Source organism: Saccopteryx bilineata, chromosome 1 (assembly GCF_036850765.1).
Source record: "Saccopteryx bilineata isolate mSacBil1 chromosome 1, mSacBil1_pri_phased_curated, whole genome shotgun sequence".
NCBI lineage: Eukaryota > Metazoa > Chordata > Mammalia > Chiroptera > Emballonuridae > Saccopteryx > Saccopteryx bilineata.
In genome coordinates, this window is record NC_089490.1 from 207393293 (window position 1) to 207465381 (window position 72089).

The window sequence follows — 72089 nt, forward strand, 5'->3', positions numbered from 1 at the left end:
TTATGACACACAATATGAGGAGCCCAATTTTTTTCTTGATTACCGAGAGGAACTTGAAAATAGGCAATATATGCACGTGTCACAAATGATGAAATATTGTGCCTTTGACATTGAAGTGTGTAACAGCCACATATATAACAGAAGGTGCCAGGACTATTTATGCCTACTCAAAGAAGCCATGATTCAATCTTAAAACAAAATAAGAACCTGACCAGGTGGTGGCGCAGTGCATGGAGCGTCGGACTGGGATGCAGAAGTACCCAGGTTTGAGACCCCGAGCTCTCCAGCTTGAGCTCAGGATCATCTGGCTTGAGTAAAAGGCTCACTATCTTGGACCCAAGGTTGCTGGCTCAAGCAAGGGATTACTTGGTCTGCTGAAGGCCCATGGTCAAGGCACATATGAGAAAGCAATCAATGAACAACTAAGGTGTTGCAACAAAAAACTAATGATTGATGCTTCTCATCTCTCTCTGTTCCTGTCTGTCCCTCTCTCTGACTCTATCTCTGTCAAAAAAAAATAAAAGGGTGTTTTTATCAGATAATAATTTTTTACATTTAAAAACAACTACAATTATGTAAAAATGATGTTTGTAAAACATTAATTGCCTTGTGGTTATGTTCAATCCAAGAGTCGTGCCCTTTAAGTTCAATTTAAAAACTTATGCAAAACAAAAACAAACAAACAAAAAAATGCATGCCATTTACTGTAACAAAAAGAAATTAAAATTACATAGAAGCTAGAGCATACACCAAAAAACGGATTTCAGATTTGGAATCAGTGATACAGAAATGTATAGAAACAGTTCTAAAACCTTATGCAACAGAAAATGAAAAAGAAATTGTTCCCCAGTGTTATTGTAAATGCAAAAAACAGACAGGCTCAATTAAAGTAAGCCTTTGTTAGAGAAAAAATACCTCTGTAGGACATGACTACCCAGCATGAACTACTTTCAGTTAGAAAGTTTTTATTTCAGACCATCCTGTGTGGTTATTTTAAGTCTCTGAGTTTGAAAGGCCACCCTACAAGCCTCCCCTGAGCTTGTTGGCTTCAATATGTAGCCCCTTTTTTGTCAACACCCTCCTCAGAGGGACACTGGCTTCCTAGAGAAGTGCTCCTCTGCCCAAGTAGAGCTCTAGCTCTGTCAATCAGGTGTCCCTGATTTGACTTTCCTGTGCAGTGGGATACTCCTGCTTAGCAGCAGGACTGGCAGCCTCTTTGAGACTACTCTTGAGGGGGCTATGTGGATTCTACTTATTGTTACTGAGAACAGTTACCAACAGGAGGAAAGACACGACTAACACAAGTTAGTTGCAAGAATCACAGGCAGTTTATTACTCATAGTTCCTATTGCATGTCTAGGTACAGGTTAATGGGACCCCATCATGTGCTCCTCTCGGCTGTCCTTTGTTAGAACGGCCAGCTTGGAGACAGTCCACCTTTAACGTTGGAGTCTGGGCGACTAACTGAAGCTGGGGATCCCTTGGCTTTAGTACCCTTTCTGGCATACACCTTCTAACAGGTGTTAATCTCCAGGATTATCACATCTAGCCACTTTTGGGGATTTTCTTGCAGGGAGCTCTTTTTTATGTGACTCTACATAATTGTCACATGAAGCCTCTTTTAGGAAGTTCCTTGCAGAGAGCTCTTTTTATGTATATATAATTTCACATACACACTAACTGGGCCCTGTGCCTATCATATCCCTATACAATAGATTAGCTCACACCCAGAGGGTGTAGCCTTATTCACTTGCCTTAGTTGCTTTTAATATTATGTCCTAACATTTCTATATATCTTCTATAGTTTCTATATTTCTATATATTTAATTACTATAACATTATATTACTGTAACATTCTACCCCTTGATTCTGGTGAGCTATAAGCTTTCTGGCTTCTGGTGCCTGTCCAGGAATGCTTGTTTTGTTCATGTTGGCAAGAAGGTAAATATTGGTGGGGAAAGAGAGGGAAGAGAGTTGGACACTGTATTTTATGGAACTCTGAATGCCTGCTCCAGGGAGAAGCCTCAAGGTTCCATTTAGTCTAATCTGAAGAAGGCTCCAGTATTCATAGCCTTGATGGTATATTAGAGGAAACCATGGTGTCCTGAGAAGTCCATTGTCCCCTCAGCCCTCTGGCTCAGGTTTGGGAGGAGTTTCCTCAAGGCACTGCAGGTCAGGTGTTTTGGGGAAGCAAGAGGGAAATGGTTCCATTGTAGGAGAGGCACCATGGGAGTCAAAAATGGGTGGGAAACTCTAGGAGGTGCAGACCTGAGATGGTTTACAGCAAGGAGAGGTACTGTGTTCCAGACCAAAAATATAGACATGGTTCTAACAGTGATCTGGGCATTTTGTTTATTTGTTTGTTTGTTTGCCATGTCTTCTGCCTTTCTCCTGAGTGAAAAGTGTGAGGCAGATTTATTACTCAATTTTTTTAGGATTTTAATTTTTTTTCAATGATGAGAGAGAGGGGGGGGGGCATGCACTGATTGTTTCACTTGTTGTTCCATTTAGTAATGTGCTCATTGTGTGATAAGGTACCAAAAAACTCTAAAACTTAGTATTGGCAATGCCATTTTAAAGAGGAAAAGTCAGGCTTCTTGCCCCCTCCTTTCTTTAGATAATGGAGGGAGAAGGATGTGAGAGCTTCCTGGCTTGCAGGGGTGACTGGGTCATTTAGTTTAACTATAGTTCTCTGAAAGAATAAAGGTTATCTGAAGAACTTTTTTCCCCTTTTAAGAAGAAACAGTATTTACATATCCTACACTGATTCTAACTCTTCCTCCCTTCCTGGAGTCCTGAGTGTAACATGTACCTCTAGACAAAGGAATGAGAGGTAGACACTAAAAGATTTGTCAATGTCTTTGATATGTAAAACAACATCACTATTGTGTTACGTTGTAAGTTTTAATATGTAGGAATGTTTTTATAGATCCTATAGACAAATGTTGTAAGCTTATTGTTTCATGCTCTCTCTCATTTTCTCCCAATCTATATGTGATCAAGTCTATATAACTAGCTTCAGAGCTATTTTTCTCACACACGATTTGGGTTAGCAATACCCCATGTCAGTCATGTGCATCTGGCTTATTAATAAACCTCCTCCTAAAAATTCTTCTGAATACTGCCTTGGTGTCTCTACGTAAACCTGCGAATTAAGGTATGCTACTTTACCACATTTGGTTGTTCCTTTTAGGTGCCAACAATGGGGCTCACACCTGTTACGTTGGTGTTTGGTACAATGCCATATGCAGTGAGCTACATGGCCAGTGCCCCATAAGCTTTTTTTTTTTTTTTGTATTTTTTCTGAAGCTGGAAACAGGGAGAGACAGTCAGACAGACTCCCGCATGTGCCCGACTGGGATCCACCTGGCACGCCCACCAGGGGGTGACGCTCTGCCCACCAGGGGGCGATGCTCTGCCCCTCCGGGGTGTCACTCTGTTGCGACCAGAGCCACTCCAGCGCCCGGGCCATCTTTGTTCCAATGGAGCCTCGCTGCGGGAGGGGAAGAGAGAGACAGAGAGGAAGGAGTGGGGGAGGGGTGGAGAAGCAGATGGGCGCTTCTCCTGTGTGCCCTGGCCGGGAATCGAACCTGGGACTTCTGCATGCCAGGCTGACGCTCTACCACTGAGCCAACTGGCCAGGGCCCCATAGGCTTTTTTTAATGTAGTATTTTAATCATTCATTTGAAGTTATTTTATATTTCCAATTGTGATGTGTTTGGGTTATTTAAAAAATGTCATTTATACCTTAACGCATAGAAGCTCATGTGTCCTTTTTATTAATATTTTTTAGCCTGACTAGGCGGTGGCACAGTGCATAGAGCACCATACTGAAATGCAGAAGACCCAGGTTCTAAACCCTGAGGTCCCCAGCTTGAGTGCAGGCTTATCTGGCTTGAGCACGGGCTCAGCAGCTTGAGTGTGGGGTCACTGGCTTGAGTGTGGAATCATAGACATGACCCCATGGTTGCTGGCTTGAGCCCAAAGGTCACTGAATTGAAGCCCAAGGTCGCTGGCTTGAGCAAGGGGTCACTCACTCTGAGGCAGCCCCTCCCCCCCAGTCAAGGCACATATGAGAAAGCGATCAGTGAACAATTAAGGAGCTGCACTGAAGAGTTGATGCTTTTTATCTCTCTCGCTTTCTGCCTGTCTGTCCTTCTCTGTCCCTCTCTCAACTTAAATTTTAGGTTAATGGCCCTGAGAACCAAAAACACATTTTATATTCTTTCAAACCTGGAAGCTTGTTGGATGTTGCTTTCTGTTGCTTTGTAGTCCCTTTTCAATATGTTTGAAGTGTACTTCTCTGTTGTCACTCTGTGCCCATGGTAGTTTCAGAAGAGAACTTAAAAGTACAATCACCTTAGTGTTAACATGAAGACTCCAAAGAACAGCTTGTTAACCCCTTACCTTATTTCTTGTGTTTAATAGGTTTTGGGGTTTCCCGACAAAAAGTAATCTGTCAGATGTGTCACATGTTCTCAAATTAGCTGCATGTTTGTTTGTTTTTTTTTCTGAAGTGAGAAGCAGGGGGGAGGCAGACAGACAACTCCTGCATGCGCCCAACCAGGATACACTTGGCATGCCCACCAGGGAGTGATGCTCTGACCCTCTGGGGTGTTGCTCGCTGCAGTTGGAGCCATTCTAGTGCCTGAGACGGAGGCCATGGAGCCATCTTCAGTATCCAGGCCAACTCTGCTCCAATGGAGCCTTGGCTGCAGGAGGGAAAGAGAGAGATATAGATAAAGGAGAGGGGGAAAGGTGGAGAAGCAGATGGGTGCTTCTCTGTGTCCTAATCAGGAATCGAACCTGTGACTTCCACACACCTGGCCAATGCTCTACTGCTGAATCAACCAGCTAGGGCCTGTCCATGTCACCTTTAAGAATCCAAGATTCTCGCTGACCTGTGGTGGCACAGAGAATAGAGTATCAATTTGTAACTTTGTGGTTGCTGGTTTAAAACTCTAGGGTTGCTGGGTAAAGGTACACATGAGAGGCAACTGCTCTGAGGTGATGTTTTCTACTTCTCCCTTTCTCACTGTCTCTTCTCTCTTTTTTCTATAATTAATCTGTATTTTTTCCCCCAAAATCTAAGATTCTGTTATTCAGGTTTTTGAAAATGTCCTATGCAATAATATGCAATAATATAACCTTATATTCTTGGGAATATGAATTTCTCTTGAGCATGCATTATACATTGAATATCTTTGTCCATTTGATTATTTCACCTGATTATTAGCCCAGCTGCTAGAACTTTCAAAATATAAGGATTTTATTTTAAATTTCATTCCCCAGTGTCGATGAGCTGGCATGTGACATGAATGGCTGGGGCACTAACTCCTGGAGAGTCTTGCAGCTGAGATCATGGACATGTGTCAGCTAAGGGTAAGCATTATTTCTGTTTTCTCTGTCAGTTACTTGGTTTATTTTTGTGAAGTTTGGTAAATATGGTAGTGCTGTGAGTTATATAAATATTTCTCTCTTCTATATTTACATTGTTAGTGAAATAATATTTAAGCTTTCTGCTTGAACTTAGGGAGCTATGATTTTCTTTATGGAGTCCTGGCTCTGTTTGCATTGTGAGTATCAGGTTCAGCTTCTGCTTCTGTCATGCAGCAAGTGGGGTCAGGCGTTTGGCTCCATCTCTGAAGTTTGGTTATGGGGTCTTGGTTACAGATCAGGAGTCTGTCTCCAGGGTCTGTGGTTGAATCTGTATTCTGCTGTGCATTTGGGATCTGAGGTCCCTTTGCATGTAGCCTTGTATTCGAGTTCCAGTGTGAGGCCCATGAGCAGCTCTAGTTCTAGGGTATGATGTATGGACTCTGGTGTCCAAGGTGCCATCAGTTTCTGGCATTGGTGTTTCCTAGTCTCAGTTTGCTCTGCTGACCAGTGTTTGGAGTTCAGTGCTGAGTCCTCTTTTTGGTTTGGGAGTCGGTCCAGTGCTCAGCTTCAGTTGTCTAGAGTCCTTGGGGTCCTGATTATGTCTAAGGTCTCTGTTCAGTAATGGTTGTTATGTTCACATTGGCAGGAAAGTATATACTGATGGGGAAAGAGATCAAAGTGAATTGTAGATTTTATTCTATAAAACAGAATATGTAAGCCCTGGACACTTGGCTCAGTGGTAGAGCATCAGCTCTACATGTGGAAGACCCAGGTTTGATTCCCAGCCAGGGCACACAGGAGAAGTGCCCATCTGCTTCTCCACCCTTCTCCCTTTCCTTTTTCTCTATCTCTCTCTTCCCCTGCAACAGAAGAGGCTTTATTGGAGCAAAATTGGCCTGGGTGCTGAGGATGGCTCCAGTTGCAATGGAGCAACAGCCCAGATGGGCAGAGCATCGCCCCCTAGTGGCTGGGTGGATCCCGGTCGGTCGCATGTGGGAGTCTGTCTTTCTCCTCACTTCTCACTTCAGAAACATACAAACAAAAACAAAATACAAACAAAAAATTGAATATGTGTTCCAGGGAGAAGCCGCAAGGATCCATTTAGTCTTATCTGATAGAGGGCTCCAGTATTTATAGGCTTGATGGCACATTAGAGAAATCCATTGTGTCCTGAGAATCCATTGTCCCCTTAGCCCTCTGGCTCAGGTTTGGGAGGAGTTTCCTTAAGGCACTGCTGGCCAGGTGAGAGGGGAAGCAAGAAAGAAATGGTTCCATTTTAGGAGAGGCACCATGGGAGTAAAAAATGGGTGGTTTCAGGTTCAGAATCCAGAGTGTTTATGGTCAAGAAAGGTTGTCCTTCTCAGCTGAAGAATGGTCCTAACAGAGATCTGGGACTTTTGTTTGTCATTTTATTCTGCCTTCCTGCTGAGAGAAACACAGTGGCCACATTGTAGATTCATCACTCCACTTTTCATTTGTTTTCCAAATTTATCCATTCATTTGAGACAGAGAGAGAAGCATTTACTCATTGCTCCACTTAGTTGTTCCATTTAGTTATGTGGCCATTGGTTGCTCCTTTTAGGTGCCAACAATGGGGCTCACACCTGTCACCTTGGCATTTGGGAAAATAGCATCCGTCCTTAGTTACATGGCCAGTGCTCCATATGGGTTTTTTTAGTGTATTTTAATTATCATTCAATTGAAGTTATTTTATATTTCCAATTGTGATGCATTTGGGGGGTTATTTAGAAAATGTCATTTATACCTTAAACCATAAGGAGCTTGTACATCCCTCTTATTAATATTTTTTAGGTTCATGGCCATGACAGCAAGACACACACTTTATATTCTTTCATGAAGCTTGTTGTAAGTTGCTTTCTGTTGCTTTGTGGTCTCTTTAAATATGTTTGAAATGTGCTTCTCTGTCACCTTGTGCACATGCCAGTTTCAGAAGATAACTTAAGTACAAGTGTTAGACATGAAGACTGCAAGGAGTAACTGTTGCATCCACCGGGTACGAGAACAAACTTCGGAGACTTTCAGGAGTTTAGATGTTACTTTATTGGCCAGTTAAACCTGCACAGGGGCGAACTCCCAAGATGTCCGGAGACACCGTGCTCACGAGGAGCTGCAAACGGAAGCTGCGCCTGGCGCTTACAGCCAGGTCCTTATATATCCTAAGTGAGCAAGCATTATACAGAAGCAGATGTGGCAGTTTAGCTATTGGCTAGGGAGGTCGCACACAGCATAGCAACAGGGGCCGGCATAGCAACAGGGGCTGGTTTTAGCTTAGTGGCGAATTTCAAATATAAACTTCTGATAAGGGTCTCTGACCTTCTTTGTTCTCAGCCTCACAGGGGCCCTATCAGCACTCCCTGTTCCTTCAATAGTTACACTCTTGGCAGCCCCAGCATATCAGCACTCCCTGAATCTAACAGTAACTTGTTGACCCCCTTACCTTATTTCTTGTGTCCAATAGTTTTTGGGGTTTTCTAACAAAAAGTAATCTGTCAGGTGTGTCACATGTTCTCAAATTAGCTGCATATGATCCATATCACCTTTGTGAATCTAAGATTCTGGCCTGACCTGTGGTGGCACAGTGAATAGAGCAGTGATTTGGAATGCTGAGGTGGGTGGTTTGAAACTTGAGGCTTGTTGGGTCAAGGCACAGATTAGAGGCAACTCCTCTGAGGTGATGCTTTCAGTTTCTTCCCCCTTTCTATCTCTTCTGTCTTTTCTCTAAAACCAGTCAATAATTTTTTTTCAAAAAATCTTAGATTCTGTTATTCAGTTTTTTGAAGCATTCTATACACTCAATATAAACTTATTGTCCTGTATTTTTGGAAATATCCGTTTTTTGAGCCTTTATTATACATAGAATATCCCTTGTTCATCTTATTATTTCACTTGATTATTAGTCCAGCTGCTAGAACTTTCAAAGTCTAAGGACATTTTAAAAATTTCATTTCCCACAGTGTTGATGAGCCAGGCACGTGACATGAATGGCTGGGGCACTAAGTCCTGGTGAGTCCTGCAGCTGAGGTCACGGACATGTGTTGGCTAAGAGTAAGCTTTATTTCTGTTCCCTCTGTCAGTTACTTGGTTCATTTTTGTAGGGTTTGGTAGAATGTGGTGGCGCTGCTAGTGATGTTTCTCTATTCTACATTTACATTGGTAGTGAAATACATTTTGAAGCTCACTGCTTGGACTTAGGGAGTCATGAGATATCCTTTGTGGAGTCCTGGCAGTGTTTGCATTGTGAGCATCTTGTTCAGCTCCTGCATCTGTCATGCAGCAAGTGGGGTCTGTCATTTGGCTTCATATCTGAAGTTCAGTTATGGGGTCTTGGTTACATATTAGGAGTCTGTCTCCAGGGTTTGTCATTGAATCTGTATTCTGCTGTGCACCTGGGGTCCTTCTGCATGTAGCCTCATATCCGAGTTTCAGTGTGGAGCCCACGAGCAGCTCCAGTTCTAGGGCATGATGTATGGATTCTGGTGTCCAAGGTGCCGTGTCAGTTTCTGGCATTGGTGTGTGCTAGTCTCGGTTGGGTCTATAAACCACTGTTTGGTGTTTATGCCAAGTCCCCTTTTTGGTTTGGGGGTCAGTCCAGTGCTTAGTTTAAGTTGTCTAGGGTCCACAGGGCCCTGATTCTGTCTAAGGATTCTGGTGTCTGTTTAGTAATGATTGTTGTGTTCATGTTGGCAGGAAGGTAGATATAAATGGGGAAAGAGAGCAAAGTGAATGGGAGATTCTGTTCTATAGAACTCAGAATACCTTCTCCAGGGAGAAGTCTCGGTTCCATTTAGTCAAATCTGATAGAAGGCTCCAATATTCGTAGGCTTGATGACACATTAGAGAAATCCATTGTGTTCTGAGATGTCCACCATCCCCTCAGCCCTCTAGTTCAGGTTTGGGAGGAGTTTCTCCAAGGCAGTACCATTCATGTGTTTTGGGGAAGTGAGAGGGAAATGGTTCCAGTGTAGGAGAGGCACCATGGGAGTCAGAATGGGTGGGAAACACTGTGAGGTGCAGAATTAGATTGTTGATGGTAAAAATAGGTAGTCTTTTCTAGGTGAAAAATAAAAACATGGTTGAAGAGATATTTGGGATTTTTACTTTGTTTTTCTTTACTTTGTTTTCTGCCTTTTTATTGAGAGAAATGCACTAGGCATGTTGCAGGTCTATCACAGCCTTTTCCATTAGATTTTTACATTTTTTACATTGAATTGGGAGAGAGAGAGAAGCATGAAATCATCTTTTTAATTAGTTATTCCATTTAGTTGTGTACTCCTTGGTCACTTCTCTTAGGTGCTGAGACCTGTGACAAAACCCACAACCTTGGCACACAGGGAGGACACTCCATTCACTAAGCCATCTGGCCAGGGTATCATAGGTTTTTTAAATTATTACTATCTTTCAGTTGATGAAATTATTTTAGAATTCCAATTGCAATGTATGTTTCAGGTTATTTAAAATAGTATTTTATAAGTGTAAGTATAAAGACTTACTGGTATATCTGTTACTAATGATTTCAAGGTTAACTGTCATGAGAGGAGAAAACATGAGTTATGTAATTTCAAACTTTTGAAGTTTGTTGTCACTTCCTTTATAGTGCAATATGGTCCCTTTTCAATGTGTCCTCAGTGTGTGTCTCTGCTGTTAGGTCGTGTGCATCTTGAGACCAACATGTTGGTGGCAGTCAGGAGGAACAGGGGTGGGTACAGTGCATTATATGTCAGTGGTTGTATGGTAGGAACCAAAGGAGGACAAAAAGCCCAGACAACTTGATGTAGGAAGTAGGATTTATTTAGCTGGCAGAGTAACATTACCCCAAAGGAGGCAACCAAACCCATAATCCCCGAAGTTAGATTTCTTACATCTTACATACTTTTTACAGAATAGAGGTTGTCATGCAAGGGTCTCGTGATCCCTTTGTTTAGATGTATAAGTCACTCTCATTACTCCAGGATGGGAGGTAGATTCAGAGGATAAGTGTTGGATTTTTTTCAATTAAGGTATGTAAACATTGTTTCTTAAAAGCTTTTGAAAAGTGAAAAGGGGAAGGGGTTTTCAGATAAGTTCTATATTCTTTGCTCTGTGTAGCAAGTGGCCCCAGAAACTCTTTCAGAGAACTATAGGAAGTAGTTAATCTATAACTGGCTGACTCAGTTACCCCTGCAGGCTCCCTTCTCTTGCATTCTTCTTGTTCCTTCCTTCTCAGGGAAGAGGGGGCATGCCGCTCCCTCCTTAGTTGATCCACTTACCTGCTTATGTTAAGTATGTTTTCTATCTCTGTACTGATTTTTATTTTTTGTGGTAATATATTGGTTCTGAAAGGTACTTTTTATCCCTAAATAAGAGAGTTGGATGAAACCCATGGTTATGTTCTCACCAGGTAACTCAGTTAGTTAGAGTGCCATTCTGATACACCAAGGTTGTAGGCTTGATCCTCAGGCCGGGGACATCCAAGAATTAAACAATGAATGCATGAGAACACTGGTACTGTCATATTTGGAGTTTAGCAGTTCTAATAGGTGTGAGTGATGTATTATTGTAGTCTGAATTTGTCATTTCCTAATGATATATCAGGCAGAGTTTATTTTTACAAGGTTAGGTGCTTGGTCTTGTCACATAATGTAGCAATTTACTTTTTATTTCTTTTAAAAATTTATTTTAGACAGTGGGGAGAGAGAGAGAGAGAGAGAGAGAGAGAGAGAGAGAGAGAGGGAGAGAGAGAAAGAAGGGGGGAGCAGAAAGCAACTCCCATATATACCTTGATCAGGCAAGTCCAGTCGTTTATTTCTTTGTTTATTTTATTCATTTTAGAGAGTGGAGAGAGAGAAGCAATTTTTTCTTTTTCCTTTTTTTTTTTTTTTTGCAAGAGAGACAGAGAGAGGGACAGATAGGGACAAACAAGAAGGGAGAAAGATGAGAAGCATCAATTCTTTTGGGGGGCACCTTAGTTGTTCATTGATTGATCTCTCATATGTGCCTTGACCAGGAGGCTATAGTACAGCGAGTGACCCCTTGCTCAATCCAGCAACCTTGGGCTCAAGGCAGCGACCATGAGGTAATGTCTATGATCCCACTCTGAAGCCTGTGACCCCATGCTCAAGCTAGTGAGCCTGTGCTCAAGCTGGCGACCTTGGGGTTTGAACCTGGGTCCTCTGTGTCCCAGTTTAGTGCTCTATGCACTGCACTACTGCCTGGTCAGGCACCATTCCCATTTTATAGATTAAAAAAATAGGCAAAGAGAAGTTGAGAATCTTGCATTAGGTCACACAGCTGGTGAGGGCAGAGCTGAGATTCAAACCAACTATGGAATAATCTGGAGTCCATGTGATATGCACTATGAGATGCTCACCCTGAAGAGGCAGCGAGGAGAGAGTGAGGGAGACTAGGTGCCCAGACTGAGTCAGGTACATGGACATGCAGATGCACATGTTCTTCCCTGGTTTGCACCACTGAGGCTACAGAGGTCAGAGGAAACAGGACAGGACACAAGAGAAGCCAGAGGTGGAGGTAGTTATGTTATAAAGTACCCGTACCCCAGATGCTGAAAGGTACCGTACCTCAATTTTGCGGGTTTACATAGAGACACCAAGTCCAGATAAATTTTGAAGAGTTTTATTAAAGGAGGAGATTTATTAAATATGCCAGCCACATATAGCTGACATAGGGCAGCAGACCCAAATCATATGTGAGCCCCAAATATATTTCAGGGGCTGTTTATATACCCTTGATCACACACGGGTGAGGGATAGCATGACATCATGGCACAAGCTGACAACATTTGTTTAGGGGATATACAGAAATATTAAGACTTTCAAGGTAACACAATCAAAGATGTTTACAAATCTTTTAGGGTTTATCTTTCCTCACAAGCCTACAGGTATTTTACAATCAAGATTCCAGGAAGGGGGAGGAACTACTATCAATGTAAGGTGGTACATAAATTCTGTCTCCCATTGAAAGAGAAGAAGTTTCTCGGTTAACCTTTATTTTAGATTTAAAACTAAATGACCCATTGTTCTTGCAATCCAGAAACTTCTATATTCTTTTCCCTCTCCTCCCCACAGGAAGGATGGAACAGGAAAGACTGACCTTTTCTCCTAGAATATCAATATTAATTTTTCAGCTTTTTGGTACCTTACAACAATCCTCACTGGTTTTATTTCCTAAATAAAATCCTTGAATTAAATTACTGAAGAGTATGAGGCTGAGGAGTAAGAATATTAACTTATAACATGTAATAGATATTTAACAGACAGCAATAGCAATGCAGTTCACTAAAGAAACAAATATTACTGATTAATTTTTATAAACTGTACAAACCTTTTGAAATTTACATAAAACTAATTGGCTTTTATAATAAATTACTTTTAGTCAGAACTCTTAATTTTAAAACCTTTAACTTTTAGTAACAATTAAGTTGGCTTTCGTTTTACCCTAGTTTCCCCTTTCCCCAAAGTCTGATTAAGAAGGAGTCCTTAGTGAGTTTCCTCATTCTTTTAGCCATACATAGACCAACCAGCTTCCAGTTTGTGGTTGGAGTAGGGCAAGCCATCTTTCTACCTTAGCAGCAGTGGGAGTTGAAAGGATTATGGTGTGTGGACTCGTCTCTGTGAGTCAGTCCTTGGGTGATGTACTGGATCTCCTAGCAATGATGGAAGCACCTCTCAGATAGTCTTTTGAACAGTTTGCTGAGTAACCTGCAAGCCCTGCTAGTACCCTAAGGAAGGGGTAGTTATGTTTCCTTTACGATCTTATTCATGCATTTTACTTGTCCTGAACTTTTTGGTGTCTGTGGGCACAATGTAACTTTAAATTAGCTTCTAATTAATATTGGGTCCCTTTCCTACCAGATTTAAGATTGTGAATATAAATGCAGGCCCAACACTAGAATGGGCAAGCTAAACTTGGAAAGAATTCTATATAGTAACTTCCTAACAAGTGTCACTGCACCTTATTTATTTGTTAATTATTTTATTAAAGTCTATTTCTAAATGTTTATTTGGGAAAGCCCTTTTCCTTTTTTTTCTATAATTTTCTTATTTTGCTTAGTATTTACTTGGATACAAACTAAATATTCAGATATTATTGTTGGAAAAATCTTTTTCTAATTGGTTTTGAATAAACCTTTGGCAATAAGGGTCACAAAAATCCCACTGGTTTGCGGTGGCATTTTTCTACTCATTTAAATTCTTTTTTTTTTTTTGTATTTTTCTGAAGCTGGAAACTGGGAGAGACAGTCAGACTGACTCTTGCATGCTCCTGACCGGGATCCACCCGGCACGCCCACCAGGGGCGATGCTCTGCCCACCAAGGGGCGATGCTCTGCCCCTCCGGGGCGTCGCTCTGCCGCAACCAGAGCCACTCTAGCGCCTGGGGCAGAGGCCAAGGAGCCATCCCCAGCGCCCGGACCATCTTTACTCCAATGGAGCCTTGGCTGCGGGAGGGGAAGAGAGAGACAGAGAGGAAGGAGGGGGGCGTGGAGAAGCAAATGGGCACTTTTCCTATGTGCCTTGGCCGGGAATCGAACCCGGGTCCCCTGCACGCCAGGCCGACGCTCTACTGCTGAGCCAACCGGCCAGGGCCTACTCATTTAAATTCTTAATTTCTATGTTCTGATTTTAGGCAGACTGGAAAAAATATGAAACAAACAATAAAATTAAAACAGCTAATGTTAACAAATATTATAACAAGCATCCTAATACAATAAAGTGACTAAAGCCTACTAGATTATTAAACAAAAACAAAGTTATAACCAATATAATAGGATTCAAAATAAAAATTCTTATAGTCACAAATGTTCTTAACATGTTAACGTAATTTTACTAAGTCTATGATGACACTATTACTGATTTATATTATTTGCAAATGTAAACTAATTCCCACTTCAGTCTGAGAATTGTCTCAAAGAGCAGGAGTCACACATATTCAGGAAAAGTTCACAAGGCGCTGGAGTTGTGGTCACATTCTATACTCTGTAGCTAGAGTTCAAGTCCTAATGATCACTACTTTTAACTGGAGTTAGGAGCAGGTCCCACCCTAAAAAGCATGGGGACATTGAGACAAGAGGAATAAAGGAGACACTAAACACTAAACAAAGCAACAGAAATAAGACTGTCAATACCCACAGTAGAGATCTTTGAGGGATAAGTAAAACTTAAATATTAGGCAAGGTATAGTAAGTGGCTCTTGTGTTTACAAGAAATGAGATCAGTTTACCTGCTACTTGGAAGAAATACCCTCCACGGTGATGTGAGATGGGGCCAATGGCCCTGGGCACCTTTAGCCTTCAGATGGCAAGTCCCAGAAGGTTGGGCAAGGTCAGTTCACAGGTGGCTAGATTAGGGCTGGAAAAAACTGAACCCTCCCTTTGCGGAGCAAGGGGGCAGCTTACCTTCTTGTGTCTTTTTTCCCACAGCAAAGGCATGTCCCCTGGTGGGGCCGAGAAGCCTAGCAGGCCTCAGCTCAATGACCTTTTCCACTCTTGAAGCAAGGCACTGATAGAATCCTGTGAAGCCCCTTCTGGGCACTGGAGCCTTTAAAGGCGTATGCCAAAAGCTGGTATTTTCCTGATCTCTTTTGGGCTTTATTTGCCTTTTCTGTTCCTTACTTGGTCATTATAGACCTTGAAAGCCATGCTCAGAAGATCTTGCTGAGGAGCTTGAGGGTTCTTTCCTGTCTATATAAACTTTTGGAAAAAGATAAAACAGCATTATTAGCTCGATCAAATAAAAGAGGGTAAAAACTTGCAGGAGGAACAGGTTTGGTGTCTCTTTAGGATTCCAGAGTCTCTCCACTGCTGAATAACTCAGTACATTAGCATTCAAAAGAAATTTTAAACAAAGAGCATGATAAAAATAGATTTGTAGGAGTTCCAGGATATGACTTCTTTCTTATATTACTTAGCATTGAACAATATTGTTTCAAAATGATAAACTAAACATTACATAAAAAGACATTATTAATAATTCCTAATATTTAAACCAAGATATTAATATCACAGACCTATAATACCACAAATAAAAATAATTAACAAAAGGCCTTTGAAATAATATATATAAATATTATACATTTCTAACATGAAAAATACTTTTTACACAATAAGAGATTCTTGGTACAAACTACCCAGGTATCAAAGAGATATTAACACTCTTTTGAGACTGACGCGCTACCTACTGCGCTAACGAGGCACCCGAGATATTAACACTCTTTTGACCCACCATAATTTACACTATTAAGTCAACATGAGGGGAGGGATGCCCAAGGGGGAAGCAGACTACAAGGACTGGGAGTGGAGTTTTTACCTTTTTTCTTCTTCTGCCATTTGTCTTCTATAATCCAATTTACTACCTGTAACTAACTGCCTTGCTTTGAGCAGCTAAATACAATTTTCACAAATTACTTTCCCAATAGTGAGTTGTCTTAGCCTATCTGAGGTTTCCAATTTTCCTGCAATTCCCTGAAAATTCTTTTTACAATTTTTACTATTATGGCTAATGCAGTGGGTCTTCCCCATGAACTCTATGCCTCTCTTATCAGATAACAGTTATGCCACACAAAGGAATTGGGATACTCGGAGATAACCCAACACTCCCTTGGCCCCACCGGAGAGTGCTGGGAACCTTTCTCCAATTTTTTACACTAGTGGAGGGCAACCAGCCATCATCCTCAACCCATGAAGAGCCCATCTCTGATAATTCTATTCCTTTTTAATCCTGTTAATTATAATTCTATTATTCCTTCTGGAGCTGCAATTTAATTTAAGAAACTGCCAATTAACTAGCAAGGTCCACACCATGGTTTGTTAATTTTTAAATTATTTTTCTTTCCTTTAAGATTTTTCTAAAGCAAAGCTCTAATTTTTAATACTATTTCTACCCTGTATTTTCCAAATGAGCAAAACCTTTTCTGGGCTGTAGGTGGATATTTGATTATTTGAAACTAGTTTCTATTCTGTATTTCCTCTAGTTACCTCACCATTTCTCTAGCGCCCTTTTGCTATTCTGCACACAGCAGGCTGAACCCTAGACGAGCTGAGCACCAAGAGGCAGCTGCAGGGCTTGTCTCTCAATGGTGCTTGGTTTGCTGTTTCCTGTTTGCCTTCCACTCAGGTGCAGTGCCACGGCTGATGCCAATGAACGGTGGGGAGGGGAGGAAGCATGCCTAGGTTCGCCTCTCCTTGGCCATGGCCCCACTCTCTCGCTCTGCACAGCGTGCATCCCTGTTTGGCTTTTTCTCTTTTCTCTCACCCAAAATGGTTACTTGCCAGCCCTTCCCCCTAGAAGTTTGAGAAACACTTTCAATTTGTGGGCTCCGCTTTTCTTTCATCCCCTTGGCTGCTTGTAACCTGGGATATTTATTTTTCCAGTGCCTTTTTCCTTTGCAAAAAGCACATTGATTCTCTCCTTAGCAGAGTCCTATTCTTTCTCTGATTTCTTTCTTCTCTATTTTGCTCCTTTGAGGATCACTTATCCTTAAAAGAGTTTGCCTCTTAGAGCGCTGCTACTGCTACTTTAGCTATTTTTTTTTTCCTGTTTCTGACTCAGTTCTGGCTTGACTAAGAAGACGTGACACCCGCTCTGTATCAAGTGTGTGTTAAGCTGCTATGGCAGATTCATTGTTAAATTTAGCTATTGATCAATGTATGGAAACTGATCGGGGTAATCTGGATTCCCAGTTATGATATTCCAGACTACCCTTACTAGCCGGAGAAAGAAAGTTCCAGCTTCCGGCACCGATTACAAAAATGAAACTTGTTCTAAAAGAATCGAAGAATTAGTGCACCAATATAAGCAAGAAAGATGAGACAGATAATTAACTAGCACTCAGAATAAAGAGTGTTTGACTATAGAGGTATTAATTACAGTGAGGAACAATTTTTTTTTAATTTTCTGTTGCATGAGATTTTAGAACTTTTTCTATATATTTATGAATCACTGATTCCAAATATGAAATCCATTTTTTGGTGTATGCTCCAGTTTTCATGCAATCTTAATTTCTATTTTTACAATTAATGGCATGCATTGGTTTTTAAATTGGAGTTAAAGGGAAATGACTCTTGGATTGAACATAACCACAAAGCAATTAATGTTTTACAAACATTACTTTTACATAATTGTAGTTGTTTTTAAATGTAAAAAATTGGTATCTGATAAAAATACCCTCTTATTTTATTTTAAGATTGAATCATAGCTTCTTCGAGTAGGCGTAAATGTAAGAATAGTCCTGACACCTTCTGTTATATATGTGGGTTTTACACACACTTTAATGTCAAAGGTGCAATATTTCATCATTTGTGACATGTGCATATATTGCCTATTTTCAAGTTTCTCTTGGTAATCAAGAAAAAAATTGGGCTCCTCATGTTGTGTGTCATAATTGTGAGGAAATGCTTCATAAATGGACAAAAGGAAAACGCAAAGGAATGCCTTTTGGTATTCCCATGGTTTGGCGTGAACCTAAGGATCACAGCAGTGACTGTTATTTCTCTCTGATCCATACAAAAGGCATCAGCAAGAAAAAATGGCATATGATCACATATCCTAATATTCCTTCAGCAATATGACCTATCCCACACACTGAGACGCTCCCAGTTCCAGTTTTCAATGGTTTTATTTCTTCTAAGGATGAAGAAAGTGAACATGGTAAGCAAGTGTATTTTGATAAGATGCATGAGGAAATGGTTGTAGAATCTGAAGGGTCTTCTTCTGATGCCAAGCAGTCATTAACCCCTCAGCAGTTTAGCCAACCCAAATTGAATGACTTAGTAAGAGATTTGTGCCTATCAAAGAAAGCAGCTGATTTATTAGCCTCCAGGCTTCAAGAAAAGAATGTACTTCACTGGACAGCTAAAGTATTCCATTTAAGAAAGTGTGAACAAATATTTGTGAACTTTTTTCCCAAAGACAAACACTTTGTTTAATGTCATGATATCAATAGTCCTCTCAGCCAGCTTGGTGTTACCACATACAGCCCAACAGAATGGTGGTTATTTCTTGACAGCTCTAAACAATGGCAGACTACTGTAGAGCATCAAACGAGATTGTCCTCAACAAGTACACAAATGCAAGGGCTACAAACACAAATTTTTGCCTGAATAGAATTAAAATAAGTTTTGCACAAACTTTATGATTAAAATAAGTGTTTTAATATGTTCTATTTGGAAATTGTAGACAAATTTTGATGCAATTATATCTTTTAGTGCATTAGTGTATCTACTGCATTATATAAATTATATTTTCACAAAGATGAATACATTCTACTTCATTACATTAAACTAAATGTTGAAAATTTTACAATAAGATGAAAACCTAAAATCTTGAATTGCAAAGAAACTGTAGCTTACAGAGAAAAACTAATGTCAGATTTGAGATAAGCACAATAGAATTAGGTAAGAATAAGTGTTTTTGTGGATGCAACAAAAATTTTGTTCCCCAGTGTTATTACACAGTCAAGAGGAAGGAGCCAACAGAAGAGAATAATTTCTTCAGGGAGAAATATAACAGGGCCCCTGAAGCTAAAGGTTGAATCCAAGAACAAAGAGAATAAATAATTCACCATTTAAGATTGCCTTCCAGTGATTAACCTCCAATTCTTGACACAAAAACTCAAGCCAGGCCTTAAAACAGACACATTTAGACATAACACAAAAACTTCACATAAACAAACAAATAATGAGCATGCTTTATTTCAATTAAAATAATACTGGATATATTGACAAAGGCAGAGCTTTATAGATGAGGGAAGGGCTCTCCATCATGGCCTCTCAGGTGCACGCAGGCCATGGCACTAGAGATTCCTTTAAACCAGGGGTTTCTAGACAGACACAAGGAAAGCAAAAAAATGAGATCTTGACAAATACAAAGGTGTCCCTACTCAGGTTTTTCTGTGAGAGCATAACACAACTAGCTGCCTCTGGAAGTTCAGGGGTCTCTACTCAGTCCCCCCTAATTGTCGTCCTAGAGAAATGTACAAATGTGCAAACACAAATGGACATCTACATCTAAATGCATCCCAGACAACACTAAGGCAGGACCAACAGACCTCCTACCAACGTCCTGGTCTTTGGAGAGTCCCAGATTTAGATAGACTAGTTTCAACTCAGTAAAGCAGCTCAGAAGGCCCTACCTACATGCCAGAGTTCCACATTTCTGGAGTCACAACTCAGCAAAGCCCCAAGTCTACCTTACTTACATTTTAGTCCCAAACAGAAATGCAAAAGCAAGAATTCAGAGGAAAGCCAGAATTCAGTAAAGCCAGAGAGTTGCTTTACCAAGCTCCTTGATTTTTTTTCCAAATTGTTGAATTTGGAAACTGGGAGGCATCTACTGAAGCTGTCCAAACCCACAGGAAAACCAGGAGCCCTGGAAAATCACGGTGGCACCTCTCCTCAAGATTCAAGGGGGTTGGACAGCTCCCAAAGAGTCTGGCTGATTCGGGGTGTCTCTAACTGGTAATGTGAAACAGCACAGGTCTGCATTGGGCACCAAATGTTGTAAAGTACCTGTACCCTAGATGCTGAAAGGTACTGTACTTCAATTCCATGGGTTACGTAGAGACAACAAGTCCAGATGAATTTTTTTTAATAAATAAATTTTTATTTAAATGGGGTGACATCAATAAATCAGGGTACATATATTCAAAGAAAACATTTCCAGGTTATTTTGTCATGTAGTTCTGTTGCATACCCATCACCCAAAGAGAGCTCGTCCTCCGTCACCCTCTATTTAGTTTTCTTTGTACCCCCCTCCCCCCTCCCCCCATCCCTCGTAACCACCACACTCCTGTCCATGTCTCTTAGTCTCACTTTTATGTCCCACCAATGTATGGAATCCTGCAGTTCTTGTTTTTTTATGATTTGCTTATTTCACTCCACATAATGTTATCAAGATTCCACCAATCTGCTGTAAGTGATCCGATGTCATCATTTCTTCTAGCTGACTAGTATACCATGGTGTATATGTGCCCCATCTTCTTTATCCAGCCTTCTATTTTTTTTTTACAGTGATTAAAAGCCTTTAAGCAAACTCTTGGCCCATACAACAAGAATCCATAAAAGAGTAGTGTCCTTAACATGTTCACCAAGTCCAAGTTGGCCCCATCACCATGTCAAATCCCTGAAAAATGCAACCCAACCACAGTTCAGTCTGTTAGGAGCTGTCACAGGGAGCAGGAGTCCAGGAAAAGTCCACATCCAGGAAAAGTCCGCATGGCACTGGAATTGTTGTCACCATTCTATACTTTGCAGCTCATGTCCAAGTCCCAATGACCGCTGCTTCTAGCTGGTAATGATTCAGGTAGACAGGAGAAGCCATTTGCAGCATGCGTGGATATGGAGCTCCTGTTCTCCTCTGCCTGGAGAGATGAGACCAGGTTGCTTTTCCCTGGAGCTCTGCGACTGTGGCATGGTAAAGAGAACTTGGGATACACTAAGCTGGGTGGCAAAGGTAGATTCATAATAGAAGTTGGCAAAAGGGGGAAAGAGAGCTCTAAATTAGGAGTAGGTCACAGCCTGAAATATGAGTGGGGCATTGAGATAGGAGGGATAAAGGAAACACTATATATTAAGCAAAGCAGCAGAACATAGGACTATCAACACCCACAACAGAGATCTTTGAGGGAAGAATAAAAAACCTGACTATTCAGGCGAAACATAGTTAAGTGGCCCTTGTGCAAATGAGATCAGTTTACCTGCTTCTTGGAAGAAATACCGTGGGCTCGTCCACAGTGTCATAGATGGGGCCGATGGCCCTGGGCACCTTCAGCCTTCAGTGGCAAACCCCAGCTTTCTGGGCAAGGTTAGGTCATAGGTGGCTGGAGAAGGGCTGGAAGAGACTGAACCCTCTCTTAGAGGAGTGAGGGGGAAGCCTACCATCCAGTGTCCCTGTTTCCTCACAGCAGAGGCATGTAAGCCTGGCAGGCTTTAGCTCAATGACCTTCCTTTCCACTATTGAAGCAGGACCCAGATGGCATCCTAGGAGACCCCTTTGGGGTGGTGGAGCCTTTAAGGGCGTATTATAAAAGCTGGTAGTTCCCCTGATCTCTATTGGGCTTTTTCTGCCTCTAGGTATCTTAAAAGCCATGCTCAGAAGATCTCGCTGAGGGGTTTGAGGATCCCCATCCGCCTATATAAATCTTTTCCATATATCTGGAGCTATTTGGAAAAAGACAAAACAGTGTATTAGCTGGATCTAATAAAGAAGGTAGTAGTTTGCAGGAGAAAAAGATTTGGTGTCTCCTGTTTATCAGCATTCAAAAGAAATGTAAAAAAAAAAATCTTTTTTTTTTTTTTAAAAATAAAAAGCATGATCTGGTAGACCCGTAGGAGTTCCAGGATATGACTACCCCTTTTTAAATTGTTTTTTTTTAATTGACCTTAAAATGTTTGCTGAGTACACTTTAATAATACCTTAACTTTAAAGATTGTAAGCATGACAAAATACAGTAAATGCTTTTGCTCCATATGCAGGAGCATTTTCAGTTAAGCCAGTTTAGGAAATCCAATAATAGCATACAGACCATGAGCTATAGCATGCTTAGCAGCCTCTCCTGTTCTGACAGAGTCCAGATGAATTTTGAAGAATTTTATTACAGGAGGAGATTTATTAAATATGCCAGCCACATATAGCTGACACAAAACAGCAGACCCAAATCATGTGCAAGCCCCCAAAATATTTTAGGGGCTGTTTATATACCCATGATCACACATGGGTGGGGGAGAGCATGACATCATGGCACCAGCTGACATTTGTTTAGGGGCCATACAGAAACATTAAGACTTTCAAGGTAACACAATCAAAGGTGTTTACAAATCTTTTAGGGTTCATCACCCCTCACTAGCCTAGAGGTGTTTTTCTCTCAAGATTCCAGGAAGGGGAAGAAACTACAATCATTGTAAGGTGGTACATAAATTCTGTCTCCCATTTAAAGAGAAGAAGTTTCTCGGTTAACCTTTATTTTAGATTTAAAACTAAATGACCCAATGTTCTTGCAAGCCAGAAACTTCTATATTATTTTCCTCCCCAGCTCACAGGAAGGACGGGACAGGAACGCCTGACCTTTCCTCCTAGAATATCAATTTTTCAGCTTTTTGGTACCTTACAACAGTTAGCCTATTAGGAGAAAATGCTTCACTTCCTGGGAGTAAAGGAAATTCCTTTCCTGGTGAGTCTGACTCAAATTCCTCTCTCTGGGCAGTAAGCTATGTAGATTGACTCCAGACTTCCACATTTTCAGGGGTTGAGTTTTTGTGCCTGACAGTGTGAGTTCTCTGTTGCCCTCCTGGTACTCTCAGGTTTCATTGACAGGTGGGATTGAGGTATGTGGGCTTCATAGTTTTATGGAGATAAGATTTATTAGAACAGGAGGTCAAGCGACCATGGAGGAAATTGGCTTTGACATTTCCATAGCACTTAAAGAACTGTTTGTCTAGCTCATCTCTTGTCATGAGAGTGAAGAATTTGTTTAACCAGTTACTTCTGTACTAATTACAGTCTTGGGAGGGAAGGGGGTCAGTAGATTCCTTCTAAAGTCTCCTTAGAGCTGAGGTATGACCTGTGTAATAACTATGGCTGTGGAGATGTAATTTAATGCTAATGGCTCACCCTCTTTGCAAACATAAGTCTTCTCCCTTGAGTGTGTACTCTACTATATGAGATCTGACTTCCACTTAAATCCTCACTTATACTCCCTGCATATATAGGGCTTCTCCCTGAGTTTGTCCTCTGGTGTCTGAGGAGAGTTGACTTCCGTGTAAAGCCTCACTCACACTTCCTGCAAACATTGGCCTTTTCCCCTGAGTGTGTCTTCTGGTGTATGAGGAGAGTTGACTTCTGTGTAAAGCTTCGCTCACACTGCCTGCAAAAATAGGACTTCTCCCCTGAGTGTGTCCTCTGGTGTATGAGAGCTTACTTCCGTGTAAAGCCTTGCTCACACTCCCTGCAAACACAGGGCTACTCCCCTGAGTGTGTCTGACGAGAGTTGACTTTTGTGTAAAGCGTCATTCACACTCCTGGAAAACATAGGGCTTCTCCATTGAGTGTGCCCTCTGGTGTCTGAGATTTGACCTATCATCAAAGCCTTGCCCACACTCTCCATACTTGATAGCTACAATTCTTGACATTCCGACTCCCATAGATAGTTTGCCTGTGTCCACTGAATTCACTTCCTGGCCTCTGCTGGGCACTTCCTGCATCATTCTCTCTTGCTCACTAGAGCTCCCCATGTGTCCTTTGGGAGCTTTTAAAAAGGCCCTTGAAGTCCTCCTTTGCCTGGTTTTTTTAAGCAAAGGTTTGGACTTTGTTTGACCTCTTGACCTTCAGCTTTGTCATCCCAGCTGTGTGTATCAGTACATTGCTGCTGCTGATTTGGATCCTCTGGGCAGGATTCTCTGATTGGAGATGTTTTCTTGTAGATGTTCCTGGGAGACTCTGAGAGGGGTTATTGCATCCTATGTTTTCACTGAGAAATTTCTGACTGGAAAAGACCACAGAGGAGGAACATGGTTGTATCTCTGGCTTTCATTCTGCTGAAGAGAAAATTTTGGTCAGGAAAGAGGTGGTTAAGGCTGCCTGGGCTGTATGTTTTGTGTGCTGTTATGACATCTCCCACGAGTCATTCTTATGGGGTTGACAGTATAATCTCTGTCTCCTACAAAGTGTTTCTTTATACTCTGTTTTCTCTTTTAATTTTTATGTACTATATAGTCTTTAGAAATCCAGAAAGCCCATATCAAGGGTCCTTTCCACACATTTCCAGATGAGGGACTGTCAAGTAGCATCAGGGTCTGTTTTACCCCTTGTACGGGTGGAACAATGCTGACCTTTCCTATATACATGTAGTTTTAACACAGCTATTTAGAAAGACCACTGGCCCCAACTAGTAATTGCTTCCCTCATAGTTTCCCACAGATGTTAAACTGAAAATATGTTCTTCCTCAAGTCTCACACCAAATATTCACCTTTGATTTCATTCAGTGTCAGCCCATTTCATATACAATGTGAAGTCCTGTTTCAAAATATTTCCCCAACCATATGTCTTAAAAAATGATTGATTTTAGAGAGAAAAAGAATGGAGGAGGAAGAGGAGAAAAAAGAAGAAAGAAGAAAGAAGAAGGAAGAAGAAGGAAGAAGAAGAAGAAGGAGGAGGAGGAGGAGGAGGAAGAAGAAGAAGAAGAAGAAGAAGAAGAAGAAGAAGAAGAAGAAGAAGAAGAAGTAAAAGGCATTTATTCATTGTTCTACTTTCGGAAGCTGATCAATGACTGCTGGCTGACAAGGTCACAGCAGAGAAGATCCACAACTGCTGGCTACCAAGGTCACAGCAGAAGATCCAAGAACTGCTGATTGACAAAGTCACAGCAGAGAAGACCAATGGCTGCTGGTTGACAAAGTCACCGCAGTGAAGATAAATGGCTGCTAGTTGACAAAGTCACAGCAGAGAAAAGGCACAACAATACTTCCCCCTTTGACCTTTTGAATTAATTTGGCCTTATATCCCCCCCTTTTCTGAGTGTGTGGTATCATTTATGGCACAGGGATAATAGTACCGTGCTTTCCCTGTAGATTCGTAGTAATTTCTTTGGAAATGAGACAGAGGGTGTGAGTTTCACAGAAAAGCCTGTAAGCCCCTTTGCCTGGGCTCATAGATATAAGAGGCTGGCTATGATATCCCTTGAAAAGGGTTAACTTTGTAGGAGAATTCATTCTTATTAATCATGTTAGAAAAAATAGATTGTGACTTATGAATAGGTAGGAAACAGTAACTATACACAGAAGCACCTTTCAGCCTTCACTTAATTCATTACTTTACCTCCCTAGCCTTTTCATGTGGTAGAGTAAAGAAACTTTCCTTTCTTCTTGCATACCTGACCTGCAGGTGGTGGAACACTCTGAGAAGAATAAAGTTAGAACTTAACTAGTGTATGAATATAGTAGATAAATAAAATTTGACTAGACAATAGGATCTTAGGTAAGGTAGAATTATTAATCAGTACTGACCTTTTAGAAGTTTGTACCAATATTGTTATTGCTATTCAAGTTATTGTATAACTGTACTTTGAATGACTTACCACCTGATTTATAGCTTATAGAAATGAATTAACTGTTGCCTAGAAATATGTAACCATAGTGAAACAAAAACAATTATTAATCAATGTATTCTGAATACCATGTGATTGTAACTTAGTGTGTGTGTATAAAAATAAAGCTAAGGCCCTGGCCGGTTGGCTCAGCAGTAGAGCGTCGGCCTAGCGTGCGGAGGACCCGGGTTCGATTCCCAGCCAGGGCACATAGGAGAAGCGCCCATTTGCTTCTTGACCCCTCCGCCGCGCCTTCCTCTCTGTCTCTCTCTTCCCCTCCCGCAGCCAAGGCTCCATTGGAGCAAAAGATGGCCCGGGCGCTGGGGATGTCTCTGTGGCCTCTGCCCCAGGTGCTAGAGTGGCTCTGATCGCAACCTGGCGACACCCAGGAGGGTCGCAACATGGCGACGCCCAGGATGGGCAGAGCATCGCCCCCTGGTGGGCAGAGCATCGCCCCCGGGTGGGCATGCCGGGTGGATCCCGGTCGGGCGCATGCGGGAGTCTGTCTGACTGTCTCTCTCTGTTTCCAGCTTCAGAAAAATGCAAAAAAAAAAATAAAATAAAATAAAGCTAGACCAGCCATTGGGAGAGATGCCTGGCAGTAAATGCTAAAGAGAAAAAGGAATCCGGCTCTCTCACTCGATTCATGCCAACACCGTCTCTTCCTGTGGGACCCCTGGATTCCCCCTGGGGCTGGACCCCGGCATTCTACCTAGACATGCAGTCATTGGTCATTTCTTGTATATGCCCTGACCGGGCTCAACCTTGGTATTACAGGATGATGCTCTAACACAGTTGTAGTCAACCTGGTCCCTACTACCCACTAGTGTGTGTTCCAGCTTTCATGGTGGGCAGTAGTGGAGCAACCAAAGTATAAATAAAAAGATAGATTAACTATAGTAAGTTTTTTTATAAAGATTTATTCTGCCAAACTTAGCAAAAATCGACATAAAGTACTTGGTAATTATTATTATATGCTTTAACTTGCTGTAACTCTGCTTTATAAATTTTATAAAGTAAAGTTACTTCCCTACTTTGTAAATCACCATTACTGTGGAACCAGTGGGTGGTTAGAAAATTTTACTACTAACAGAGATACAAAAGTGGGCAGTAGGTATAAAAAGGTTGACTACCTCTGCTCTAACAAATTGAGCTAACAAGCCAGGGTCCCCAACCATGCTTCTTACATGCCTGATTCCCATTCCTCTCCCATCTTCTCTCACTTGGAGATGAAGTAATCTCTGAGAGGATTCCCCACTGAAATTTATTTTCCAAAAATTAAGAACACAAATCTTAGGGAACAAGCCACCCTGTAGCTGAGAACAGCACCATTTCCCCCCTTCAATCAGGAAGGTCCCCAGCATCTCAGCTTGGATTACAGCACTGCATTTGCAGACTTCTGCTCTTTCCCTGTATGCTAGGTAGGAGTGGCCCTCAGGAAACAGGCCCTGGCTGGTTTGCTCAGTGCACAGTGTTGGCCCGGCATGTGGACATCCCTAGTTCAATCCCCTATCAGGGCACACATGGAAAGTGACTATCTGCTTCTCTTCCCCTCCCTCTCCCCCTTCTCTCTCTCTTCCCCTCCCACAGCCAGTGGCTCAATTGGTTTAAGCATCAGCCCAATAGCTCAGTTGGTTCAAGTGTTGACCTCAGGCGCTGAGGATAGCTCAGCTAGTCTGAGCGTGGACCTTAGACAGGGGTTGCTGGGTGGATCCTGGCCAGGGCACATGAAGAAATGTTGTCTGTCTCTCCTACTCTCACTTAAAAAAAATTAAAAGTAAACTTTTTTTTCTAAGAATCAAAGGCATATGAAATGAATTCTTAATTTCTGAAGCATCTGATTTGAAATCTTACTGACTTTAGAATGTACCATGAAAATTTCTAAGGTGAGTGCTCTCTTTTCTTTCCATTTTGAAGAACAGTTGTGCCCACCTCTAGCTGCTGTGAGCTCTCTCTTCCACTTGCTGCCACACTTGATGCCCAGCTTCTGGTCATACTCATCACCATACCAGACCAGCAGCTCAGTCTGGCCTGATGACCCTGAAGGTTTGGTAGAAAATCTGCCTATGATACTGAAAGGCCACCAGGTTCTGCTCTTTATCATCCTGGGCATAGTTCACATACCTGGGATTGAGGCAGGTGAAAGAAAAGAAACCCACAGGTGATGAGTTCCTACTACCTTCAGATCCTTGTCCATCTCTGTACCTGACACTTGGGCTCTGATGTCGCCCACTCTCACAGTGCTCACGGAGAACCTCCTGTTCAATGTTTGAGCCTGTCACAATGTCATACGACTTCCTATGTCCAGGTCCTGCTTACGGTGCTCATTCTGCCTAATACCATTTAATTCTAGACATAACCTCACACTGATTGGCCATAAAACCCAGTCACCTCTAGCTTCTCTAAACTAAATCAGGTTCTGTTTTATATCACAGAACTTGGTACTTGATGTTGGACTCTGTATCTAGATTAGTTCACATCATTCAATACTCGGCCCAAGTTCATCTTTTCTTGAGAGGCCTTTCTCCATTCTACTCACATTTTATGTAGGTAGCATTTGATGCCTCAACCAGGTTCCCATAAAAACCTGAATGCCCCCCCCACCCAAAGTGAGAAGTAGAGAGGCAGACAGACTCCTGCATGCACCCAACTGGGATCCACCCAGCATGCCCACCAGGGGGCAATGCTCAGCCCATCAGGGGTGTTGCTCCACTGCAACTGGAGGCATTCTAACAACTCAGGCAGAGGCCATGGAGCCATCCTTGGTGCTGGGGCCAACTTTGCTCCAGTGGAGCCTGGGTTGTGGGAGGGAAAGAGATAGAAATAAAGGAGAGGGGTAAGGGTGAAGAAGCAGATGGGCACTTCTGTGTGGCCTGGCTAGGAATCGAATCCCGGACCTCCATAGGCCGGGCTGCTGTTGTTCCACTGAGCCAACCAGCCAGGACTTGGAAGTTTCTTTGTCTTAGCAAAATCAGAAAGAACAATAATAACTTATTCACATTCTGTAGCCCCTGATAAAAGAGCCCCTCAGGAAAGTGGCCCATGATCATTTCTCTGCAGGCTTCAGAACTCAGTTCTAGTTAGAAATGATGCTGGGATAATTTGCTGCCCTCATTGGTTTAGGCTATCCTTGGTTTAGGTATCCTGGCACTCTGCACATCTCAAAAAATAGAAAAATTATAGTTAAATATTTATAAAATTAATTGTTTCACTCTGTCTGCAATTAGTCCTCCATAAGAAGATGGGTTATATGATCTGTTTAAGTAATGAATACCTTCCTCTAAACTGGAATATAGTAAGGGCTTGCTTAAATAATGTTAATTAGATTAATTAAAGTGTAATCCAGGCCCTCAAAGTTTTTTTCCAGTGGCTAAATTTTGCTTAGCCTAGAGATTTATATTTTGAGGACATATGCTATATTTTTATCTCTTTTTTTCTCTAAATACCTCTTGTTTTGAAAGAGCACCAAGTGGAGAAAAAAGAGGAACAGAGGATTGAGGCAGACCACTGTGGGAGGCATGATGAGAAGGAAAGGTGTATGGGCCTGAGAGGATGAGTGTTCTCTGTGACTGCCAGAAACTTATTGGCCTTACCTCATCCAGTTGGCCCAGGATTCATCCTTCCCACTCACATACATATCAGTTTCTCTCTTTGGTGATCTGCATTTCAGGAAGAAAAAATAAAGGTTTTTTCCAGGTGAGGAGGTAATAGAGGAATTATTTTACCCTACTGTCAACAAAGCTCTTTCAGCTTGCATGCATTGCCACTTGTGACCACATGATATTTTTCTTTTTTTTTTTTTATTAAAACTATTTATTTATTTTTAAATAATTTTTTAAATTTTATTTATTCATTTTAGAGAGGATAGAGAAAGAGAGAGAGAGGGAGAGAGAGAGGAGAGAGAGACAGAGAGAGAAGGTGGGGAGGAGCTGGAAGCATCAACTCCCATATGTGCCTTGACCAGGCAAGCCCAGGGTTTTGAACTGGCGACCTCAGCATTTCCAGGTCGACGCTTTATCCACTGCGCCACCACAGGTCAGGCCGACATGATATTTTTCTTACTCATCACATCTGAGTTGACCTGTCCACTCAGGGCTGGGAGGAGGCATTCCTTTGTGTCTGTACCATTTTGTTCCCACTTAACCTGCAATCCTCAACAGGAGCTCCATGGTCTGCAAAGTCCACTCAGTACCTAGAGCTAACTAACCATAGTCTCTATGTCCTAGTATGTAGAAGGGCAGGTCACACCAAGCCATGGGAGGGATGTGGGAAGCCACAAGATAGGGGAAGAGGTAAATACTTTTCACCTGCCAGGAGTATCCGTTGTTGCTTATCTCTTCATATTCTGTGATCCGGCCCTCATAAGGGCCAAAGTGCAGGCCCACTGGCAGAACAGATGCCTCGTTCCACACTCCAAGCCCAGCTTCAGGGATGTCCGATGATCTGATTCTCAACCCAGGGGGCAGAGTGAGGGCTGCATGGTTTGGATGCCCCTTATCCACTGCACTGTCTTTTACAAATGTAGGGGGCCCATGCACATCACAACTGTCAATGGAGAAGTTCTGACACTTCTCACAATCTAGGGGTGAGAGCAACAGGGATTAGGGAAGGTGTAGTGCATGTTCCAGGACATGTAGAGCTTCAGAGAGAGCCCAGGCACTCACATCATTAAGCCTCACTACTGTAGTGCAGGTCCCTAGGGGAATGGAATGCTCTAAGGGCCAAATGACCAGATGAAATTATTGTATGAAGAGATAACATGCTTTGTGAGGGTTACTTACAGAGGTAGTCATCATCCTGGGGCTTGCTGACCTCTTGGCACAGATGGCCTTTTCTTTCTTGTAGGCTATATATCTTTACTTCAGTCTACTTTCTCCTGAGTTCTAAGTTGGAGAACAGTGAGTTTGGTGGAGTCTGGAGTGTCAGTCCCTAGTTTGTCAGAAAACACACAATCTCCTCCCATCAAATTATCACCTGTCCTTCTATATACTCTGGTATTATCCTTTGTCAACTATTGGTGCAAAGAGCCTCTACAATAGTAAGCCTCTACACTGACTACAGATGGCCAATTCAATTTTTGTTTCTAGATCTTCCCATTATGAGGTGTAACTTCCCAACTTTATTAAGGGCATATTATATGTTAGGTATTGAGGAAAAGCCTGGTATACAACACCAACAGCATATGGTTGCTATTATCAGAGATGTATTTGTTGGACAACTAGTATGTGTCAGTTCTTTTACATTGAATTTAAGCCCTAGCCAGTGGCTAGGATAGGCTCTATCCTATCAATGGATAGAGCATCGGCCCAGTGTATGTCCCAGGTGTGATTCCAGTCAGGGTACATAGGAAAAGTGACCATCTTCTCTACCCCTCCCTCTTCCCCTTCTCTCCCTCTTCTTTTCCTGCAGCCAGTGGCTCAATTTGTTCGAGCATTGGCCCTGGGTTTTGAGGATGGCTCGGTTAACCAGAAAACATCATCCTGAGGTGCTAAAAAACAGCTTAGTACTTGAGAATTGGGATTGCCAAGTAGATCCTGATAAGGATGCATATGGGAATCAGCCTCACTATCTCCCTCATCTTACCTAAAAAATAAGTGAATACGGAGAGATGACGTCAGAGTAATGGCGGAGTAGGAAGCGATACCGATAAATCTCCCCCAAAACTCAACAAGATCTTCAACCAGAAACAGAAAAACCTATACTTGGAGCTTCCAGATTCTTCGCAATACACCCAAAGGTATGATTGAGTGAAAAATTGGCTAAATATATAACCAAACCCCGAAGGAAATAGGGAGTAAGAAATGCTCCGCCTTCCTCACTAACCTAAACAGGGCGGCTTTCTCTGGTAACTGTGAATATAGAAACTGAGGCGGGCAAAGGGGGTGAATAGATCCAGGCCCCTGCAGCAAAAACGGCCGAACCAGGCTGTGGCTCAGAGATCCAAGCCGAGGAAAATCTGATCCTGTGGCAACCCGGGCAATACAAGCTAACACTCGCGCCAAACCCAAACAAAGAAAGACAAGCGGAGCGGCCATTTTACCCGGTCTCCTGGTCGGTGCGCAGTTAGTGGAAGAGAGATTTCTTCCTAAGCCGCGGAAGTGGGTGCCCGTGTTGCCCCACGGAGAGGCAGGGTCAGAGGCCTTTCTGTGGGCTGAGGGCAGAGTCTCTGGGCAGCCCCAGTGCCCTGGGAAAGCCACGCATGGGAGGGAGTGAGAACTAATCCCAACGGTGGAGATTTTCCGTGCTGGAGGCTGTTTCACTCAGAGGGAACCACGGCCGGCCTCATATCCTGGTTTGCGCGCGCAGATAAGGAGTGAGCGATTCCTCCGAGTGCCTCGGCAGTGCGCGCCCGTGTTATCACAGAGAGGGGCAGAGTCAGGGGCCTTTGTGTGGGCCAAAGCGGAATCTCGGGCCGCCGCAGCGCCTTGCAAAAGCCGCACACGGGGACGGAGAGAGACTCAATTCCAACGCTGCAACTTTTCCCTGCGGTTGGGGGTTTCACTCAGAGCGTGAGACTGCTGGCCGGATATCCTGGTTGCAGACAGTGAGTGAGAGTTTCCTCCAAGCGCCCCGGAAGTGGGCGCCCGCTTGTGTTACCGGATAGAGTGGCAGAGCCAGAGGTCTTCGAGTGGGCGGAAAGCCCGCCTGATTATGCTAGCAGCTCTGACTGACTGAGCCTTACCCAGAGCCCTGTGCTGAGTGGAAATAGAGTGGGGAGTTGCCAGCAATTTGAGCCTCTTACTATCCAGGCAGAGGCAGCAGCAACCCCATACCTGGACTATCAGGCTACTAATTGAGGAAGGAAAGACTAGGAGAAAGGCTCCAGGAACACGGACTCTCTCACTGTCGGAGCCTATAAATGCTAATGAACCTCGACTCCCAACGAGAATAAAGCACAATACATGACATTGCCATAGAGACTTATCAACTGCAAACCTCTACCTGAGCGTGCCAAAGGGGCAGAACCTGGGGTACAGAGTCACTGACCAGGAAGAGGGAGAGAAAAGAAAAAGCAAGAAGATAACCTCTCAAAATCAAGAATAATCTGCAGACTTTATAACCTATCCCATTTTATTATATTTGTTCGTTTGTTTCTCTTATCTTCATTCTTGAGACTTTTTTTTCCTCCTCCAATTTGGCCGATTAACTCTCTGCCGGTCTTACTCTCTCCTCTCCTTGAACTACACTACCCATAGTGTTACATCTCCCATTATCATTTCTCTTCTCTTCCTTTCTCTCTATGAGGGTTGCACTCCAAAACCCTTAACTCTCTCTCTCTCTCTCCTTTCTTTTTTCTTCTTTTAGTGGTTCCCTCTTTTTTTCTCTCTCTCTCTTTCTTTTCTCCCTCTATATTAGTTTCTTCCTTTCTCCTTTACATCTCCTCTCATTCAAACCTCAATAACAAACAAATTATCTTATCTGGGACTCAAACCTATGTTTGTGGCATTTTGGGGGGTTTTTACTTCACCTTTTTAACTCACTAGCAGTGCTCCCATCCCTGGCTCTCCATATTATCTAGTTCTTGTTCCACTAAGTACAATAGTAAGTTTATTTGTCCCCCCATTTTTCCATTTTCCTCTTATTCCTCTCATCATAACTCTTAGAAAACCAACACCTAAAAGCAAATCATTTTATTCTTGACCCAAATTTTTTCCTTATTTGCTTTTTGTGGGTCCATACGCTCTTTTTTTTTTCTTTTTTCTTTTATTTTTTTTCCTTTTTTTTTTTTTTTTCTTTCTCTCTTTTTTGCCCCTTTATTACTTTTCCCCAATTCAGGCCCTCCATCACAGGCATTGTTTGTTAGAACTCACAGTCCACCACAAGATTTTCTCAAGAAAGAGGGGAGAGGAGAGGAGAGGAAAAAAAGAGGGGGGGAATAATTTCCTTTTTTAAAAATTTTTATTTTATTTTATTTTTCTTTATTTCATTATTAATTTTTTTTTTAAAAAAACAACTCTTTTCGATTTGTTATTTTTTTATTTTTTAACTTTTTATTCTTTATTAAATCTCATTAATACTATCAACAAAACCACCCTCAGATGCCATTAAGGAAGAGAAAATCGAATATCATGGATACAAAAGAAAGAGAGGTAACACAGCTAGATGAGGAAAAATCTATGGAGAAAAAATTTAATATATTGGAAACCTTGGAGCTAAATGACAAAGAATTCAAGATAGAAATCCTAAAAATCCTCCGAGATATACAAGAAAACACAGAAAGGCAATATAGGGAAATCAGAAAACAACTCCATGAACACAAAGAATATATGTCCAAGGAAATTGAAACTATAAAAACAAATCAAACAGAGATGAAAAACTCAATTCACGAGCTGAAAAACGAAGTAACAAGCTTAGCTAATAGAACAGGTCAGATAGAAGAGAGGATTAGTGAAATAGAAGACAAGCAACTTGAGGCACAACAGAGAGAAGAAGAAAGAGACTCAAAAATTAAAAAAAATGAGATAGCCCTACAAGAATTATCTGACTCCATCAAAAAGAATAACATAAGAATAATAGGTATATCAGAGGGAGAAGAGAAAGAAAATGGAATGGAGAACATACTTAAACAAATAATTGATGAGAACTTCCCAAGCCTGTGGAAAGAACTAAAGCCTCAAGTTCAAGAAGCAAACAGAACTCCAAGTTTTCTTAACCCCAACAAACCTACTCCAAGGCATATTGTGTCAATGAAATTGACACAAACCAACAGCAAAGAAAAAATTCTCAAGGTAGCCAGGGAAAAGAAGAATACAACATATAAAGGAAGGCCCATTAGATTATCATCAGATTTCTCAGCAGAAACTCTACAAGCTAGAAGAGAGTGGACCCCAATATTTAAAGTCCTGAAAGAGAGGAACTTTCAGCCACGAATACTATACCCATCAAAGCTATCCTTCAAATACGAAGGAGAAATAAAAACATTCACAGATACAGAAAAGATGAGGGAATTTATCATCAGAAAACCCCCACTCCAGGAATTACTAAAGGGGGTTCTCCAATCAGATACAAAGAACAAAAAAAAAACAGAGCCACAAGTAAAAGCTCCAAGAAGAACACAATAAAACCAAATTTAAACTGTGACAACAACAAAAAGAGAGAGGGGGAGAAGACGGAGATTAACAGTAGCAAAGGACGATGGAGTGCAAAAGTACTCACAAAATAGTTCACTACAATGAACAGGGTAGGGACCCTTTTCATTACTCAAAGGTAACCACCATTGAAAAAACCACCACAGAAGCACATGAGATAAAAAAGATAGCAACAGAGGAAAGATGTATGGAATACAACCAAATAAAAACAAAAGATAGAAAAACGAAAGAGAAGGATCAAACAAGACACAAAACTAACAGAAAGCAAGATATAAAATGGCAATAGGGAACTCACAAGTTTCAATAATTACACTAAATGTAAATGGATTAAACTCACCAATAAAAAGGCACAGAGTAGCAGAATGGATTAAAAAAGAAAATCCAACTGTATGCTGCCTACAGGAAACTCATCTAAGTAACAAGGATAAAAACAAACTCAAAGTGAAAGGCTGGAAAACAATACTCCAAGCAAATAACATCCAAAAAAAAGCAGGTGTAGCAATACTCATATCGGATAATGCTGACTACAAGACAGGAAAAGTACTTAGAGACAAAAATGGCCATTTCATAATGGCTAAGGGGACACTGAATCAAGAAGACATAACAATTCTTAATATATATGCACCAAACCAAGGAGCACCAAAATATATAAGACAGCTACTTATTGATCTTAAAACAAAAACTGACAAAAATACAATCATACTTGGAGACCTCAATACACCGCTGACGGCTCTAGATCGGTCATCCAAACAGAGAATCAACAAAGACATAGTGGCCTTAAACAAAACACTAGAGCACCTGGATATGATAGACATCTACAGGACATTTCATCCCAAAGTGACTGAGTATACATTTTTCTCCAGTGTACATGGATCATTCTCAAGAATTGACCATATGTTGGGCCACAAAAACAATATCAGCAAATTCAGAAAAATTGAAGTTGTACCAAGCATATTTTCTGATCATAAAGCCTTGAAACTAGAATTCAACTGCAAAAAAGAGGAAAAAAATCCCACAAAAATGTGGAAACTAAACAACATACTTTTAAAAAATGAATGGGTCAAAGAAGAAATAAGTGCAGAGATCAAAAGATATATACAGACTAATGAAAATGACAATACGACATATCAGAATCTATGGGATGCAGCAAAAGCAGTGATAAGAGGGAAGTTCATATCGCTTCAGGCATATATGAACAAACAAGAGAGAGCCCAAGTGAACCACTTAACTTCCCACCTTAAGGAACTAGAAAAAGAAGAACAAAGACAACCCAAAACCAGCCGAAGAAAGGAAATAATAAAAATCAGAGCAGAAATAAATGAATTAGAGAACAGAAAAACTATAGAAAAAATTAATAGAACAAGGAGCTGGTTCTTTGAAAAGATCAACAAAATTGACAAACCCTTGGCAAGACTTACCAAGGAAAAAAGAGAAAGAACTCATATAAACAAAATCCAAAATGAAAGAGGAGAAATCACCACGGACACCGTGGATATACAAAGAATTATTATAGAATACTATGAAAAACTTTATGCCACTAAATTCAACAACCTAGAAGAAATGGATAAATTCCTAGAACAATACAACCTTCCTAGACTGAGTCAAGAAGAAGCAGAAAGCCTAAACAGACCTATCAGTAGAGAAGAAATAGAAAAAACCATTAAAAACCTCCCCAAAAATAAAAGTCCAGGCCCTGACGGCTATACCAGCGAATTTTATCAAACATTCAAAGAAGACTTGGTTCCTATTCTACTCAAAGTCTTCCAAAAAATTGAAGAAGAAGCAATACTTCCAAACACATTTTATAAGGCCAACATAACCCTCATCCCAAAACCAGGCAAGGATGGCACAAAAAAAGAAAACTACAGACCAATATCTCTAATGAATACAGATGCTAAAATACTAAACAAAATACTAGCAAATCGAATACAACAACATATTAAAAAAATAATACATCATGATCAAGTGGGATTCATCCCAGAATCTCAAGGATGGTTCAACATACGTAAAACGGTTAAGGTAATACACCATATCAACAAAACAAAGAACAAAAACCACATGATCTTATCAATAGACGCAGAAAAGGCTTTCGATAAAATACAACACAATTTTATGTTTAAGACTCTCAACAAAATGGGTATAGAAGGAAAATATCTCAACATGATAAAGGCCATATATGATAAACCATCAGCTAACATCATATTAAATGGCACTAAACTGAAGGCTTTCCCCCTTAAATCAGGAACAAGACAGGGTTGTCCACTCTCTCCACTCTTATTTAATGTGGTACTAGAGGTTCCAGCCAGAGCAATCAGACAAGACAAAGAAATAAAAGGCATCCATATCGGAAAAGAAGAAGTAAAGGTATCACTTTTTGCAGATGATATGATCCTATACATCGAAAACCCCAAAGAATCCACAAAAAGACTACTAGAAACAATAAGCCAATACAGTAAGGTCGCAGGATACAAAATTAACATACAGAAGTCAATAGCCTTTCTATATGCCAACAATGAAACAACTGAGAAGGAACTCAAAAGAATAATCCCCTTCACGATTGCAACAAAAAAAATAAAATACTTAGGAATAAACATAACAAAGAATGTAAAGGACTTATATAATGAAAACTATAAACCATTGTTAAGGGAAATCGAAAAAGATATAATGAGATGGAAGAATATACCTTGTTCTTGGCTAGGAAGAATAAATATAATCAAGATGGCTATATTACCCAAAGCAATATACAAATTTAATGCAATTCTCATCAAAATTCCAATGACATTTTTTAAAGAAATAGAGCAAAAAATCATCAGATTTATATGGAACTATAAAAAACCCCGAATAGCCAAAGCAATCCTAAAGAAAAAGAATGAAGCTGGGGGCATAACAATACCTGACTTCAAACTCTATTATAGGGCCACGACAATCAAAACAGCATGGTATTGGCAGAAAAATAGACACTCAGACCAATGGAACAGAATAGAAAGTCCAGAAATAAAACCACATATATATAGTCAAATAATTTTTGATAAAGGGGCCAACAACACACAATGGAGAAAAGAAAGCCTCTTCAATAAATGGTGCTGGGAAAACTGGAAAGCCACATGCAAAAGAATGAAACTGGACTACAGTCTCTCCCCCTGTACAAAAATTAACTCAAAATGGATCAAAGATCTAAACATAAGACCTGAAACAATTAAGTACATAGAAGAAGACATAGGTACTCAACTCATGGACCTGGGTTTTAAAGAGCATTTTATGAATTTGACTCCAATGGCAAGAGAAGTGAAGGCAAAAATTAATGAATGGGACTACATCAGACTAAGAAGTTTTTGCTCAGCAAGGGAAACTGATAACAAAATAAACAGAAAGCCAACTAAATGGGAAATGATATTTTCAAACAACAGCTCAGATAAGGGCCTAATATCCAAAATATACAAAGAACTCATAAAACTCAACAACAAACAAACAAACAATCCAATAAAAAAATGGGAAGAGGATATAAATAGACACTTCTCACAGGAAGAAATACAGATGGCCAACAGATATATGAAAAGATGCTCATCTTCTTTAGCTATTAGAGAAATGCAAATCAAAACGGCAATGAGATACCACCTCACACCTGTTTGATTAGCTGTTATTAGCAAGTCAGGTAATAGCAAATGTTGGAGAGGCTGTGGAGAAAAAGGAACCCTCATACACTGTTGGTGGGAATGTAAAGTAGTACAACCATTATGGAAGAAAGTATGGTGGTTCCTCAAAAAACTGAAAATAGAACTACCTTATGACCCAGCAATCCCTCTACTGGGTATATATCCCCAAAACTCAGAAACATTGATACGGAAAGACACATGCAGCCCCATGTTTATTGCAGCATTGTTCACAGTGGCCAGGACATGGAAACAACCAAAAAGCCCATCAATAGATGACTGGATAAAGAAGATGTGGCACATATACACTATGGAATACTACTCAGCCATAAGAAATGATGACATCGGAACATTTACAGCAAAATGGTGGGATCTTGATAACATGATACGAAGCGAAATAAGTAAATCAGAAAAAAACAGGAACTGTATTATTCCATACGTAGGTGGGACATAATAGTGAAACTAAGAGACATTGATAAGAGTGTGGTGGTTACGGGGGGGAGGGGGGAATGGGAGAGGGATAGGGGGTGGGAGGGGCACAAAGAAAACAAGATAGAAGGTGACAGAGGACAATCTGACTTTGGGTGGTGGGTATGCAACATAATTGAACGACAAGATAACCTGGACTTGTTATCTTTGAATATATGTATCCTGATTTATTGATGTCACCCCATTAAAAAAATAAAATTATATAAAAAAAAAAAAAAAGAAAAAAAAATAAGTGAATACATGCCCAAATAAATAAATTGAATTGAATATTATCAAAGAATATATGCATGTATCTTCACCTTACACATTAGCATTCAAGAGCTCAGAGAATTGTAAGATTTGCTCAAAGCTCCAGTGCTAAATTCACTCTCAGTTTAGTAGAACTTAAATCCAGGTTTATGCAAAGTCCACCCCACATTCCTAGGCCATACTTATTAGCCTTTCTAGAGGATCAGAGGAACTGAAATCTACAAATGATTTTCTCTTAACCAATTTTCATCTAGAGCAGTGTTTCCCAACCTTTTTTGTGCCATGCCCCACCTTAACCTTTCTAAAATTTTTATGTCCCCCCCTATGTAACATACATAATTTTTAACATTAAAAATTGACTTGTTCACTTAATAAACATAAATGATAGGTTCTAGGAAGAAATCACTATGAAATTGTTAACAAACACAGTAAGTAAAATTTCAAAACATATAATAAAAAACAGAAATTTAAATTCCAAATAATTTTAATACAGATTTTTCTATATTAATTTATTATTTTAATTTAGTGTGATCCTTGCGCTTGATGCTTGCTGCACAGAGATTTTATATTAGGTTCCAATTTGGTTAGCTTTAGTCTCAAGTCTCCACATTGTGTTATATCCAGCCAATTTCTTTTTTTTACCAGTAAATCATTTACAGCACTAAATCCACATTCAGCTAAAAATGAAGATGGAAATGGTAGCAATAGTTTTCTTGCACATTTGGTTGAATTTGGGTATTTGATTTCTGTTTCCTCACAAAGCCATGCCATTGCTTCTTTGATATTAAATAAAGCTTTAACTGACTCATCATTTTGCAATTCTGCGAGTTCTTTTTGATACTGCATATTTGATATATCAGACAAATCCACTAACATTGGCTGCATCATCCATGTTGGGAAATCAATTTGTTTTAAATCAGAAAATCTTTCTTTTAAATCAGCCGATAGAATATTCAAATGATTGACAATAACAAGTAAAGCGATATCAGTTACTTCACATTTTTGGAGCCAATGAAACTTTAAAGTTTTTGTTGTTAATATGTTTCTGACATAACTCAATATTGGTAATGAAACCAAATATCTTTGCTTTTGCATCAACAAGAGTTTTATTTGTTCCTTGAAGTTGCTTATTTAATATATTTAGTTTTTCAAAGATATCGGCTGAATAACTCACAAATGCTTTACCATCTATTGTTAACAGATACTTCATTTCAGGTTTGTCGCTTAAAAAATCACTAAGAGTATATTAGGCCCTTATCTGAGCTGTTGTTTGAAAATATCATTTCCCATTTAGTTGGCTGTCTGTTTATTTTTATATCAGTTTCTCTTGCTGAGCAAAAACTTTTTAGAAGACTGGATAAAGAAGATGTGGCACATATACACTATGGAATACTACTCAGCCATAAGAAATGATGACATCAGATCATTTATAGCAAAATGGTGGGATCTTGATAACATTATAAGGAGTGAAATAAGTAAATCAGAAAAAAACAAGAACTACATGATTCCATACATTGGTGGAACATAAAAATGAGACTAAGAGACATGGACAAGAGTGTGGTGGTTACCAGGGGTGGGGGGAGGGAGGACATGGGAGGGAGGGAGGGAGAGAGTTAGGGGGAGGGGGAGGGGCACAGAGAACTAGATAGAGGGTGGCGGAGGACAATCTGACTTTGGGTGAGGGGTATGCAACATAATTTAATGACAAAATAACCTAGACATGTTTTCTTTGAATATATGTACCCTGATTTATTAATGTCATCCCATTACCATTAATAAAAATTTATTTAAAAAAATCATTAAGAGTATCAAACAGTTCCATAAATCTTTTCAAACAGTTTCCTTTAGATAGCCATCTTACTTCAGTATGAAGTAAAAGTCTCACATGGTCTTCATTTTGTTCTTCACAAAATAGCTTGAAAAGACGCTTACATTTGGCACTAGCTTTAATAGCATTAACACACTTTATTACTGTATGTAATACTTCATTCAGAACAGGCAAGATGTTTTTAGCTACCAAGTTTTCCCTATGAATAACACAATGCACAAGAATCATTTCTGGATTTGCATCTTTCATCAATTTTAAGCAGCCATTTTTCTTGCCCATCATATTGGGAGCACCATTTGCAGCACAAGATGTTATATTTTTCATTGGTATATCATTGACATCTAAGTAGTTTTTTTAGCTTATTATATATATATCTTTGGAGGTAGTGGTGCTTTCTAATCTTTTACAGAACAACATTTCTTCAGCAAAATGTCCTTTACCAATATATCTTACGTAAGTTATCAATACTGCCTCACTGTCTCTCAAAGTTGATTCATCCATTTGCAAGGAGAATTTTCTTGTTTTCAGCTTTTCAATAAGTTGTTTTTCAATATCCTCACTCATTTCGTCTATTCTTCTGCTAACAGTATTGTCACTGAGTGGCATAGCTTTTACATCTTTGTCATCTTTTTCAAGAACCGTTTTAAGAAATGCTGATATTGGCCCTGGCCGGTTGGCTCAGCGGTAGAGCGTCGGCCTAGCGTGCGGAGGACCCGGGTTTGATTCCCGGCCAGGGCACACAGGAGAAGTGCCCATTTGCTTCTCCACCCCTCTGCCGCGCTTTCCTCTCTGTCTCTCTCTTCCCCTCCCGCAGCCAAGGCTCCATTGGAGCAAAGAGGGCCTGGGCGCTGGGGATGGCTCTGTGGCCTCTGCCTCAGGCACTAGAGTGGCTCTGGTCGCAACATGGCGATGCCCAGGATGGGCAGAGCATCGCCCCCTGGTGGGCAGAGCATCGCCCCTGGTGGGGGTGCCGGGTGGATCCCGGTCGGGCGCATGCGGCAGTCTGTCTGACTGTCTCTCTCTGTTTCCAGCTTCAGAAAAATGAAAAAAAAAAAAAAAAAGAAATGCTGATATTGATGGTTTTATTAAATTCTCTCCTATATTGTGATTTTCTCCAGTTTTAGCGATGAATAAAGAAATTTGATAACTAGCCTCAAGAACACGATTATTAGTTGAAGTATGAGCAGTAAATAGAGACTTTAATGTTCTTTTTTCAAAATTTTTCTTTAAAGTTTTAAAGTAACTCAAATCTGAATTAATATGAGCACTATGTTTCGCCTTCAAATGAGCCTCAAGACGACCTCATTTCATTGATTCATTGGTCAAGCATTGCTGGCATAAAAGACAAAAAGGAATCCATCCGCTCATCGTGAACAGCGGGTATGAACCCAAATTTTAAATGTTCCTCAGGACATGAACAGACACTTCTCCCAGGAGGAAGTACAAATGGCCAACAGATATATGAAAAGATGCTCATCTTCTTTAGTTATTAGAGAAATGCAAATCAAAACTGCAATGAGATACCACCTCACACCTGTTAGATTAGCTATTATTAACAAGACAGGTAATAGCAAATGTTGGAGAGGCTGTGGAGAAAAAGGAACCCTCATACACTGTTGGTGGGAATGTAAAGTAGTACAACCATTATGGAAGAAAGTATGGTGGTTCCTCAAAAAACTGAAAATAGAACTACCTTATGACCCAGCAATCCCTCTACTGGGTATATACCCCCAAAACTCAGAAACATTGATACGTAAAGACACATGCAGCCCCATGTTCATTGCAGCATTGTTCACAGTGGCCAGGACATGGAAACAACCAAAAAGCCCATCAATAGACGACTGGATAAAGAAGATGTGGCACATATACACTATGGAATACTACTCAGCCATAAGGAATGATGACATCGGATCATTTACAGCAAAATGGTGGGATCTTGATAACATTATACGAAGTGAAATAAGTAAATCAGAAAAAAACAGGAACTGCATTATTCCATACGTAGGTGGGACATAAAAGTGAAACTAAGAGACATTGATAAGAGTGTGGTGGTTATGGGGGGAGGGGGGAAAGGGAGAGGGAAAGGGGGAGGGGGAGGGGCACAAAGAAAACTAGATAGAAGGTGACAGAGGACAATCTGACTTTGGGTGATGGGTATGCAACATAATTGAAAGACAAGATAACCTGGACTTGTTGATCTTTGAATATATGTAACCTGATTTATTGATGTCACCCCATTAAAAAAATAAAATTAAATGTTCCTCAGAATATTGACAAGTTTTTTTCTTGCTTACACCACTCATTTTACTATGGGCTATAGGAAATAAAAATAAGATCAATTAAAAACTAATATTAAAATATGTGTTAAAATATATTCAATGTGACATAGAGTAAATGTATACTAAAAATTCATATTTATTTAAATGTATATAACACATTTACTACACTACCACCGCAAATCAAAAGGTATCTATATTTTTTCCACTCGACAAAATTTTCTGGAAAGTTATGCTTCTAAAATTAAAATTGTCATGCATGCACTATTATAGCCCCAATAATATTTATAAAATATTAGTGCTTTCTAACCCCGATGCAAGAAGTACTTAATATGGAGTTTAATATTGATAAAAATAAAATCAAATACTCACCAATTATATCTATACAATATATATATGTATATTTATTAAATCAACAAGCTTTTACACAGTTTTGACTGACACTTATTTCAAATTAACACCAACTGAATGATGTGAAACACTACAGAAGTTGCGATGGGCCAATTAGGTGAGAATAACTGCATTGTTTAGTGAGTTTTTAAAACGTCTGGGGTTCCCTGCGGCAGATGGCACACTCCGCGGTGAACCCAGGACGAAGTTTACTTGACAACGCCAATCACCCAGTTGATATTTTGGTCTCGTCAAACAAAATTACACTTAATAATTATTTACCGCAATTATTTAAGAATTGCATTTTTTGTTAAATTTGGCACCGATATAGCATTGCATTTAAATGGCCCGGGGTGAAAGAGTTAAAGTCGTGTTGAGTCCATTTTCAAATTGCCCCCCTTAACTATCGAATTGCCCCCTGTGGGGCATGGGCCCCACGTTGGGAAACACCGATCTAGAGTGTTGTCCAGAGTGTTGTCTCACTTCTCCAGGATGGACTGTGAAGCTGAGGACCAGGTTTGAAACCTCGAGGCTGCTGGCTTCAGTGTGGGCTAATCTGGCCTGAGTGCAGGCTCACCAGCTTGAGCACAGGGTCGCTGGCTTGAATGTGGGATCATAGGCATGACCCTATGGTTGCTGGCTCAAGTCAAAAGTAGCTGGCTTGAGCAAGGGTCATTCACTGTGTTGTTGCCCCCAGTCAAGGCACATATGAGAATACAATCAATGAACAACTAAGGAGGTACAATGAAGAATTGTTGCTTCTCATCTCTCTCCCTTTCAGCCAGTCTGTCCCACCCCCCCTCACTAAAATAAAAAAGAAAATAAAATTGGCCATTCATGTCAAAAATATAATAAAGTTCACTTAACTGGACAGAAAATCCATTTTTTTTAACATAACACTTTCTCCTTTTTGTCTTTTTTAAAATTTTAAAAAAATTTGCTTGACCTGTGGTGGCACAGTGGATAAAGCAGCCACCTGGAACACTGAGGTCACCAGTTAATAACCCCAGGCTTGCCTGGTCAAGACACATACAAGAAGCAACTACTACAAGTTGATGCTTCCTGTTCTTCTCTGCCACCCCTTCTCTCTTTCTCTCTCTCTCACTCCTCTTTCTAAAAATCAATAAATTAATTTTTTATTGATTTTACAGAGGGATGAGGGAAGAGAGAGAGAGAGAGAAATATTGACTTGTTGTTCCACTGATTTATGCATTTAGTGGTTGATTATTCTTTCTTTTCTCTTTTCTTTTAGCTAGAGAGACAGACAGACAGGAAGGGAGAGGGATGAAAAGCATCAACTTATAGCTGCAGTACCTTAGTTGTTCACTGATTGCTTTCTCATATGTGCCTTGACCAGGGGACTCTAGTTGAGCCAGTGACCCCTTGCTCAAACCAGCAATCTTGGGCTCAAGCCTGCAACCTTGATCTTCAAGCCAGTGACCATGGGGTAACATCTACGATTCCAAATTCAAGCCAGTACCCATCCTCAAGCCCGCAACCTTGGGGTTTGGAACCTGGGTCCTCATCATCCCAGGTTGATATTCTATCCTCTCTGCTACCACCTGGTCAGGCTTCAATGGTTGATTCTTTTTTTTTTTTTTTTTTTTTTTTTACAGAAACAGAGTCAGAGAGAGGGATAGACAGGGACAGACAGGAACAGAGAGACGAGAAGCATCGATCATTAGTTTTTTGTTGCGCGTTGCAACACCTTAGTTGTTCATTGATTTTTTTCTTATATGTGCCTTGACCACCGGCCTTCAGCAGACCAAGTAACCCCTTGCTTGAGCCAATGACCTTGGGTCCAAGCTGGTGAGCTTTTGCTCAAACAAGATAAGCCCATGCTCAAGCTGGCGACCTCGGGGTCTCGAACCAGGGTTCTCTGCATCCCAGTCTGATGCTCTATCTACTGTGCCACTGCCTGGTCAGGCCAATGGTTGATTCTTATATGGGCCCTGACTGAATATCAAACCCACAACTTTGATGTATCGGGATGACTCTTTAACGAATTAAGCAACTTGGCCAGGGCTCCTTTCTATCTTCTTGTTTCAGAGTAGCCTTGTCCAGTCTAATGGTACAGTGACAACTTGCCTCCTTTCCTTATCCTTTCACGTTTACACATTTAACCGTCCTTGCCTTTCCTTAATCATCAGATTCTGGTCAGCACCGAACAGTCTTGGGAACAGAGCCTCAGGTCTGTGGACCACAGAAACCATTTGGGTCAAGTTAGAGATCACATCTGGACTTCAGCTGTGTTTCAATGCTAGACTCATGAAAGTGGAAGGACCTTATTGACCACACTCTCGTGAAACCAGACACACTGAAGAGATGGCTGACACAGGGCCTGATACAATGGTCCCTACCCTGGCCCACAACCCCAGCTGCCTTAATCACCATGATTATTCCTTTCCCATCTGCAATGTGGCCAGCGTTGCCCAGACAGCCTTGTCCTGGAGCACTGCTCACTGGCCAGACCTTCCTCCCCTCTTGTGATGACAAGTGTTCTGAATGAGTTATTTCTTACGTGCTTTTATATTTTCATACTGTTCCTGCTCATTAACACATCTATTGTATAAATATGTGTAATTATTTACACATGGAAGCAGTGTAGCAAATTGCCCCATACTGCACAATGCACTGTTTGCATTCCGCCCGTTTGCTAAATGCAAGCTCTGTCCCTCGTTAGCTGCTGAGACTGAGGGGAGGGGCTGACACCAGGTCGGTTTCAAAAGGGAAGCTTGCCTGCGCCCCTCACCTCACTGCCTCAGAGTCCATTCTTCATGAGAGTCCTCAGTGTCCTCCGCCGGGGGTCTGGTGGCCTGCCAGCAAGCGGGCTGAGGGGCTCTAAGGCCTGGGGAGAAACAAAACTGTGATCCGGAAAGCAAAACACTTGAAGGAGCAGCTTCGACACTGGGTCAGCTCCTGTAATGTCCCACAGTCCCCGCCCGGTTCCCGCACCTCCTTACCTGTGCGCAGCAGCGTGTGCTGGTTCCTCTTCATTTTCCAGCAACGCGCATTCTCCCAGTCGCCCATGGCAGTCACCCCTCCTGGGAGAAGTAGAATCGGAAGTTCTGAAGGCGTCAGGGGCCTGGGGGGGGCGGGGTGGGAGAGACGTGGCCACGTGACCCCGCGCAGCGCCTGGCAGGAACCGCCCCTCCCCTGGCTAGGTCCAGGTTTCCCTGGACCTAGGAGGATAGGAGCCCGCCACCTGGTTGGTGCTCACCTGCAGGGCAGCTCAAGCCCTCTCCGCCGCTCCCTTAGCGCTGACCTGTGGGCTCCTATCCACATCCATGCTCCGGCCACCCAGCACGCCCAGCCCCGATGTCCTTGGCCCACAGACGCGCATTCGCACGCGTGTGCGCACTCGTGATGGGGTGTCCTGAGAGGGGACACGTGAGACCAGCCCCAGGAATGCACAGAGGGCCAGCTAATGATCCCCTTGCTCAAGCCAGCGACTTGGGCTGTAAGCCAGCGACCTTTGGGCTCAACCGGCGACCTTGGGGGTCATGTGTATGATCCAACGCTCAAGCCTGTGTCCCAGCGCTCAAGCCCGATGAGCTTACTACATTTTCTTGTTGTTCAAGTGCTCTCTTGAGCCCCTCTATTCTACTCTCAAGTTTATTGAACATCGTTATGACTGTTTGCTTTGAATTCTTTATCTGTCCAATTACCCATCTTCATTTCATTAGGATATTTCTCTGGCCTTTTTCCCTTGTTCCTTCATTTGGGGTATATTCTTCTGTCTCCCCATTTTGTTTGACTGTCTGTTTTTGTTCCTTTGAGTTGAATGGAATAGTCATCTCACCCAGTCTTGAAAAAGTTGTCTTTGTTACATTGTGTGTTGAATAGTTTCAGCCTGCCGGTAGTATGCAGTGCCTGTTGTGTGGCCTGGCCTGAAAGAGTGGGTTCTGAATGGGCCACCTGGGGTGTGTGAGCCTCCTTGCCCTTTTAATTTGGGCAGGTCTGCCTGGTGTAAAAGGCACTGCGTGGTGTGTGCTTTGCGTGTCCTGTTTTAATCACTGGGGGACAATTTTTTTTTTATTTTCTGTTGCATGATGTTTTAGAACTTCTATATCAGGGGTCCCCAAACTTTTTACACAGGGGGCCAGTTCACTGTCCCTCCGACCATTGGCAGGCCGGACTATAAAAAAAACTATGAACAAATCCCTATGCACACTGCACATATCTTATTTTAAAGTAAAAAAACAAAATGGGAACAAATACAATATTTAAAATAAAGAACAAGTAAATTTAAATCAACAAACTGACCAGTATTTCAATGAGAACTATGGGCCTGCTTTTGGCTAATGAGATGGTCAATGTCCGGTTCTGTATTTGTCGCTGCTAGCCGTAACAAGTGATGCAAGTGTGCATCAGTTAGTCTAGATCTGGTTGGAGATTTCAGATGTTTCATTCTGGAAAAAGTCTGTTCACAGACATAAGTGCTGCCATAGATGGTTGCCATTTTAAGTGCATGGTTCCCTTAGGTTATGATATGTCTCAGAGGGGAGAGATGCATAGAAATCAGGCAAGCTGCTTGACTTGAATGCATCTTCCAGAGAGTCACAATTCTGCAGTTCAGCTAGTTCCATTTGGTAAATTGTATCCACATTTTCAATGCCAATAGAAAATGGGTTACAGAAAAGCTGTATGTCCTATTCAGGGAGATTAAGCTCTTTAAATCTGAATTGGTACTCCTTTTGCAACTTTTCCAGTGAATCCACACATATTTCTTTTGGGAATGCAATCAAGGGTTTTTCCGCTAACAGATTTTGAGTTAAGGGGAGATGGCAGAAATTTTCCTCCTTCACTTGTTTGATAAGGAGGCCTAATTTTACTTCAAATGCTTTCACATGTGATTGCATATCACAGATGAGCTTCCCTTTTTCTTGAAGTTGCACATTGAAACTGTTGAGTAGCTCTGTTACATCTATCAGAAAGGCGAGGTGCCATTTCCATTCTGCATCATTGAGCTCTGGTACTTCTTTGTTTTTTGAAAGCATAAAAGCTGTACTTTGAGGAAGTAAGTCATAGAAATGTCTCAAAACTCTCCCTCAACTCAGTCAGTGGACTTCTGTGTGGTACAGAACATCTTCATAGGCAACATTTAGCTCAGACAGAAATTCCTGAAATTGTCTGTAGTTTAGTGCATTAGCTCTAATGAAGTTAACACAAGATACCACAATGTTCCTAACAGAGTCCCACTTCAGTGATTTACTACATAGTGTTTGTTGGTGGATGAGGCAGTGTATGGCTATTGGATGAGAATGGTTATGTTTGTCCATCTCTTGGTTAATGTGAGCAATTACTCCTTTCTTAGACCCCACCATGTTAGGAACACCATCAGTTGTCACACTGGCTAGTTTATCCCAGTCCAGCTTCAAATCCTTCAAAGTTTGGGAAACCTTTTCATAGTTATCCTCTCCTGTAGTTGTTCCTTTGATGCTTTGCAGTACAGCAAGCTCTTCTGTGACTTTGAAATGGTCATTTGTCCCACGAATAAAAATTAGAAGTTGTGCAGAATCACGAACATCATTGATCTCGTCGAGTGCCAAGGAAAAATAGGAAAGTTTTCTTGCGGAGTTTTGCAAATGCTGATGAAAATTGTCTCCCATTTCTTCAATTCTTCATGTAATTATAGATCCTGAAAGACTAACTGTACTAAATAAGTCTGCCTTTTCTGGACACATCTCTTTGGCAACAGAAAGAAGTTACTCTTTAACAAATTCTCCCTCCACGAATGGTCTGCCAGTGCATGCTATTAGTTTGGCAACTTGAAAACTTGCTCACAGTGATGAAATATTTAGCTGCTTCTGTTTCACAAAAAAATTTTATGACTGAGTTGTCAATGTGTTTTTCAGTTTTAATATTTTACCTTTCCTCACATCTCCGACCAAACAATCATATTTATCTTTATGTTGAGTTTGATAGTGTTGATGCAAATTGTATTTTTTGAACACAGACACTATATTCTGGCATATCAAAGACACAGCTCTATCCTTGTACTGCATGCAAAAGTAATCATAAGTCCACTGTTCTTTGAATATCCTACACTCTGAGTCAATTTTTCTCTTTCTTGACATCATTGTTTCCTAGGGATTCCAAATTGGTATTAGTAAAATACCTATACACACACACACATACATATATATCCCTACAAAAACAATATACAACAATATACAACAATAATTTTGCCCATACAGAGGCATACAGACTGCACTGCCCATCAATGCAGTCTGATCTGTGTCCATCAATGCAACCTTCCGAGTCCATATCATTTCAGCCTCATTTCAGCCATTCAGTGGCCATATTGGTGGAATTCCACTTTTACCTCAGGCTCACACTGGTGCAGTGTGGGAACCAGCACGATTACAGAGCTGGTTGCTCCACTATCTTTCCAGTTCACACTACCCTGTGCAAACCGCACTGCGATCTGTGAACTTACACAGGAATCTGATTGCATGGGTGAGAAGTCACATGGTCAGATTCCATGGCAGGAAAAAAGAAGGTACAACACTAGTATGTGTCCTCTTGCAGTCTGTATTTATGAAGCTGTAATTATAGACTGTAATATGAAAAACACATGCCTCACTTCTTCCACATAGTACAATGGCAACCATACTCCCATAGATGCACAACATAATGGCCCCATTGTACTACTGTGTTTCCCCCAAAATAAGACACTGTCTTATATTAATTTGACCCCCCCCAAAACAGGGGGTGTCTTATAAAACACCCAGTAGCAGTGGTGGGCTTCTCACAGTAGAGGCCCACCGCTGATGTCACAGGCCAGATCACTGCTATCCAGTGCCTGTATACAGCACTGGAGGTGGTGCTGGGCCTGTGACACTATACCACTGTCTGGGATAGCGGAGGCTGCAGCGCTATCTATGATGGGCCTGTCACACCTTGCACAAGCCCATTACCACCACCACTATACTGGGCAGCAGTATACACAGTGCGGAATCCCCTCCCCCAGATCGCCACTCACCATGCTGATGTCTTCCATTGTGCAGCCACATAATCCTTTGCGCGGTGCCTTGTTCTTGTTCAGTTACTCTCAGAACACTGACCCCCAATGAAAGAGGTGCCACTTCTGGAAGTGCAGTGGGGGCCAGATAAATGGCCTCAGGGGGCTGCATGTGGCCCATGGGCCATAGTTTGGGGACCCCTGTTCTATATATTTTTGCATCGCTGATTTTAAATCTAAAATCCGTTTTTATATGGTGCATGTTCTAGTTTTCATGCAATTTTAATTTCTTTTTGTTACAGTTAATGGCATGCATTGGTTTTCAAATTGGAGTTAAAGGCAGTGACTCTTGGATTGAACATAACCACAAGGCAATTAATGTTTTACAAACATCACTTTTACATAATTGTAGTTGTTTTTAAATGTAAAAAATTATTATCTGATAAAAACAAACAAAAAAACCCACCCTCTTATTTTATTTTAAGATTGAATTATGACTTCTTTGAGTAGGAATAAATGTAAGAATAGTCCTGACACCTTCTGTTATATATGTGGCTGTTACACACTTCAATGTCAAAGGCACAATATTTCATCATTTGTGACACGTGCATATATTGCCTATTTTCAAGTTCCCCTTAGCGCTCAAGACCAGAATTGGCTCCTGATATTGTGTGTCATAATTGTGAGGAAATGCTTCATGACTGGACAAAAGGAAAATGCAAAGGAATGCCTTTTGGTATTCCCATGGTTTGGCATGAACCTAAGGACCACAGCAGTGACTGTTATTTCTCTCTGATCCATACAAAAGGCATCAGCAAGAAAAAATGGCATATGATCACATATCCTAATATTCCTTCAGCAGTATGACCTATCCCACACACTGAGATGCTCCCAGTTCCAGTTTTCAATGGTTTTATTTCTTCTAAGGATGAAGAAAGTGAACATGGTAAGCAAGTGTATTTTGATAAGATGCATGAGGATATGGTTGTAGAATCTGAAGGGTCTTCTTCTGATGCCAAGCAGTCATTAACCCCTCAGCAGTTTAGCCAACCCAAATTGAATGACTTAGTAAGAGATTTGTGCCTATCAAAGAAAGCAGCTGATTTATTAGCCTCCAGGCTTCAAGAAAAGAATGTACTTCACTGGACAGCTAAAGTATTCCATTTAAGAAAGTGTGAACAAATATTTGTGAACTTTTTTTCCGAAGACAAACACTTTGTTTAATGTCATGATATCAATAGTCCTCTCAGCCAGCTCGGTGTTACCACATACAGCCCAACAGAATGGTGGTTATTTCTTGACAGCTCTAAACAATAGCAGACTACTGTAGAGCATCAAACGAGATTGTCCTCAACAAGTACACAAATGCAAGGGCTACAAACACAAATTTTTGCCTGAATAGAATTAAAATAAGTTTTGCACAAACTTTATGATTAAAATAAGTGTTTTAATATGTTCTATTTGGAAATTGTAGACAAATTTTGATGCAATTATATCTTTTAGTGCATTAGTGTATCTACTGCATTATATAAATTATATTTTCACAAAGATGAATACATTCTACTTCATTACATTAAACTAAATGTTGAAAATTTTACAATAAGATGAAAACCTAAAATCTTGAATTGCAAAGAAACTGTAGCTTACAGAGAAAAACTAATGTCAGATTTGAGATAAGCACAATAGAATTAGGTAAGAATAAGTGTTTTTGTGGATGCAACAAAAATTTTGTTCCCCAGTGTTATTACACAGTCAAGAGGAAGGAGCCAACAGAAGAGAATAATTTCTTCAGGGAGAAATATAACAGGGCCCCTGAAGCTAAAGGTTGAATCCAAGAACAAAGAGAATAAATAATTCACCATTTAAGATTGCCTTCCAGTGATTAACCTCCAATTCTTGACACAAAAACTCAAGCCAGGACTTAAAACAGACACATTTAGACATAACACAAAAACTTCACATAAACAAACAAATAATGAGCGTGCTTTATTTCAATTAAAATAATACTGGATATATTGACAAAGGCAGAGCTTTATAGATGAGGGAAGGGCTCTCCATCATGGCCTCTCAGGTGCATGCAGGCCATAGCACCAGAGATTCCTTTAAACCAGGGGTTTCTAGACAGACACAAGGAAAGCAAAAAAATGAGATCTTGACAAATACAAAGGTGTCCCTACTCAGGTTTTTCTGTGAGAGCATAACACAACTAGCTGCCTCTGGAAGTTCAGGGGTCTCTACTCAGTCTCCCCTAATTGTCGTCCTAGAGAAATGTACAAATGTGCAAACACAAATGGCCATCTACATCTAAATGCATCCCAGACAATACTAAGGCAGGACCAACAGACCTCCTACCAACGTCCTGGTCTTTGGAGAGTCCCAGATTTAGATAGACTAATTTCAACTCAGCAAAGCAGCATGGAAGGCCCTACCTACATGCCAGAGTTCCACATTTCTGGAGTCACAACTCAGCAAAGCCCCAAATCTACTTTACTTACATTTTAGTCCCAAACAGAAATGCAAAAGCAAGAATTCAGAGGAAAGCCAGAATTCAGTAAAGCCAGAGAGTTGCTTTACCAAGCTCCTTGATTTTTTTGCCAAATTGTCCAAATTGTTGAATTTGGAAACTGGGAGGCATCTACCGGAGCTGTCCAAACCCACAGGAAAACTGGGAGCCCTGGAAAGTCTCGGTGGCACCTGTCCTAGAGATTCAAGGGGGTCAGACAGCTCACAGAGAGTCCAGCTGATTCGGGATGTCTCTACCTGGTTATGTGAAACAGCAGAGGTCTGCATTGGGTGCCAAATGTTGTAAAGTACCTGTACCCTAGATGCTGAAAGGTACTATACCTCAATTCCATGGGTTACATAGAGACACCAAGTCCAGATAAATTTTGAAGAGTGTTATTACAGGAGGAGATTTATTAAATATGCCAGCCACATATAGTTGACATGGAGCAGCAGACCCAAATCATGTGCGAGCCTCCAAAACATTTCAGGGGCTGTTTATATACCCTTGATCACACATTGGCGGGGGAGAGCATGACATCATGGCACCAGCTGACAACATTTGTTTAGGGGCTATACAGAAACATTAAGACTTTCAAGGTAACACAATCAAAGGTGTTTACAAATCTTTTAGGGTTCTTCATCCCTCACTAGCCTAGAGGTATTTTACTCTTAAGATTCCAGGAGGGGGAGGAACTACAATCAATGTAAGGTGGTACATAAATTCTGTCTCCCATTGAAAGAGAAGAAGTTTCTCGGTTAACTGTTATTTTAGATTTAAAACTAAATGACCCAATGTTCTTGCAAGCCAGAAACTTCTATATTATTTCCCTCCCCAGCCCACAGGGAGGACGGGACAGGAACACCTGACCTTTTCTCCTAGAATATCAATTTTTCAACCTTTTGGTACCTTACAACAGTTAGCCTACTAGGAGAAAACGCTTCACTTCCTGGTAGTCAAGGAAATTCCTTTCCTGGTGAGTATGTTTCAAATCCCTCTCCCTGGGCAGTAAGCTGAGTAGATTGACTCCAGACTTCCACATTTCCAGGGGTTGAGTTTTTGTGCCTGACAGTGTGAGTTCTCTGTTGCCCTCCTGGTACTCTCAGGTTTCATTGACAGGTGGGATTGAGGTATGTGGGCTTCATAGTTTTATGGAGATAAGATTTATTAGAACAGGAGGTCAAGAGACCATGGAGCAGATTGGTGTTGATATTTCCATAGCACTTAAAGAACTGTTTGTCTAGCTCATCTCTTGTCATGAGAGTAAAGAATTTGTTTAACCAGTTACTTCTGTACTAATTACAGTCTTGGGAGAGAAGGGGTCAGTAGATTCCTTCTAAAGTTCCCTCAGAGCTGAGGTATGACCTGTGTAATAACTATATCTGTGGAGATGCAATTTAATGCTAACGACTCATCCTCTTTGCAAACATAAGGCTTCTCCTGAGATCTGACTTCCACTTAAATCCTTGCTCACACTTCCTGCATATATAGGGCTTCTCCCCTGAGTGTGTTCTCTGGTGTCTGAGATGTGACTTCCATGTAAAGCCTTGCTCACACTCTCTGCAAACATAGGGCTTCTCCCCTGAGTGTGTCTTCTGGTGTATGAGAAGAGTTGACTTCCGTGTAAAGCCTCACTCACACTCCCTGAAAACATAGGGCTTTTCCCCTGAGTGTGTCCTCTGGTGTATGAGGAGAGTTGACTTATGTGTAAAGCCTCTCTCACACAACCTGCAAACATAGGGCTTCTCCATTGAGTGTGCCCTCTGGTGTCTGAGATTTGACCCATCATCAAAGCCTTGCCCACACTCTCCATACTTGATAGCTACAATTCTTGACATTCCGACTCCCATTGATAGTTTGCCTGTGTCCACTGAATTCACTTCCTGGCCTCTGCTGGGCACTTCCTGCATCATTCTCTCTTGCTCACTAGAGCTCCCCATGTGTCCTTTGGGAGCTTTTAAAAAGGCCCTTGAAATCTTCTCTGCCTGGTTCTTTTAAGCAAAGGTTTGGACTTTTTTTGACCTCTTGACCTTCAGCTTTGTCATCCCAGCTGTGTGTATCAGTACATTGCTGCTGCTGATTTGGATCCTCTGGGCAGGGGTTCTCTGATTGGAGATGTTTTCTTGTAAATGTTCCTGAAAGAATCTGAGGGTGGTTATTGCGTCCTGTGTTTTTGCTGAGAAATTTCTGACTGAAGAAGGCCAGAGAGTAGGAGGATCATGGATTTATTTCTGGCTTTGGTTCTGCTGAAAGAGAAAATTTTGATCAGGAAAGAGGTTGATAAGGCTGCCTGGGCTGTATGTTTTGTATGCTGTTAAGACATCTCCCACAAGTCATTCTTATGGGGTTGACAGTGTAATCTCTGTCTCCCACAAAGTGTTTCTTTAGTCTGTTTTCTTTTTTAATTTTTATGTACTATATATTCTTTAGAAATCCAGATAGCTCATATCAAGGGTTCTTTCTATACATTTCCAGATGAGGGATTATCAATTAGCATCAGGGGCTATTTCACCCCTTTTATGGGTGGAATAACGCTGACCTATATATGATACATGTAGTTTTTTTTTTTTTTATAATAAATTTTTATTAATGGTAATGGGATGACATTAATAAATCAGGGTACATATATTCAAAGAAAACATGTCTAGGTTATTTTGTCATTAAATTATGTTGAAAACCCCTCGCCCAAAGTCAGATTGTCCTCCGTCACCCTCTATCTAGTTCTCTGTGCCCCTCCCCCTCCCCCTAACTCTCTCCCTCCCTCCCTCCCATGTCCTCCCTCCCCCCCACCCTTGGTAACCACCACACTCTTGTCCATGTCTCTTAGTCTCATTTTTATGTTCCACCAATGTATGGAATCAGATACATGTAGTTTTTAACACAGTTATTTAGAAAGACCACTAGCCCCAACTAGTAATTGCTTTTCTCATAGTTTCTCACAGATGTTAAACTGAAAATATATTCTTCCTCAAGTCTCAAACCAAATATTCATATTTGATTTAATTCAGTGTCATCCCATTTCATATACAATGAGAAGTCCTGTTTCAAAATATTTCTCCAACCATACTTCTTAAAAATTGATTGATTTTAGAGAGACAGAGAGGAGGAGGAAGAAGAGGGAAAAGAAGAAAGAAGAAAGAATAAGGAAGAAGGAAGGAGAAGAAGAAGAAGAAGAAGGGGGAGGAGGAGGAGGAGGAGGAAGAAGAAGAAGGAAGAAGGAGAAGGAGAAGAAGAAAAAGGCATTTATTTATTGTTCTACCTAGACATGCAGTCATTGGTCATTTCTCATATATGCCCTGACCGGGCTCAACCTTGGTATTACAGGATGATGCTCTAACACAGTTGTAGTCAACCTGGTCCCTACCGCCCACTAGTGGGTGTTCCAGCTCTCATGATGGGAAGTAGCGGAGCAACCAAAGTATAAATAAAAAGATAGATTTAACTATAGTAAGTTTTTTATAAAGATTTATTCTGCCAAACTTAGCAAAAATCTGACATAAAGTACTTGGTAAGTAATTATTATATGCTTTAACTTGCTGTAACTCTGCTTTATAAATTTTATAAACTAAAGTTACTTTCCTACTTTATAAATCACCATTACTGTGGAACCAGTGGATGGTTAGAAAATTTTACTACTAACAGAGATACAAAAGTGGGCGGTAGGTATAAAAAGGTTGACTACCTCTGCTCTAGACAAATATTATAAGCTTGTTAATGATTTTGTGATGCTCCCCCTCCTATTCCTCCAACATGTATGTGGTCAAGGGTATATAACCAGCTTCAGAGCTATATTCGACACTGTATGATTTGGGCCAACTATTCCCTGTGTTAGTCATATGCAGCCGGCTTAGTCAATAAATCTCCTCTTAAAAATTCTTCTGTATCCTGCCTTGGTGTCTCTATGTGAACCCATGTAATGCTACGTTATAACACTATATTTACATTGTTAGTGAAATATATATTTTAGCTTTCTGTTTGAACTTAGTGAGCTATGAGATTTCCTTTATGGAGTCCTGTCTGTGTTTTTATTGTATCAGGTATAGCTCCTGCATCTTTCATGCAGCAAGTGGGTTCTGTTGTTTGGCTCCATGTCTGAAGTTTGGTTATGGGGTCTTGAAGTCTGTCTCCAGGGTATGTGGTCAAATCTGTATTCTGTTGTGCATCTGGGGCCTGAGACCCCTTTGTATGTAGCCTTGTATTCGAGTTCCAGTGTGGGGCCCACAAGCAGCTTCAGTTCTAGGGCATGATGTATGGACTCTGGTGTCCAAGGTGCTGTGTCAGTTTCTGGTGTTGGTGTTTCTTCATCTCAGTTGGCTCTGTAGATCAGTGTTTGGTGTTCAGTGCTGAGTCCCCTTTTTGGTTTGGGAGTCGGTTCATTGCTAAGCTTCAGTCATCTACAGTCCTTGGGGTCCTGATTCTGTCTAAGGTTTCTGTTCAGTAATGATTGTTATGTTAATGTTGGCAGGAAAGTCGGTACTGATGGGGAAAGAGAGCAAAGTGAATTGGAGATTCTATTCTATAAAATGAAATATGTGTTCCAGGGAGAAACCTCAAGGTTTCATTTAGTCTAATCTGATATAAGGCTCCAGTATTCATAAGCTTGATGGCACATTTGAGGAATTCATTTTGTCCTGAGAGAAGTCCATTGACCCCATCATCCCTCTAGCTCAGGTTTGGAAGGAGTTTCCCCAACGTACTGCCGGTCAGGTGTTTTGGGGAAGCAAGAGGGAAATAGTTCCATTGTAGGAGAGGCACCATTGGAGTCAAAAGTGGGCAGGAAACACTGTGAGGTTCAGAATTATATTGTTTATGGTAAGAAAAGGTAGTCCTTCCTAGGTGGAAAATAGAAACATGGTCTGAAGAGAGATCTGGGTCTTTTTCTGTTCTTTTTTCTGCTTTTTTGTTGAGAGAAATGCACTAGGCATGTTGCAGATCTATCACACCCTTTTCCATTGGATTTTTAAAGTTTTTACATTAATTTGAGAGAGAGAGAGAGAGAGAGAGAGAAGTATGTGTTCATTTCTTCACTTAGTTGTTCCATTTAGTTGTGAATTTCTTGGTTGCTTCTCTTAGGTGCTGAGACCTGGGATGGAACCCACAACCTTGGCACACAGGGAGGACACTCCATGCACTGAGACATCCAGTCAGGGCACCATAGGTTTATTTATTTTTATTTATTTTTGCTATTTTTCAGTTGAAATAATTCTAGAATTCCAATTGCAATGTATGTTGCAGGTTATCTACAATAGTATTTAAAAACTGTAAGTATAAGAGCTTCCTGTTTTACTGGAAGTATCTGTTTTACTGGAACATTTACAGTATCTGATAATACTGAATTCAATCAAGTTTAACTGTTATGAGAGTAGAAAACATGAGTTATGTAATTTCAAATCTTTGAAGTTTGTTGTCATTTGCTTTATAGTGCAATATGGTTTCTTTTAAATATGCTTTCAGTGTGCATCTCTGCTGTTAGGTCATAGGCATCTGGGAAAGAACACCTTGGTGGCGGTCAGTAGGAACAGGGGTGGGTATTTTCTGTCAGTGGTCGATCCAGTTACCTGCTCATGTTGTTTGTTTTTTTATCTCTGTCCTGATTTTTTTTTGTGGGAATCTCTTGGTTTGAAAGAGGTATTTAGTATCCCTAAATGAGAGAGTTGGATGAAAGCCATAGTTATGCCCTGGCCAGGTAGTTCAGTTAGGTGGAGCATCATTCTGATATGCCAAGCATGTAGGCTCTATCCTCAGGGGACATCCAAGAGTTAAACAGTGAATACATGAGAACATTGGCACTGTCATATTGTAGTAAGGTACCAAAAAGCTGATAAATTAATATTGATATTTTAGTAGGAAAGGTCAGGCTTTCCTGTCCTGTCTTTCCTTTGGGGAGGGGAGGGAGAAGAATGTAGAAGTTTCTTGCTTGCAAGGACAATGGGTCATTTAGTTTTAACTATAGAGTAAAGGTTGTCTGAGGAACTTTTTTCTTTTACAATAAGAGGCAGAATTTACATACCATTCTACATTGATTTTGGCTCTTTCTCCATTCCTGGAATTCTGAGAGTAACATACCTCTAGGCAAAGGAGGGAAGATAGACACTGAAAGATTTGTAAATTTTTTTGATTGTGTTACCTTAAAAGTTTTAATGTTTCTATGGATTCCTTAAACAAATGTTATAAGCTTGTGCTATAATGTTATGCTCCCCTAGCCTGTATGTGGTCAAGGGTATATAACCAGCCCCTGAGATGTATTTGGTGCGCACGATTTGGGTCTGCAATGCCCCATGTTAGTCATATGTGGCCAGCATATTTAATAAATCTCCTCTTTTAATAAAACTCTTCAAAATTCATCTGGACTTGGTGTCTCTACATAAACCTATGGAAGTGAGGTACAGGTACTTTACAACAATATTTGGAGTTAGGCATTATAATAGCTGTGGGTGCTGTATTATTGTAGTCTGAATTTGTCATTTCCTAATGTTATATATCAGGCAGAGCTTATTTTTTCAAGGTTAGGTACTTGCTCTTGTTGACATAAGAAACATGAAACTGATAGATATGTGAATTTACCAGGAATTCCAAGCTGTCCTCTTGATGTTCCGCTTATCTGTCAGATCTCACCCTTACTGGACTATCACCCCTGAGACCAAGAAATTCCAAGGAACTGCCAAGCCACCCCAAGGAGAAGCATTCTGGACATACCAGGACTTTTAATTCAATACCCACATGCTTGAAATTCTTCCTTGCCCTATAAATTTACCCCTAATCTGTAACCGGTGCCCTTCTCCCTGGAGAAGTGCCTGGCAGGGTTCCTTTCTTCCTTTCAATAAAACCTGTTACTCTGGTCATTTTGGACTCCCATGGATTCCAACATTTGGTGCCAAAACCCGGGATAGGGTACTAACTGTCTGGATGATCCCTCTTTGCTGTCCAAATAAAGCCTCGACAAGCAGTTGTAGGTTGATTGGCTGGCAGTCTAACCCTGTCCTGAACCCCCGCTGGACCAGAAAAGTAAGGAGTTTCTCCCTCCCCTTACCTGGTTGGCCCTCAAATTTCTCTCCAAAACACCCCTTCTTGGTCAGATGGTTTTGACTTCAGACCCCATATCTATGAGTGGTCTGCCTCTACTCCTTTATGGACTTCTACGAAAGTCTAGGCACGCCAAGCCAGGACACTCTCCTATGTCTCGGGATCTCAGCCTTGAGGTGATGACCTCTTGTCTGAGACTCTCTTTCCATGGAGATTTTCTCCTCTCAGAACTGTGCTTGAAGATGGGAACTCCCCCTTCTCTCACCAGTCTCCTCTACTGTGGGCTCCTCTCAGTCCAAACTGTCCAGCCAGACTCCCCTTGGAATGTGGGCTCCTCCCAATCTCAGGCTTCAGAGACTACTCGTCTACTTTTTTGGGACTCTTCTACTCCTTCGGAACTCACTCTACTCTCTGGGGCTCACAGTTTGAGAGGTTTCTACTCCAAGCGGCTAGCTTCTATGGACTTCCTCGAAAGTCTAGGCACCTAGCCAGGTTACTTTCTACTACCAGTACAATATCCTAAGAAATCTTGACAACTTTTGCCACCGGATGGGGAAGGCATCAGAAATTCCTTATGTGCAGGTTTTTTTCTCCCTTCTCTCCTGTCCTTAATTTCTGTGCCTTCTGTTCTACAAGCAGGCTGTTTTTGGCCAAAGAAACCTCACCTAAAACCTTGGCTCCTAATCTTTTCTTCTCTGTGGACTCCCAACTCTCTCTCCCTCCTGCCTGATCCCCAGGGGCACCCCTTTTTTGGGACCCCTCTCTAGTCCCTCTGCAAATCTCTTTCACTCCAGTCTCTTCCCTCCAGAAAATACCCTCTCCTCTCTTCACTGAATCCTCTTCTTATTCACTTGCAAATAACAGTCTTTCTTTTTCCTCCCGTGCTGGCCAGGGGCCCCTCCCTTCTCCACTGTGTTCTTAAATTCCTCCTCCCTCCTTAAAAGCTGTGGCTCCAGCTGCAGTGCCTGTCTCTCTTCTTCGACCCCTCCCCACTGGCTTTAGCTGTATTTAACCCATTTACGATCCACCAGCTTCCGCTATGGCCATGCCCTTCTCCCCCTCATCTTCTCCCCTCTCTACAGAGCTCTAGCACTTTAACCTCCTCCTCCTTCTGCAGATTCTGACCCTCCTTCTTTCCATCCAGCTGTTCACACTGTCCATCCGTCTGCTTTCTCTCTTCCTCCCCTCTATGCTGGCAACTCCCTGCCATCTCGGAAAACTTAAAAAAAAAGCAGAATTGTCTATTAAGCTATGTGAGTAAGTAATCCGTCTTGTGTCTTTGATTGTCAGAAAATATCTCTAGTATAATTTTAATTGAAACAAGTAAAGCATGCTTATTTAAATTTCTTAATTCATAATTTATATATAAAATCTTTGTTTACTCTGTAACTGTGTTTGTTTCCAAGGCCTTAAACCAATAATTACCCACCTCTTAAATCAAGGCTTATTCATCCCCATGGACTCTCCCTCAAAAACCTTCAGGGTTTATCACCTCATACAAGTCTTACACCTAATCAATGAGGCAGTAATTTTCCTCCATCCAGTAGTCCCTAATCTCTATCAGTTACTGTCACACATTCCCTCAAACACCACTTGCTTCATGGCCCTAGACCTTAAAAGTGCCTTCTTTACCATTCCCCTACACCCTGACTCTTACTTTCTGTTTGCCTTTACCTGGACACTAATGCAGCCCAGCAACTTACATGGACTGTCTTACCCCAGGGGATCAAAAACAGCCCACACCTGTTTGAGTAGGCAGTAGCTCAGGATTTAGCAGCATGCAATTTCAAAACTAGTACTCTCTTACAGCATGTAAATAACCTACTCTTCTGCAGCCCCTCCCTGCCTGCCTCGAGGAGACATACCACCACCCTTCTTAACTTCTTCACTATGAAGTGATATCGTGTCTTTTCTGCTAATGCTCAACTTCGCTTGGAGTCCGTAGCCTATCTGGGCATCACCTTAACCCTCACCACTTGAGGTCTCACCCTAAATTGAACTCAGACCCTCCACAGTCTCCAACCACCTACCACTGCAAATCAAATCCTTTCTCTCCTCAATTTAATAGGCTTATTTAAATACTGGATTTCCAATTTTGCTCTCTTAGTCAAGGCCCTCAGTGAGATCTTCTGAGCATGGCTTTTAAGGTCTATAATGGCTAAGAAAGTAACAGAAAAGTCAAATAAGGCCCAAAAGAAGTCAGGAAATACCAGCTTTTGGCATATGCTCTTAAAGGCTCCCACGCCCTAAAGGGCTTCATAGTTCTATCAGGGCCCTGCTCCAGTGTGGAAAGAAAGTCATTGAACTAAAGCCTACCAGGCTTCCCAACCCCATCAAGGGACACACCTCTGCTGTGGAAAGAGGGACACGAGAAGGTAAGCTGACCCCTTGCTCCATTAAAGGAGGGTTCAGTCTCTTCTAGCCTTGCTCCAGCTACCTGTGACCTGACCTTGCCCAGCATGCTGGGAATTGCCACTGAAGGCCCAAGGACATCATTCACTAGCCTAAGATATTTCTTCCAAGTATCAGATAAACTGATTTCATTGCTTGTAAACACAGGGCCATCTACTATGTCTTGCCTGAATATTTGAATTTTATTTGTCCCTCAAAGATCTCTACTGTGGGTATTGACAGTCTAATTTTGTTGCTTTATTTAATGTATAATATCTCCTTTATTCCTCTTGTCTCAATGTCCCATGCCTATTATAGGCTGGGACCTGCTGCTAATTCCAGCTAGAAGCAGTGGTCACTAGGACTTAAACTCTAACTACAATATGTAGAAATGTAACCACCCTTTCCCTAAATACTTGTAGGATTTACAGGTTACTCAGCAAGCTGTTCAAAGACTGTCCAAATGTGCTTCCAGCATTACATCACCCAAGGACTGACTTTCACGTGGACAGGTTCACATACCATGATCCTGACAACTCCCACTGCTGCTAAGGTAGAAAAACGGCATGCTTTATTCCAACCACAAACTTGAAGCTGGTTGATCTATGTATGGCAAATATATGAGGAAAGTAAGGACTCTTTTAAAATCAGACTTTGGGAAAAGGGGAACTAGGATAAAAAGAAAGTCAACTTAACTGTCACTAAAGGTTAAAGATTTTTAAATCAAGAGTTCTGACTAGAAAAGAATTGTATGGTTTGATAATGGAAGGTATAAGGTATGAAAATACTTTTGAAAGAAAAAGGAAAAGCAAGTTGTTATGAAGGCCAGTTATTTCTGGATAAGAACGTTTATGAAAGTTGAAGGTTTATAAGGTCTGTGCGGGTTGTAGGAGGTTTGTACTGAGAAAAAAGAATTTGAACAATCAGAAAATGGGGTTTTCAAAGAATGTTTAATTATTGACCCTAAAAATCCTTTACTCTCCCCACTTATTGGGATGGCTCTTTCCTCCACCCTGACCATCTGGAGCTCAGAAACAGAGAAACAAAACCGACCCCTTGTCCTTCTATTCTCTATTCAACTCTCAGCCTGCCTCACTCAATCAGGGGCTTTCTACTTCATGTGGGACCAGAACCTATATATGTCTCCCTACTAATTGGACAGAAACCTGTACCATAATCTATCTCACCCCAAATATGAACCTAATCCTACCACATGAGCCTCTTCCAGCTCCTAGTACACGACCTATCAATCTAAGGACCAAACGAGCTATACCGGTAATTCCTCTTTTTGTTACTTTAAAAATTTCTATAAAACTAGGTCTAGGGGCAGGGGAACTGGCCACTGCCCTGTATTATTCTTCTTCTTCTTCTTCTTCTTCTTCTTCTTCTTCTTCTTCTTCTTCTCTCTCTCTCTCTCTCTCTTTTTCTCTCTCTATTTGAAACCCAGCAAATTTGTAAAAAACAAACCGAGTCATGGAATCACTAGTTTCACACAAGCTGGGTGTCTTGACTATTGCCTTTCATTAGTCCACTCACTCTCCTATTTATTTTTCTAACTTTTGGACCCTGCCTCTTATGTTTGTTCACTAGTTTCTTACAGAAACACATGCAGACCTTCACCAATCAGAAAATTGGAAAAATCTACCTAACCCTACATACCAACCCTGAAACCTGCCCTCGCAAAACAGAAAAATCTGAAGCCCTATATTAACAAACTTCCTAAATTCTATCTTTCAGCCCCTACAGGTCCCCTAACCCTAAAGCTCTCCTGTATCTGTGAAGAACTAGGAGAATGAATAGCACTTACCTCTTAACGCTTCTCAGTCTTTTTACCCTTCATATAGTAAGGGGACAAGATCACTGGATCTTCTTGGCTGAAGAAGAGCCTACAAATGGACATTTCTTTTAGCTCAAACTAACTTCTTTCTCCAGGGCTGCCAGGAAAGAATATCTTTAACTTTACCATGGAAGAACTTTCACTCCCCGCTATATAACCCTCCTTATCTCTGCATTCCTGATCTCCAAATACTTGCCCCCTTTATTATCAAGTTTCTACAGACCCAGATGAGAGAAATCTCTAGGATTACCTACAATCAAATGCTCCTACACTCCTATTCCCCAATTCCCCAACAAGAGCTTCACGAGGAAAATATCAAATAGGTAGAGATGACAGCAGGAAGAAGCCACCCCTCAGCCTGAGAAGTTCCCTCCTGAATGTTCTCCAAACCCCCCCTTTTTAAAACCACACACATTCAGTCCTTCTAAAAACTTACACCAACAGGTTCCCTGTCTCTAAAAATCTCCACATGTCCTCCCATTTGAGAGGAACCAGACTAGCACGTCTCATGAGGCTCTTCCAGGAGATTATGTATCACCATGTCACTCTGTCCACTCAGCACTCACAGCAAGCAATTCACAATTATTACCTCGCAAATTTTTTTTACTTCCTCACTCAGGTTTTCGAAGACATCGCCTAGTTCAGACCTCACAGCACAGAAATTGATGACCTCCTTAACTGGATGGGGGACTTGGCTTGGCAAGGTTCTTTTCTTGAGTTCTCTCCAGAAGAAGAAATAATTTTCCAATTTTTTCTCCTCTTTCTCCTTGTCATCCCTCACCATATATTATAAAATTAATAACTTTCTTTTATATGTAACCAAAGAGTTGAGAAATAATAGATACGTGAATTTACCAGGAATTCCAAACTGCCCTCTTGATATTCTGCTTATCTGTCAGACCTCTCCCTTACTGGACTATCACCCCTGAGACAGAGAAATTCCAAGAAGCTAACAAGCTGCCCCAAGGAGAAGCATTCTGGACATACCACAACTTTTAATTCAACACCCACTGCTAGAAATTCTTCCTTGCCCTATAAATTCTAATCTGTAACCGGCGCCCTTCTTCTCAGAGAAGTGCCCGGCAGGGTTTCTTTCTTCCTTTCAATAAAGCCTGTTACTCTGGTCATTTCAGACTCCCATGGATTCCAACAGAAACCTTGGGATTTTTTAGGAGTTTATTAAAGCTAAAGTGACTCCAAACATTTGGGATGAAGATCTCCAGTCCTGTAGAGATTTTTTGCGTAGCAATTTCTGTTATAAAATACTGCACCCCAGATTCTGATAGGCACTGTACCTCATTTCTTTGAATTCACGTAGAGACACTGAGTCCAGATGAATTCTGAAGAGTTTTATTAGAGGAGGAAATTTTAATATGACGGCTGCATATGGCTGACACAGGGCATCTGCAAGCCCAAATTGTGCATTCCCAAAAATAGTTCAGGGGCTGGTTATATACCCTTGATCACACACAGGCAGGGGAGAGCATGACATCATGTTACAAGCTGGCAACATTTGTTTAGGGCAGGGGTCCCCAAACTACGGCCTGCAGGGCCGCATGCGGCCCCCTGAGGACATTTATCCGGTCCTCACTGCACTTCCAGAAGGGGCACCTCTTTCACTGGTGGTCAGTGAGAGGAGCACAAGATGCAGATGCTCTGTAGTACTGTATGTGGAGTACTGTATGTGGTGGCATTGCTCATGTATAGTACTACTTCCAGTGACGCGGGATGCATGCGTCACGGCTCTGGAAGTGCATCATATCACTTGTTACGGCTAGCAGTGACAAATATGGAATCGGACATTGACCATCTCATTAGCCAAAAGCAGGCCCATAGTTCCCATTGAAATACCGGTCAGTTTGTTGATTTAAATTTACTTCTTCTTTATTTTAAATATTGTATTTGTTGCCATTTTATTTTTTTATTTTAAAATAAGATATGTGCAGTGAGCATAAGGATTTGTTCAGTTTTTTTTTATAGTCCAGCCCTCCAATGGTCTGAGGGACAGTGAACTGGCCCCCTGTGTAAAAAGTTTGGGGACCCCTGCTCTATCTACTGCGCCACCTCCTGGTCAGGCTCATATGGTTGTTGTGATACACGTTATTATATTTTAATTTTTTTTTTCATGTAGAGTACGCTTTGTCATATATAATGTGTGTTTGAATTTGCATCCATTAATGTGACTCAACAATTAGGCTATTACTGTTTATTGATTAGGAGTTAGTGCAGTGGTTTATTTTATAGCTATATGCTGCAAGGAATTATTCAATGCAGTCAGGGGGATTTCTTCCATTCATTGCTTTTTGTATACTTTCCCTACATTTTGTATTTTAATAGGTAACGTGAAACTAAGGCAATAGCACTATTAAAAGTCTTGGTGTTGTTTTCATGTGTGATAGAATGAGTTTATAGACATGTTTGGGAAGTGATTTTATGTAAAATAGTTTTTAAGTTCATTAAGAAAGAAAATAGCCTGACCAGCAGTGGATAGAGTGTCGGACTGGGATGCAGAGGTCCCAGGTTTGAAACCCCAAGGTTGCCAGCTTGAGTGTGGGCTCATCTGCTTTGAGCAAAGCTCACCAGCTTGAGCCCGAGGTCGCTGGCTTGAGCAACGGGTCAATCAGTCTGCTGTAGCCACCAGTCAAAACACATATGAGAAAGCAATCAATGAACAACTAAGGTGCCACAACAAAGAATTGATGCTTCTCATCTCTCTACCTTCCTGTCTGTTTGTTCCTATCTGTCCCTCTCTCTGACTTTGTCTCTTTCAAAAAAAAGAAAAAGAAAGAAAATAGAATGAGAGTCATTAGTATTGGAAATGAATGGTCTAGGTGGAAGGTGTTCTAGGAACAGGAAGTATTTTGCAATCAATTAGAGCTCCATTTAGGTCAATTGGCAATTGTGCAAAAATTGAAAGAGGAACCCGTAGATGGTGGAGGTAGGAAAGGGAAAGACTAGGGTGATCTATGATTAGTTACATTATTGAAGCCATATTACAGAGTATGTCATGAGTCATGAGAAAGCAAGGATGCTTCAAAACATCTTGTGGTTCATATGTGATTCAGTGTCCTAATTTGTTCCACAGTCTTTGTCCTGAACAGGCAGGCCAGGGGGTTCTAGGTGGCCTCTCTGATCTGTGTGATGCTTGCTCCTTGGTCCCGTGGTCTGAAAGTGCAGCTGAAGGCCAGGATAGGTCTGCCTCATCAGCATGTGTGTCAGAGACACTTCTTGGTGCTGCAGATAATCCCACGTCACTGAGATAGTTGTGTGTACTTCAGCATCCACCCAGGAGGAAAAGATGAGGCAGGGTGTCTTTGAAACAGAACAGCAGAAGAATGGTGTAGTAGGAAAAAGTTGTTTTTGGTAAATGTTAAACTCTATTATGTAGTGTAGTATAGTTTGAGTGAGGGTTAGGATAAGGGTTTCAGAATATATGGTTTTTTATGCTTTGGTTTATTTTGTAGAGGAAATGAAGGTCTTTGAGAGTAGTAGCAAAGTATGATTTGTGGTATATTAAAAGTTTTACCAAGAAGAAGTTTACTTCTAGAAAGTAAAATTTGCTCATGATTTCACCAAAGAAAAATAATACAAGTTTAGAGAGTGAATGCTGAAATGTAAAAGAGTAGGAATACTTATTCTGTGTGATATGAAGAAAAAGTTATTAAAGACTGGATGAGGTTCATGAAAAGAAGCAGTGATCTCGAGAGACCCTGTCAGGCTCATGAATGTGACATTCAGTGTCTGAGGCTGTCCTGCAATTTTGTGGGGTGTCTTCTCAGCTTAGGGCACTCCTCTGGAATTGTTGAAGATGGGTGGTTTTGTCTGTGTTGTTCTGTCTATGTGAGCTTGCATGTGGCAAGTTGAAGAGATGCAGCATTTGTGATCCAGGATGCAAAATGCCCAGCTGTATGTATTGTACTTCTTTCTTCCCATTTCATGGAGAGTAGGGTTTGTCTTGGTGTAGTATTGGCGGTTTGGTCCAGCTCATTCTGTGTCCCAGGTAAATGCCGTCTGCATCATCGGGGCTCAGGAGCACCTGTTCTTTGTCTCCACTGCTTGCTCAGCCCCACCGTATTCACAATGTGAAAACGCCACCACCTTGGCTGAATATGCCCTGGGGGCACAGTCACGGTTGGAGCAGAAACTAGTGAGGGGTAAATTTGGAACCTTTCTGGAACCTGAAAGGATTTTAATGCAATATTTTCAGAATATTTCCATTGTACATGTTACCACAGGTGTGGAGAAGATGACGGTTCTCTTTAAATTCGCTCTCTGCCCGATGCCCCGGTACCCTCATGTGAACATCTGTGGGAACAACACCTTAGCGCAGGTGCGCAAAGATAATGTTCAGTAGAGCTGATCCTCTATGAAGGCAACCGTCAGTCTTAAGTTCAGGAAAAGTGTTTTTTCTCATGGTTGAGTATTTTGAAGGAGGGAAGGGGGTGTTATTTCTCTGCTGAAAGAATTTTATAACTGTTCCAGTAATTTATGTTGGTGGTTTCATTTGTGGTTTTTAGATGTTTCTTTGAAAAGCTGTAAATGGGATGATGCTGTGTTTACCTTCCCTTAAAGGTTTCTAGATGGATGGTGAGGAGAGTCATAGATATTTTATGCAGTGTTACTGAATTGAAGTGTGTAGGAAGTTATTTTAAAAAGTTAAGTTTTTTAAAAAGTTCCAAGCCTTCCTGGAGAGTATCTTTGATTTTCATTGATTGGGTATGGAAGTTATTTTAAAAAGTTAAGTTTTTAAAAAGTTCCAAGCCTTCCTGGAGAGTATCTTTGATTTTCATTGATTGAGCATGGCTTTTAAGGTCTATAATGGCTAAGAAAGTAACAGAAAAGTCAAATAAGGCCCAAAAGAAGTCAGGAAATACCAGCTTTTGGCATATGCTCTTAAAGGCTCCCACGCCCTAAAGGGCTTCATAGTTCTATCAGGGCCCTGCTCCAGTGTGGAAAGAAAGTCATTGAACTAAAGCCTACCAGGCTTCCCAACCCCATCAAGGGACACACCTCTGCTGTGGAAAGAGGGACACGAGAAGGTAAGCTGACCCCTTGCTCCATTAAAGGAGGGTTCAGTCTCTTCTAGCCTTGCTCCAGCTACCTGTGACCTGACCTTGCCCAGCATGCTGGGAATTGCCACTGAAGGCCCAAGGACATCATTCACTAGCCTAAGATATTTCTTCCAAGTATCAGATAAACTGATCTCATTGCTTGTAAACACAGGGCCATCTACTATGTCTTGCCTGAATATTTGAATTTTTTTTTTAAATAAATTTTTATTAATGGTAATGGGATGACATTAATAAATCAGGGTACATATATTCAAAGAAAACATGTCTAGGTTATTTTGTCATCAAATTATGTTGCAAACCCCTCGCCCAAAGTCAGATTGTCCTCCGTCACCCTCTATCTAGTTCTCTGTGCCCCTCCCCCTCCCCCTAACTCTCTCCCTCCCTCCCTCCCATGTCCTCCCTCCCCCCCACCCTTGGTAACCACCACACTCTTGTCCATGTCTCTTAGTCTCATTTTTATGTTCCACCAATGTATGGAATCATGTAGTTCTTGTTTTTTTCTGATTTACTTATTTCACTCCTTATAATGTTATGAAGATCCCACCATTTTGCTGTAAATGATCTGATGTCATCATTTCTTATGGCTGAGTAGTATTCCATAGTGTATATGTGCCACATCTTCTTTATCCAGTCTTCTATTGAAGGGCTTTTTGGTTGTTTCCATGTCTTGGCCACTGTGAACAGTGCTGCAATGAACATGGGGCTACATGTGTCTTCACGTATCAATGTTTCTGAGGTTTTGGGGTATATACCCAGTAGAGGGATTGCTGGGTCATAAGGTAGTTCTATTTGCAGTTTTTTGAGGAACCACCATACTTTCCTCCATAATGGTTGTACTACTTTACAGTCCCACCAACAGTGAATGAGGGTTCCTTTTTCTCCACAGCCTCTCCAACATTTGCTATTACCCGTCTGGTTGATAATAGCTAATCTAACAGGAGTGAGGTGGTATCTCATTGTAGTTTTGATTTGCATTTCTCTAATAACTAATGAAGCTGAGCATCTTTTCATATATCTGTTGGCCATTTGTATCTCTTCCTGGGAGAAGTGTCTGTTCATGTCCTCTTCCCATTTTTTTATTGGATTGTTTGTTTGTTTGTTGTTGAGTTTTATGAGTTCTTTGTAAATTTTGGATATTAGGCCCTTATCTGAGCTGTCGTTTGAAAATATCAGTTCCCATATAGTTGGCTGTCTGTTTATTTTGATATCAGTTTCTCTTGCTGAGCAAAAACTTTTAATTCTGATGTAGTCCCATTCATTTATCTTTGCCTTCACTTCTCTTGCCATTGGAGTCAAGTTCATAAAATGTTCTTTAAAACCCAGGTCCATGATTTTAGTACCTATGTCTTCTTCTATGTACTTTATTGTTTCAGGTCTTATATTTAGGTCTTTGATCCATTTTGAATTAATTTTAGTACACGGGGACAGGCTGTAGTCGAGTTTTATTCTTTTGCATGTGGCTTTCCAGTTTTCCCAACACCATTTGTTGAAGAGGCTTTCTGTTCTCCATTGTGTGTTGTTAGCCCCTTTATCAAAGATTATTTGACCATATATATGTGGTTTTATTTCTGGGCTTTCTATTCTGTTCCATTGGTCTGAGTGTCTATTTTTTTGCCAATACCATGCTGTTTTGATTATCGTGGCCCTATAATATAGTTTAAAGTCAGGTATTGTAATGCCCCCAGCTTCATTCTTTTTCCTTAGGATTGTTTTGGCTATTCGGGGTTTTTTATAGTTCCATATAAATCTGATGATTTTTTGTTCCATTTCTTTAAAAAATCTCATAGGGATTTTGATGGGAATTGCATTAAATTTGTATATTGCTTTGGGTAATATGGCCATTTTGATTATATTTATTCTTCCTATCCAAGAACAAGGAATATTTTTCCATCTCATTGTATCTTTTTCGATTTCCCTTAACAATGCTTTGTAATTTTCATTATATAGGTCCTTTACATTCCTTGTTATGTTTATTCCTAGGTATTTTATTTTTTTTGTTGCAATTGTGAAGGGGATTATTTTTTTGAGTTTGTTTTCTAATATTTCATTGTTGGCATATAGAAAGGCTATGGACTTTTGTATGTTAATTTTGTTTCCTGCGACCTTACTGTATTGGTTTATTGTTTCTAATAATCTTTTTGTGGAGTCCTTCGGGTTTTCGATGTATAGGATCATATCATCAGCAAAAAGTGATAGCTTTACTTCTTCTTTTCCGATATGGATGCCTTTTATTTCTTTGTCTTGTCTGATTGCTCTGGCCAAAACTTCTAGCACCACGTTGAATAAGAGTGGAGAGAGGGGACAACCCTGTCTTGTTCCTGATTTAAGGTAGAAAGTCCTCAGTTTTATGCCATTTAATAGGATGTTGGCTGATGGTTTATCATATATGGCCTTTATCATGTTGAGATATTTTCCTTCTATACCCATTTTGTTGAGAGTCTTAAACATAAAATTGTGTTGTATTTTATCAAAAGCCTTTTCTGCATCTATTGATAAGATCATGTGGTTTTTGTTCTTTGTTTTGTTGATATGGTGTATTACGTTAACCGTTTTGCGTATGTTGAACCATCCTTGAGATTCTGGGATGAATCCCACTTGATCATGATGTATTATTTTTTTAATATGTTGTTGTATTCGGTTTGCCAGTATTTTGTTTAGTATTTTAGCATCTGTATTCATTAGAGATATTGGTCTGTAGTTTTCTTTCTTTGTGCCATCCTTGCCAGGTTTTGGTATGAGGGTTATGTTGGCCTCATAAAATGTGTTTGGAAGTATTGCTTCTTCTTCAATTTTTTGGAAGACTTTGAGTAGAATAGGAACCAAGTCTTCTTTGAATGTTTGATAGAATTCACTAGTA

At 40.9% G+C, this 72089-nt stretch overlaps 1 pseudogene; it reads right to left on the minus strand.

Moving 5' to 3' along the window:
* Nucleotides 1-23737: 23737 nt before the first annotated feature.
* Nucleotides 23738-46469, minus strand: LOC136319451 (histone-lysine N-methyltransferase PRDM7-like; annotated as a pseudogene).
* Nucleotides 46470-72089: the final 25620 nt, after the last annotated feature.